A 72,089-nucleotide genomic window follows, 5' to 3' on the forward strand; every position below is an offset into this window, starting at 1 on the left:
GGATCTACTTCTGCCTTTCCCAGTTGCCTCCCCCTGCCAGAGCCTTTTCCCACTACCGGAGCTTTTCTCTGCTGCAAGGAATGGGAGGCAGTGGGACACTATACTACTAAAAACAGAAGTGTAGATGGATAAGGCACAGTTTGGGCATGCAGAGAGCCATGTAGACTACATACCGTAAGGTTTTGGCATATCTTTACTCACCCAAGTCATGCCTCACCATCTACACTGCTATTTATTCCCACCCTAGTTAGGCATACAGTGTATGTGCTTGACATAGTGCCTTAAGTGTAGCCATAGCCATTGTTGAGTGCGGTACACTGCCACTTCTGTATATCAGGTTTATTTATCTTTGGTTGCATATCTCCTTCCCCCACACTACGCCCCCACCACTTGCACACTGTACTCTAGACAGGAAGATCCTTATGCATCCTAAGAATGATTAGTCAGACAGGCAATGAAGTTGAAGGTACACTCCAAGTTATAAGTTGTCTCGTATGTATTAATTAATACTAATGTATAATACAATTATTATTACTAAATAATTATTATATTATTGTGGTAGCACCTAGGACCTTAGCACCCCATTGTACAAATATATAAGAAAAAGATGATCCATATCACCAAGAGCTTACATTTTAAGTAGATATAGTTACTGTGCCTTTATTTCGATCTGTTATAATAAGTATACCCTTCTGTCACTCAGCACACAATTTTTAAGGATACTGAGTCTTAGAATGAAAGTAAACACTATCCTTTGTTTCATTTGTGCCCATCAATACTCAGTTCACTTGGGGTTTATATACTGATAGTACATATATACTGATAGTACATGATTTGAAAACTATCCCTGAACTTACACACAGGTCACACATTATAGAAAATATCTGCATTATAGAAAATGAGTAAATAAGTGTTGTGAGAAGATCTGTTAACAATCAAAAGAATTAGGTATTAAAAATTCAAATCAAATAAATCAAGTGAATGGGTAATGTATATGGTAATGCAAATAATTTAATTTGAACATGTTTTTACTAACCATTTTAAATAGATTCATAGATTCATAGATACTAAGGTCAGAAGGGACCATTCTGATCATCTAGTCTGACCTCCTGCTCAGCGCAGGCACAGAATCTCACCCACCCTCTCCTGCGAAAAACCTCACCAATTTCTGAGCTATTGAAGTCCTCAAATCATGGTTTAAAGACTTCAAGGAGCAGAGAAGCCTCCCTCAAGTCACCCATGCTACAGAGGAAGGCGAAAAACCTCCAGGTTTTGTTTTATAAAGTTTTATAAACCCTCAATATTTATACCATATAGTTTCATGGGTTATTTCTGTATCAGAGGTGGTCAGTCATTGACATAACTGGTCTACTATTATAACCTGCTTTACCAGCAATACAGTTGGCATAACTTAGTAGATATGGTTGGGAAAAAAGAAGGGCAGTAAAGAAATATTTTCAAAAATGTTTCTGTTTTTTCAAAAATTGAACTTTTGTCAAATATCAAAAATATAAAAATTCTGACCAGCTTTAGAAGCTGATCCAAAAATGGGGGGGAAATCCTGAAAATATTATAAAAAACTGTTTCCCCCTGAAATGTCCAAATTCAACATTTCATCATTATGGTCAGCTCTATGACTAAATTTGGCCTCTTTTAATAGTATATTTCTAAGATGTAGTATTTCTTGAAGTTATGTCAAGAATGTTGTTGGTCAACAATATAGACTCATAGACTTTAAGGTCAGAAGGGACCATCACGATTATCTAATCTGACCTCCTGCACATTGATGTCATATGTGATGTCATTCCTCGGAGTATCACTTTATTTTGGGTGGGAGAAGGTAGTACTGCTAATAAAGCTGAAACTCCAAGAGAATAGATGCTACCAGTGTTTCAGATAGTCCAGATATCCTCTCACTTCTCTAAACGACTAAACCAGTATGTCCATCTTTCTTTTATGTTGTTTTTAAGTTCTGACAAAGATTAATAAATTCCATTGTTGCATCCATGTTGGTCTCAGAATATTAGAGAGAAAAGGTGAGTGAGGTAATATCTTTTATTGGACCAACTTCTGCTGGTGAGAGAAACAAGCTTTTGAGCTTATACCGAGTTCAGAAGAAAAAGAACTCTATGTAAGCTCGAAAGCTTGTCTCTTTCCGCATCAGAAGCTGGTCCAATAAAAGATATTACCTCACCCACCTTATCTCTCCAAAGATTAATAAGGACTAGATCATATTTTCATAAAAAGCAGTACTTAGTTCCCCTTTAGCAATCCTATTATTTGGCAGAGATTGTAATCTGTTTTTATAGATCCATTATAGCATTTATTTTAAAATGTCTCATTTATCTAATAAAGCAATTTTTCCTTTCAGTGAAATCTATCTTATTTTTACCTTTTTTTATTAATCAGATATGTTTTATGTGTAATACGGAAAACAGACTGTTACCAAAAACAAGAACAAAAGGCAAATCATTGCAAGATCTGAACTGCCAGAATTAGGCCATCACATTACAAACTGGTAATTCTCTTTGACAGCCTCAGCTGTACCAATCATGACATTCGGCAAATTAGCCAGGCCAAGAGCAAATAAAAAGAAGAAACAGGTGTGAAAGCAACTTCCTGCCTCCCGGGATAAATACATTGTACACTGAAGGGCAATGCACCTGCACTATTGTTTCTAATCAGGGCAGCGGGGAGGGGAGGAAAGCTTTTAAGTGCAAATACACTTGAGATTCGACAAAGACAAGAGACTTCTCTATAATTTGAGTGTAAATGGGCATTTTCTTTTCTGGGAGCTTATAATATGTTAACTCTTTGAGTTGAGATTTAAAACTCAATTTGAATGTTCAACAAGCACTTGCTCTTAAATAGAAGATGCAGCGTGGCTAAACAAAAAGCTATTTGCTGCCCTTGCCACAAAAAATCTGAGTGTGGATAAGCAATTTTATGCCTACTATGGCTCTGATCCTGCAAAGAAAACTGGATGGCTGGAGCCCCTTTGGCTGCAACTTTAACCATGGCTGTCTTTGTTGGATCACAAAGTGGAGACTGTCTATATTCCCTGGTTTCACAGTAGCAGCCATGTATTCGCAAAAAGAAAAGGAGTACTTGTGGCACCTTAGAGACTAACAAATTTATTTGAGCATAAGCTTTCATGAGCTACAGCTCACTTCACCGGATGCATGCAGTGGAAAATACAATGGGGAGATTATATACAAAGAGAACATGAAACAATGGGTGTTACCAAACACACTGTAATGAGAGTGATCAGGTAAAGTGAGCTATTACCAGCAGGAGAGCGGGGGGGGGGGACCTTTTGTAATGATAATCAAGGTGGGCCATTTCCAGCAGTTGACAAGAACTTCTGAGGAACAGTGGGTGGGGGTGGGGGTGGGGAAATAAACATGGGGAAATAGTTTTACTTTGTGTAATGACTCATCCACTCCCAGTCTTTATTCAAGCCTAAATTAATTGTATCCAGTTTGCAAATTAATTCCAATTCAGCAGTCCAGGGGATACCATCATAGGGCCTAATCACAACAGCCACACTATCAGAGGCTTGTTCACCTGCACATCTACCAATGTGATATATGCCATCATGTGCCAGCAATGCCCCTCTGCTATGTACATTGGCCAAACTGGACAGTCTCTATGTAAAAGAATAAATGGACACAAATCAGACGTCAAGAATTATAACATTCAAAAACCAGTCGGAGAACACTTCAATCACTTTGGTCACTCGATTACAGACATAAGAGTGGCAATTCTTCAACAAAAAAACTTCAAAAACAGACTCCAATGAGAGACTGCTGAATTTGAATTAATTTGCAAACTGGATACAATTAATTTAGGCTTGAATAAAGATTGGGAGTCACTACAAAAAGTTCCCCCACCCCCGCTCTCCTGCTGATAATAGCTCACCTTACCAGATCACTCTCATTACAGTGTGTTTGGTAATGCCCATTTTTTCATGTTCTCTGTGTATATAATCTCTCCACTGTATTTTCCACTGCATGCATCCGATGAAGTGAGCTGTAGCTCACGAAAGCTTATGCTGAAATAAATTTGTTAGTTTCTAAGGTGCCACAAGTACTCCTTTTCTATATTTCCTGACTCTCTTATACATAAGGGATCCAAGAAAATGAGGGAAATCGTTCTCTGGATTTATTTTCTCCTTCTTGTATGTTGATGAGTCCAGGAAAAAAATTGCCACGTTTATTTGTGAGATGTGAAATAACTATTTTGTATGTAGCATATGGCCAGCTTAAATGTGCTTCTATGTTGAAAATACATTCTTTTTTTAAATAATCAAGACTTTTTGGAATGATGGGCTGAAGTTACCATGATTTCCATCCATCTATTTCTACCATATATGGTATTGCATTTCCCTGCTCTTATGCATGTAGTGAGACAAATTATTTTGCAATGAATAGTAAAGGAGAGAATGAGCCTGTCAGGGGGCGACGGGGGCTGTGTTCTGAGGGGGCTGCCCCTGTTGGCCCAGTATGGGGTTGGTACACTCCGTTGCACAGTTGTTGGACTCCTTTTGGGATCAGGTAATTGCAGTGAGATCAGCTCGGGACCCCAGCGGGGCCAACCAAAGAATCAGTCTGCAGCCCCTAGGCAGGGCACAGCAAACAAACAGTCTATGGCCTCTGAGTCTCCTGGCTGCGGCAAATAATTGCAATTGGGGATTCTGACCCTTTGGGCAGGGAAAAACAAGCAGTCTGTCTGCAGCCCCCGGGTGGGGCAAAGCTAACAAACAGTGACCACACCTAGTGGCAAATGGGGGTGGGGATGAGTAAGATGATGACAGACATATTTAGGATGCTTTAAGGATGCCACCAACACCAACCACCCTACTACACCACTTTCCAGCCCAGGCCCTATGAAGCCTGGAAATTCCCTATTAAGGGTTTAAGCATTGGCTTCTACTATTTCCTGGGTCACTTCCTATTGCAAGGTGCATTTCTGACATCTCCCTGGCTGGCAGCAACTCTGCATCCCAGTCAGTCTCCATGGTCAGCTGGTCAGCTGCACTATAGTCCTGGTGCACGGTTCCCACCGCCTTGAGCATCGCAGCCTTTTGCATCATGGACCATGTCATTGTTTCGTGCCTACCATACTCTTAGGTGCTTGAAACAGCTATTAGATAATATTCTGGCTGGTAATTTTGTTCCTGTGAATTGGATGGAGGTAGCACTGCTCAGCTAGGTCTCATTGGCCCTGAGATTAGTAGCATTAATGCAGTTCTTCTTTAGCTCCCTTGGGAGGGAGCAGTGCTTTGGGCTGCAGAAGGTCCTAAGTCCACTCCCCACTGCTGTCTTGTGGTTCTAAGTAGTCATGGAGAGCTACTGGGAAAGATGGGCTACCATAAGGGTTTGAGCATTGGCCTGCTAAACCCAGGGTTGTGAGTTCAATCTTTGAGGGAGTCATTTGGGATCTGGGGCAAAAATTGGGGATTAGTCCTGCTGTGAGCAGGGGGTTGGACTAGATGACTTCCTGAGGTCCCTTCCAACCCGGATATTCTATGAACATCTACCTAATGCTGTATAAGATATTTTTTTCCCTGTGAGCTGCCACAGTTTAAAAGTAAAATGGAATATTGTGGCCGGTACTCACGATTTCTCCCCATTACTACTTCAGTCATTGGCTGCATTGGAGAACCTTTCACCAGCTGAGCTGGCTGTCAGTGGAATTAGAGGCAGTAGCCAACTGTTATTATTTTGTTGAGAGTTATGAAAGAAGGAACCCCCTTGACCCTCCAGATGGTCTAGGTAGGAGTACTTACTGTCTGATCTCCCAGCAGGAAGAGGTGCATGGGAAAGAAGAGAGGGAGACGGAGACAAGGAAGAAGCAGCAGGACACAGTCTAAATGATTTGCTGCTGGGACATTCTTGTTGTCCCACCCCCAGATTCTCTTCCTGTATGCTTTGCAGCATTTGTTTCCTGGTTATTGCTTGAGGTTGGTAGGTGTATAGAAAAGCGGATTATTTTTTCTTTGTCCTCTTGCACCTTCGGGTGAATAGGTTGTCCAACAGCTTCTGTCATTTATTTCGCTCTTGTGCTAATCGGTTCAAGCTTCTCAGTGTCTTGTTGATGAATTTGGCTTCTTTCCCTATTGTTCTACATAATGTTTCTCTAGGTCAACCTCTTTTTTTTCTTCCCAGGTGGTGGCCATATTATCCTTTGATGTGGACGTTGTGTTCAGGCTTCTCATTCAAGTCCATCATGAATTACGTCTAGTGTTTCCCAGAATATCTGACAAGCATCCTTTGGAGGATGCAGTGTACACTGCCCTTTGACTGACTATGACCCTGCCTCCTTCTTGTCCCTCTTGGATAGTCTAGCATCCACAAGACTGCTATTTCTGAGCAGCCCCTGTGCTGGTGTGAGAGAAAGGGCTGAAATTGTAATCATCCCTGACTCCCTGAGATGAGTAGGAGATGCTCTGACACTCCAAAGATTTTCCTAAGTAGGTAGGCATGTAGATAGATGGATAGGAAGGCTCCTGTGACAGCCATAATCTGGCCCCATTTGTGTGTGAGTAACATCGTCTATTGTTTATATGCTGCTGATATTGTTGATTATTTTGAATCCCTGGATTTTTAGTGATTTTTTTCAGAGAGGTGTCACACTCTGATTTTATTCCAGGCCCAATGTGCATCCTGAATGAGGATGAATCCTCTCAGAAAACCAAGCTTTTTTTATTGTTGTTCTCCCCCCCCCCCCCCCTTGAAACCCAAGGCTTTTAGGTGACTGCTTCCAGATGGGACCTTGAGCCACTTTATATAAGTCTGGAAGGAAGACAATGGAGCACTGTTATGTATCCTGAACTTGGCTTTTACCACTGTCTGAAACACCTTACAGAAAGATTGCATGTGCAGGAGAGAAAGAGAGCTGTTGTCATGACAGAATAAAAATGTAGCCTTCGAACACCGATTCTGGAGGTGATGGACCTGCTATAGTGACTGCTTATGATAAATGCTGTCGTTCTTATTTATGTTACGCAGAACAATAGAGAGAAACTGAATACACATCTATAGGACAGTACCATTACTTATGTAAATTTCTATAATCAGATAATTGAATTGCAAATAAAGTGACCGGTTATCCTTTCTTCCTAAGTACTGGTCAGTCTGAGGCATATACATGCATGGAGGATTAGTGTTTGATTGCATACGACCTTTTTCTTTACTTATGCCTTTACATCATATGGTAAAGGACTATATGATTTATTGAAGTTTTATGAGTAAGCACCAACACTAATAATTTTAACATCTGTCACTGAGCAGAATTGATAACAGCGACTGCTATTATGGTATTTTTCTCTACTTAGCATAAGGCCATCTGGGATTTGTGTTATCTGAGGGGGAATGAGCAGCTTTTTTATTGCTTCACTCCTTTATTTAAAGTATTGGTCAGAACTTATTTTTGAATAATAATAATAATAATTAACAATTGTTTTGTTATGTAAGGCCATCTAAAAGAATACATCTAGAATACCAAAGCTACTGCTCTGAAGTTGAACACCTGGTCTTGTCATTTGGATCTGAATTGGATTCACTTGACATGGTATTTTTGTCAAGCTGTGGTGGGTGAAGCAAATGGAAGGTTGACATCCATGTATGCAATCATGGATTTAGTGCAAATTATCATCAAAGTTATTTAATCATTTAATTTCAGTAAAGAAATAATCCTGTTTTTCCTTCGTCTCCTCTCAGCTTTCACTATTTATTACATTGCTGTTTGCCAGGTATACCGTAACTTGAAGACCCGGTTTTATATCATTATAGGCAGAGCTGGCAGTGCTGCCTGTTATGAAGGTTGCCTACCATACCCCATTATAAGGCTCTTTGCCTAACTTTTTATAAACTTTAACCATTTGGCTTGAAAATTTTTATGCTGGGTGTCTGCCTCTGGCTGTTGTTCCCTTCCCCCCCCCCCCAATTTACACAAAATGCTTCAGATTCTTATTTCCAAGAACAGGTTTAGGGGAAAATATATTATTTTGCCATGATTAAATTTTTTAACTGTTTTATTGAGATGTTCTAGTGCCCTTATATTTTGGGCAGGGGCTTGAAATGTGGCTGGGGATTACCTTTGTGCCAGGGTGTGCTTTTTTCTGTATATTTGAAAAACTGCCCAAATTTGGCCAAATTATAAGTCTCTGAAAAAATCTGAGTTTGTAGAGACTTGTTAGACCTTTGCAGGTAAAACCTCTGCAATTTCCATCTTTACTTAGCATGTTCCAATCTCTCATAGCCCCTGTGCGCTGACCAGACTGAGCATGTTCCAGCCCAAAACTATGGAGACTCATCAGGATTTTTCCTGCAATTGCTGTTCCATTGCTGGTGTCCAGACAGCGTGGCTAAGGATGGTACCTGACTCAAATTCAGAGGGGAGAAGAGCTGTGGCAGGTGGAGGAGAAGATAAACTATGGCACCGGGAAACAGGTGGGGGACAGATTGGGATTGGCTGAGCAAAGACATTGGGACTGAGAATGAAGGTGAGACTGGGACTGGGAGGTGGGAAGACTTGGACTCAGATTTGGAGTCTAGAGGGGAGAACTAGGACTGCCTGTAAAAAGACACTGGGACTGGAATGAGAAGCCTGAAGAATGGAGATCAGGTCAGTGACCAAGCCTGAAATGTATGGATCCCAAGATTCTTGAGACTCACCTCATACTTCCTTTGTTCTTAGCAAGTATCTATGAAACGCTCTGGGGCAAAGTATGTCTTATCTCCCTCTAGTGTTGATCTACAAAAAGTATGAAAACCTGCTAATGCTATCAGCTATTATGTTAGTTCAAGTGGTAAAGGTCTGTTAGGTGGATCTAAAGCAGAGGTGGGCAAACTATGGCCCGTGGGCCATATCCAGCCGTGGGACCATCCTGCCTGGTCCTTGAGCTCCTGGCCCAGCAGGCTAGCCCCCGGCACCTCCCCCACTGTTTCCCCTCCCCCGCAGCCTCAGCTTACTGCGCTGCCGGCACAATGCTCTGGGCGGCGGGACTGTGAGCTCCTGGGGCAGCGCAGCTGCAGAGCCGCAGCCTGAGCCGGTGCTCTGTGCTGCACGGCTGCCTGTCCTGGTGCTCCAGGCAGTGCGGTAAGGGAGCGGGGGGGGGGGGGTTTGAAAGAGGGCAGGGGAGTTCGGGGTGGTGGTCAGGGGGCGGGGGTGTGGACAGGGATCAGGGCGGTCAGAGGGGTTGAATGGGGATGGGGGTCCTGGGGGGCAGTCAGAATGGAGGGGGGGGTTGGATGGGACAGCGGGGGGCAGTTGGGGTGGGGGTCCTGGGAGGGTCAGAGGGCAAGGAACAAAGGGGTTGAATGGGGGCAGGGGTCGTGGAGGGGGGCAGTCAGGAAGGAAAGGGGGGGTTGGATGGGGCGGCGGGGGCAGTTACGGGTGGGGGGTCCAGGGGCGGTCAGGGGTCAGAGAGCAGGGGGGGTGAATGGGGCAGGAGTCCCAGGCGGCTGTCAGGGGTCGAGAAGCAGGGCGGAGTCAGATGGGGATGGGGGCTGGGTCATGTCTGGCTGTTTGGGGAGGCACAGCCTCCCCTAACCGGCCCTCCACACAATTTCAGAAACCCGATGCGGCCCTCAGGACAAAGAGTTTGCCCACCCCTGATAGTGGGTGTCAATATGGTGCTACCTAATAGAATTTTGTTTTTATCCATTTGCTTTTTTATAACCTTGGGAAATTACACACACAAAATTATATTAAAGAACATTATTAAGGTTGCAAAGTCAAGCACTGAAAGCTAGGAAATGCCAGAATGAAGATCGCTTGTGCAACCTTAATTTGTTTTCTTGTGCATAGTATTATCACACATTCTTTAATTACATGATCACATACTATTTTTTACACTGGACCTCTTGCTCATTCAGTGCACAGGGTGGACCTGCGTTGTGGATAAATAAAGGTTGTGTAGTAAATGGAGCTGTTTTCAATAGGACTGTGCATCATTCGTTGCAGAAGTTGGAAGGTTTGTAGTGAATGAGACAGGGGACTGCAGGAAGAGAAAGGATGATTTCATTTTTAAGGCAGCTGAAAGTTGTCCTGAAGAGCTGGATTCTATCTTTGCCTCTGCCAGAGAATTTCTATGTGATACTAGACAAGTCTCTTAAACCAAACCTCTCCCAGGTGGTCACTAATTGTGTGAGGCCCCAAGGACTGATTTGCGACAGTGCTGAGCTGCAGCTGAAGTCAATGGGAGTTGCACTTTGAATATATAAAATGTTACATCATGCTAAATACTGTAAAAAAATAAAAATAAAAATCAGGCATCTCAAGTTGTGCACCCAAATTTAATGGACTTTTTAACCTTAATCTCTGTGCTTCAGTTTCCCAACTGTAAAATAGGGATAATACCATCCCTTCATTCCACAGAGGTGTTGTGTAAATCAATGAATTAATAAAAAAGAAAAGGAGTACTTGTGGCACCTTAGAGACTAACAAATTTATTTGAGCATAAGCTTTCGTGAGCTACAGCTAATGTTTGTAAAGCATGCAGATACTAGTATGATGAATGCAATAGAAAAGTCAAAGAAGGACTCTTAAAAGAAGCTAAATGGCTGTCTCATTTGCAGCTTTGGTGACAATGTTTCATTTTCCCCTCCCCTCCCCCCCTTTTACTTGAAAGGAGTGCAGAGTTTTAATTGTGCCTCAGAATTCAGCACTGGTATATTGCTGCAGACTGTAGCCCCAGTTTGCTGCAGAATATGTTGAGTTTTGTGTATAATCTTTGCCATATAGACCTTGCAAATTCAGTCCCCCGTCTGGAAAAATTGTTTTGGACTGTGTTCTTGCTTGTTCTGCATCAGAACTACTTCATCCTCAACCCCTAAGGAACAGAACTGGTAATGGTTGGTGGGGTTTGTGAGAATAAGCTCACTCTTTTCTTTGTGTTCCTGCTTTCTCATTTGAAGCTAGTGAGTTTTGTTAAGATTCTTGGCATTACTTCTGGCCTTTTCTTTCAGTGGAAATCCATGTGCCAGATGTAGTATGATAGTGTTTTTTCCAGCTGTGCAGTTTGTCCAAATTATATCACAGTGCAAGAGCAATGTATGATTATAATGTCTGGTCACTGTAATTCCCAGAGCCCACTGTCGCATTTTTCAATAGGCCTGTGAAATAAGGCTTTTTTGTCTTCCCCCAAAGGTAACTAACCTCTTCCCTCATAATCACATTACAGGGAACAGGCTCAGCAAGAGGATATGAGAGATTTTTCGGGAATATATTCCAGACTCTAAATGGCCTCAGTGTGTGGATCTTTAGATCTTTTCCAGTGTGCCTGCTGCAGAAGTGGAGCCCAACTGCTGGTGCTGGGGTCTGCACATAGTTTCCAATATTGTTTTTTAAAGTTTGGCAAGAGACAAATAAGCCCCAGGAGAAATGTGTGTACATTCTGGTGAATTGTACCATATAATCAGCATGTATCATGTATTCAGCATACTAATGTTGTCTGTTAACGTACACACACTTATTTCTAAAAATGTAAAGGAGAAGCTAGGCTTTTATTTATAAAAAGTTTCCTGCTCTTTTTCTCAGAAAGATAATCTTGAAAACATAACCCAATGTACTACTTCTTTTAGTAGTGTGTTCTCTGGGCGTAGACTGTCTGTCTGGTTCCCGTCCCTGGAAGTCCAGCTGCCCAGGCCCCAAGGCCAGTGCTGAACCTCTGCCCCCTCCAAGGCTCTGCAGTAGATTAGGCACAGGCTTTCCCAGAGCTCCTCCCTAGTGGGTACATTTTAACCCTTCAGGGACAGCTGACAGTTGAAGCAAATGGATTTCTAAACCAATCACTTCACTTTTAAACAGCATGTGAGTGTGTGAGCTCCTGCCCCATGGTTAGAATCTGTGGCGATAAAGTGGTAGGGGCAGGGGAACCTGGGCAACCCTGCCCGTGTCCGCAAACGCTGCCCCAGTAGCTCATATTGGCCAGTTCCTGGCCATGGGAGCTGCAGGGATGCTGTTGGGGCAGGAGCAGCTCATGGAGCTACCTTCCCCCACCCCCGGGGCTGCAGAGACTGCTAGCAGCTAGCTGCTTCTGGGAGCTGCATTCGGCCACGGTATGCAGGCAGCCTTCCTAAGCGCCCCTTTTAGTGGCCCAGAGATCACTGCCTGTGATTTATTTGCGCGGGGCCCCCCTTGAGCCAGGGCCATGGGCTGCAGCCCCTAAAGCCCGTGCCTTAATCCAGCCATGCTTGGAACCAGGTCTGTGGGCCTTTGCAGGGTAGGAAGTCCTGGCTTCATGCAGCAGTCTTACTACTGGGCAGATTTATCTCTCTCCACCTACCATCCTGCTGTGCCAAACAGACTCTCTTTTAAGCCCCTCTTCCAACTGGAGCATGCCCAGCAAGCCTGCTGGGGCGGGGGCTCCCTGGGCCCAGAATTGTTCCTGTACCTCTATCTCTCCAGTGTGGGGATTTTTTATTCACCCCATCACACAGCACAAGAGATATACAATTCCATACAAAATAAGAAACCATTAGAAATAAGTACACCATTTCCTGCCTCAGTTTCCTCACCACTTTTGAGCATTCTTCAGGATTTGGTCAGTGTCTGTAGTATTTTATGATGAGTAGACTGGTATCAAGATAACTCTTTATTATGAAGAGAACTATGTGCACAAATGAGGTAACAAATTTCCTACAACTCTGTGTAGCTGCAGCTTGTATCTGCTGTGTCCTGGACTTCTTTGTTTCTGTCCCAACAGGAAGTGTGTCATAGAAATCCAAAGGCTGTATATAGAGTACCTAGGAAGTATGGCATATCTATACTTCCTGGAAGATTAACTCTATAGCACATCTTCCCCTTTTTAGATCCCATTCTAAATTTCTTTACTGAACTAAAACACTATTAAATGAAATCAACAAGCTATTACAAATACAGAAACTGATTTAACAACTCTTCAGGTTGCTCTAACAGAATGTGAATGTGTCTCAATAACTCTTCAGGGTATTTCAACAACTTGTGATCTGCTGTACTGCAAACCTCCTTTAGACAGGTCCTTGTAATAAACTGTTCAGTCTCATGGTCAATAAGAGTCAGTTTGTGAATTGTTTTCAACCTGTACGTCTGAACATAGGAACATAAGAATGGCCATACTGGGTCAGGCCAAAGGTCCATCCAGCCGAGTATCCTGTCTGCCGACAGTGGCCATGCCAGGTGCCCCAGAGGAAGTGAACCTAACAGGTAATAGAATGCATCCAATGAAGGGAGCTGTAGCTCACGAAAGCTTATGCGCAAATAAATTTGTTAGTCTCTAAGGTGCCACAAGTATTCCTTTTCTTTTTGCTAACAGGTAAAGATCAAGTGATCTCTCTTCTGCCATCCATCTCCACCCTCTGACAATCAGAGGCTAGGCACACCATTCCTTACCCATCCTGGTTAATAGCCATTAACGGACTCACCCTCCATGAATTTATCTAGTTCTCTTTTAAACCCTGATATAGTCCTAGCCTTCACTCTGCACTTTTTTTCACTTTTCTCAGCAAGTTGTTTGGAGTCGTGAGCAGATTCGTATGATTCCTTCTTAAGATTTTGCCTCGACTGTGATTACTGAGTATGAGCGACGTGACTCCTTTTGATTAATGTAGGTTTGACTTGCCAGTGTTCATCTTGCGAAGGATATCTGGGACTACATATCTCATGATGAAAGCTGTATATTTTAGCAAAATCCAGAGATTTTCTATTTTTGAACTATGGTCCATTGTCAGTTATTACTGTTCTTGGAACCATTATGTGCAAATACAGATATCATGCCTGACAACTGTTGCTTCTGTGCTGTGTTCAAGGCAAATTGGTAAAGTAGTCATTTATAACCAGGTCGTCATGTTTTCCCAAGAGGAATGTGTCAGTCCTATGGAACTGCAAGTTGTTTGTGCAGTATCATTGGTCCTTTCAGCTGGGAATAGCTGTACTGACACATTTCTCACATGTTCATCATTTTGTCAATGTCACTATTCATCTGTGGCCAGAATACAACTTCTCTAATTCTCATTTTTTATTTGATTGTTCCCAGATGCCTTCAAGTGTTCATTCCAATATTTTCTTTCTCACCACTGTGCAAACCACAATCTGTGTCCCCTTCAAAGCACTCCTGAGATCTCTGAAAGCTCATATTTATAGTGAGAATGTGCAGGTGGGAAGTGTTGAAGTTTTCCTCCTTTACTTATTACTAGTATCACTGCTGGCAGCGTTTCATCTTTAGCTATTTCTGTCTCCAGTTCACCCCATAGGCCTGGAGATACAGCATGTGATGGTTTTATCATGTTCACATGTATGTTTATTGCTTGTTTCAGATCATCTGGCTCTGTGTTGTCAGATGGAGCATATGCTTTTGAGAATGTTTCTGCCATTACTAAATGGCATCCAGGTTGGAACTCCAGAGTCAGATCATACGTCTGTGTTTTCCGAAGTAATTGCTATATCCTTGGTGGTGTTTCTCCACGTCCCTTTTGTGTATTTCAATAAGTGGTTTATGTTCAGCTTCTACTTTGAAGGTATGATTATAGAGAAAGTTGTGACATCTTGTACATCCATATGGCAGACCTAGAGTCTCTTTTTCAGTTTGTGTGTACATCTTCCCTGCAGCTGGCATAGCCACAGATGCATATGAAACTGGCAACCAATCAGTTTCCATGACATTGTAATAGTACTGCTCCCAGTCCTACTTGTGAGGCATCTGCGGATAGTTTCAAAAAATTGCAGCCCTGAAGCTGATGTCAGAATGTGCTTTAAATCAGTGAACTCTACTGTGCTTTGGCAACTGTGCCCATTCTCTGACCTGGTGGACAAGATGTTTTAGGTGAATTGTGCGAGCTGTATAGTTAATTATGAATTTGCTGACATAATTCAACATATCTAGAAGCCTTTGAATTCCCTTTTAGTTCTCGGCATGTTCATTATTGCCTGAATCTTTGATTCACTGGGCAAGAAACTCTTTGAGGTAGCCTGTCTCTCAAATATGTTATTTCTGTTGTTTGAAAATGATGTTTGGCCTTACTCAGTTTAAGGTCAGTTTCCAGTACTTTCCTCAGTTGTTCCTGCTGTTCAATGGCAGTGCTGCCCCCAAATTATTATGTTATCAGTGTACACTTACACTCCTGTAAGACCCTCTAGAACCTGCCTCATTGTAGGAGGAAATATTTCTGGATCTGAACATATTCCAAAATGCAGTCTGAGGAATCAGTATTTGCTAAATGGTGTATTGAAAGTGGAGCTCTTGGTGTCCAAGGGAATCTGCCAAAATCCTGCTGCTGCATCTAATTTGCTGAAGAATTTGACTTCTGCCATCTCAGACAATAGTTCACTTCTTGTGGGCAAGTGGAAATGTTCTCCTTATGGTTTTGTTAGCTCCTTACGGTCCATACGCAGCTGTAGTCCTTTTTCCCTCATTATTAAGGAGTGAACCCAATCTGTTGGTTCTTCTATTCTCCAAATTATACCATTTTTTGTCATGTTTTGCAACCCATCTTCTAGCTTCTTCCTTAAGGTTTGTTGCCCTTTTCAGGTAGCTTGTACCACAGGTTTCTGCATCTTCTTTTATCTGTATCTTCTGTATTATTGGGAAGCACCCATTTTCCTGTGAATACATCCTTCCTATGATGCTATCGCTATTTTCAGATCTGGTTCCAGGTTGTTTTTTCTGTCTCTCTAAACACCTCACATGGTATAGGCCAAAGACTAGTTGCTTGCCTTGTTACCATCACAAAATCTTGTTTTATTGTTTCCCCTGAGTATTGTCAGTGTATACTCTCCCAACACTGGAATTATTCCTCTAGCATAGTTTTTCACAGGCACTTTTGACTCTTCTGTTTGTGTGTGCTCCTTACATCCAGTAGTGGATTAGCCACTGGTCCGACAGACTCGTGCCAACTTGTGCGGAGAGGGGAGCTGAAAAAAATCCACTGCCACCACCAGAAGCCCAGAGTCTTGGTCGCTGGGCAGACGGGAGAAATGCCCATGCCCCAACCCTGCTCCATGGCAGCAGCTGTGGAACGGGGGGAAGCTCCCCTCCCGCATGGCCCCGACCCTGGCAGAAACTGCAGGATGGGGGAAGCATCCCCCTCCAGCGGCCCCCGACTGCATCTCCAGCAGCAGACACGTGACAGGGATCTCGCACCCCCCAGCGGCCCCGACCCTGTTTCCAGCAGCAGCCATTGCGGGCCTGGGACTGGAGTAGCTCTCGCTCCCCGCTGTGGCCATGGGGCCGTGGTGCCAGGACAGAACAACAAGGACAAGTGCAGAGTCCTGCATTTAGGACGGAAGAATCCCATGCACTGCTACAGATTAGGGACCAAGTGGCTAGGCAGTAGTTCTGCAGAAAAGGACCTGGGGTTACAGTGGACGAGAAGCTGGATATGAGTCAACAGTGTGCCCTTGTTGCCAAGAAGGCTAACAGCATTTTGGGCTGTATAAGCAGGAGCATTGCCAGCAGATTGAGGGACGTGATCATTCCCCTCTATTCGACATTGGTGGGGCCTCATCTGGAGTACTGTGTCCAGTTTTGGGCCCCACACTACAAGAAGGATTTGGAAAAATTGGAAAGAGTCCATCAAAGGGCAACAAAATGATCAGGGGGCTGGAGCACATGACTTATGAGGAGAGGCTGAGGGAACTGGGATTATTTAGTCTGCAGAAGAGAAGAATGAGGCGGGGATTTGATAGCTGCTTTCAATGACTTGAAAGGGGGTTCCAAAGAGAATGGATCTAGACTGTTCTCATTGGTACCAGATGACAGAACGAGGAGAAATAGTCTCAAATTGCAGTGGTGGAGGTTTAGTTTGGATATTAGGAAAACCTTTTTCACTAGGAGGGTGGTGAAGCACTGGAATGGGTTACCTAGGGAGGTGGTGGAATCTTCTTCCTTAGAAGTTTTTAAGGTCAGGCTTGACAAAGCCTGGGATGATTTAGTTGGGGATTGGTCCTGTTTTGAGCAGGAGGTTGGACTAGATGACCTTCTGAGGTCCTTTCCAACCCTGATAGTCTATGATTCTGTGATTCTTCAGTCTTGGAGCTGCAGTGCGGGGCGGTACAGAAAGGAGCAAAAGTGGGTCAGTGGAAGGGCAGAATGGGGGACCCTGGGTGGGACAGGGATGGCCCTGGGGAAGGGGCCAGAAAAGGGTGGGGCTGTGGGTGGGGCCACAGGTAGAAGGGGAGGAGCCAGTGTAGAGCCGCAGGCAGAAACAGTGGGGAGGGGCCCCTTGCTCTTGCTCTGGCCTAGGGCCCCAGGAAACCTTAATTGGCCTCTGCTTACGTCTCTCTATTTCCTTTACTGTTGTTACATTTACTGGTGCCCCCATGTCTGTCTCGTATGTCAAATGTGCCATTGGTGAACACTTTAATTGACTAGTCTTTTTTGAGGTTTCCATTATTGTGCTTAAACACCAGCTCCTCCTCTTCACTTGGGGAATCCCATCTGTATAAATACATGCAGTTTCTGCTTTCTCTGCATATTTTAAATAAGATTGGTTAATTGTCATTTCTACCTATTTCCCCAGATACTTATGCTGATTCCCTTATTGCTGGCATTGTTTCCTGCTTTCCATGTTTCTGTCCTTAACCAAGTTAGTTTCTTTGAACTTTTCCCTTGCTGGTTTAGTTATAGTATTCGAAGTTATGAGTTTGTTCTGCTGCTTGGCATATACACATTGCCCTTTCGAAACTCCGATCCAGCTCCCTTCTTAACCGTTCATGGACTTTTATTGCTACATCCCAGGACAATCTGGTCTTTAATAAGAGACGTCTTTTCTAATATTCTATATTCATGGGACTAACATTTTAGTTTTAAGTGTGACAAATCCCCTACTGTTCCCTTTCATTCTATGTTCCCCATCCTGAAATATAGCTCTCATAAGTAACATTTTTTCTAGGAAAAAGAAAAGGAGTACTTGTGGCACCTTAGAGACTAACAAAGTTATTTGAGCATAAGCTTTTATGAGCTACACTTCACTTCATCGGATGCATGCAATGGAAAATACAGTGGGGAGATTTTATATACACAGAGAACATGAAACAATGGGTGTTACCATACACACTGTAACAATACTGATCAGATAAGATGAGCTATTGCCAGCAGAAGAGAAAAAAACCTTTTGCAGTGATAATCAAGGTGGGCCATTTCCAGCAGTTGACAAGAATGCGTGAGGAACAGTGTGTGTCTGTGTGTGGTGGTGGTGGGGTAGGGGAGGAAATAAACATGGGGAAATAGTTTTACTTTGTGTAATGACATATCCACTCCCAGTCTTTATTCAAGTCTAATGTAATGGTGTCCAGTTTGCAAATTAATTCCAATTCGGCAGTCTCTCGTTGGAGTCTGTTTTTGAAGTTTTTTTGTTGAAGAATTGCCACTTTTAGGTCTCTAATCGAGTGACCAGAGAGATTGAAGTGTTCTCCGACTGGTTTTTTTTTAATGTTATAATTCTTGACGTCCTGAAGGTCGAAATAACAGACTGGACTTCTATGTAGAGTGCTTCCACCGACGTCCACAGGCTGAAATTGTGCAAAAGCAGCATCACTTGCCCCATAACCTCAGCCGTGCAGAACACAATGCCATCCACAGCCTCAGAAACAACTCTGACATCATAATCAAAAAGGCTGACAAAGGAGGTGCTGTTGTCATCATGAATAGGTCGGAGTATGAACAAGAGGCTACTAGGCAGCTCTCCAACACCACTTTCTACAAGTCATTACCCTCTGATCCCACTGAGGGTTACCAAAAGAAACTACACCATCTGCTCAAGAAACTCAAAAAAAGCACAAGAACAAATCCGCACAGGCACACTCCTGGAACCCCGACCTGAGGTATCCTATCTGCTACCCAAGATCCATAAACCTGGGAATCCTGGATGCCCCATCATCTCAAGCATTGGCACCCTGACAGCAGGATTGTCTGGCTATGTAGACTCCCTCCTCAGGCCCTACGCTACCAGCACTTCCAGCTATCTTTGAGACACCACTGACTTCCTGAGGAAACTACAATCCATCGGTGATCTTCCTGAAAACACCATCCTGGCCACTATGGATGTAGAAGCCCTCTACACCAACATTCCACACAAAGATGGACTCCAAGCCATCAGGAACAGTATCCCCGATACTGTCACGGCTAACCTGGTGGCTGAACTTTATGACTTTGTCCTCATCCATAAATATTTCACATTTGGGGACAATGTATACCTTCAAATCAGCGGCACTGCTATGGGTACCCGCATGGCCCCACAGTATGCCAACATTTTTATGGCTGACTTAGAACAACGCTTCCTCAGCTCTCATCCCCTAATGCCCCTACTCTACTTGTGCTACATTGATATCTTCATGATCTGGACCCATGGAAAAGAAGCCCTTGAGGAATTCCACCATGATGTCAACAATTTCCATCCCACCATCAACCTCAGCCTGGATCAGTCCACACAAGAGATCCACTTCCTGGACACTACAGTGCTAATAAGTGATAGTCACATAAACACCACCCTATACCGGAAACCTATTGATTTACCTATATACTTACCTACATGCCTCCAGCTTTCATCCAGACCACACCACATGATCCATTGTCTACAGCCAAGCTCTATGATACAACCGCATTTGCTCCAACCCCTCAGACAGAGACAAACACCTACAAGATCTCTATCAAGCATTCTTACAACTACAATACCCACCTGCTAAAGTGAAGAAACAGATTGATAGAGCCAGAAGAGTACCCAGAAGACAACTACTAAAGGACACGCCCAACAAAGAAAATAACAGAATGCCACTAGCCATCACCTTCAGCCCCCCAACTAAAACCTCTCCAGTGTATCATCAAGGATCTACAACCTATCCTGAAGGACGACCCATCACTCTCACAGATCTTGGGAGACAGGCCAGTCCTTGCTTACAGACAGCCCCCAACCTGAAGCAAATACTCACCAGCAACCACACACCACACAACAGAACCACTAACCCAGGAACCTATCCTTGCAACAAAGCCCATTACCAACTGTGTCCACATGTCTATTCAGGGGACACCATCACAGGGCCTAATCACATCAGCCACACTATCAGAGGCTCATTCACCTGCCCATCTACCAATGTGATATATGCCATCATGTGCCAGCAATGCCCCCCTGCCTTATACATTGACCAAACTGGACAGTCTCTACGTAAAAGAATAAATGGACACAAATCAGACATCAAGAATTATAACATTCAAAAACCAGTTGGAGAACACTTCAAACTCTCTGGTCACTCGATTAGAGACCTAAAAGTGGCAATTCTTCAACAAAAAAACTTCAAAAACAGATTCCAATGAGAGACTGCTGAATTGGAATTAATTTGCAAACTGGAGACCATTACATTAGGCTTGAATAAAGACTGGGAGTGGATGTGTCATTACACAAAGTAAAACTATTTCCCCACGTTCCCCCCCCCCCCAACTGTTCCTCAGACGTTCTTGTCAACTGCTGGAAATGGCCCACCTTGATTATCACTACAAAAGGTTTTTTTCTCTCCTGCTGGTAATAGCTCACATTACCTGATCACCCTCATTACAGTGTGTATGGTAACACCCATTGTTTCATGTTCTCTGTGTATGTAAAATCTCCTCACTGTATTTTCCACTGCATGCATCCGATGAAGTGAGCTGTAGCTCATGAAAGTTTATGCGCAAATAAATTTGTTAGTCTCTAAGGTTCCACAAGTACTCCTTTTCTTTTTGCGGATACAGACTAACATGGCTGCTACTCTGAAACCTACCACTTTTTCTAGGGATACAATTGTCCTCACACATTTTCGTTATTTCTGCATAGCATTTCTCTCTCTCACCATCGTCTGTATGGAATTCACTGTATATCTCTAGGGCTTCTGTGCCTGCCACTGTTAAGAGCAGAGCAATCTTTTGCTCTTCCTCCTGTTTATTTGCCCATGTGACTTTCATGTACTGCTCAAATTGCTGTTTGAACCTTTTCCAGGCATATCCAGCATTTCCACTGATTCTCAAGACAGGTGTGGGGGACGTTACTTAAAGTTGCATAGGCTTTGTAGCAGCCATTACAACATTACCTTTCACTGTGTCTTCCAAAATGCTGTGACTTCCACTCCTGGTACTATGAAATATCTGGCAGGTGAGCAGACCAGTGTCAAGATAAACCCTTTATTATGAACAGGACTTATGTACAGAAATGGGTAACAAACTTTCTACTGCTCTGTGGAGCTGCAGCCTGCGACTGTCCTGTCCTAGGCTTCTTCATTTCTGCTCCTGCAGGAAGTGTGTCATAGGAAACCAAAAACTGCATCTAGGGTGTACAGGAAGTTTGATACCCCTCCACTTCCTGGAGGAGTTACTCTTATAGTAGTGTCCTTTCAGGGTTCCAGTCAGCTCCTGGATTTCACTCCTCCAGCTCAGGCTTCAATTCCAGATCAGTCAGTCTGCTCTCTGACTCATACAGCCAGCTCCTTTCAGCTTCAGCTGCTCCAGCAGTCAAAAGGTTCCTTGTCCCTCAGAAATCATGCGCCTTTGTATGTTTTCCATACCTTCTAGCCTGTGATTTTCAAAGCTAGCACTAACACCTTGTTTCTTTGTTCCTCCTCCTGTTTCTTTTCCCATTTTCCACTCTTCTGCAGACAAGCTGCAAAGAACTGGTTTTATCCTGACTGCAGCCACTCCATTGTTCTGCTATTGCAAGGTCTATTGAGCTGTTGATCATACTTAATGACCATCGTATTCAGAGGCAGACACCGAGGCGCCAGTTCCCCTCTCTGTAACCCAAGCAGTCTGATGCAAGAATACAGCAAAAGACAGCCGTAATGCATAAACAGAGACAATTCAACAGAATTGGTAAGTTGTATGTAGACAGGTCCCCCAAATCATCACACCATTCTATAGAATTCTATAGTATCAATGTTATACTTTGTTCCATTTCAAAGGATTGTTCAAAAAACCAAAGAAATTTGCCTTTTACTTATTAAATTGGATAGGGCTATTCCAAAAGAGGAGTGGGAAGAAGGTTATGGGTTTGATTTCAGAGCATGAAATGTCTGGTTTCTTGTCCTTACACGACTCAGGCTACCTCCTACAGAGTGACTGTCTGGTCCCACAGTCCAATTAAATATTTACTGAATGTCTACAGATGCTGCTTCTTCAGACATAACCATTGTGTTGAGGAACCTCAAAGATGCACCACACTAATAATCAGAACACCAAAAGTTCTGGACTAGTTATGATGGTAGCATAGGGCCTCTGGGTTGCTTTCTTTCAAAACATCCCTATGAAGCTCATTAATGCTGTGGTATCCCATGAAGGTATGAGGAAAAGTGTACTCCTCTAGGGTCAGAGCTGGATGGATGGCTAGTTAACCCCATGTGCTGCACCTGAGAAAAGACCAGCAACTTAATTGGCTGATCCTCATAAAAGGAGGACAGGAAATAGGAGAGAGAGGTAGGTTGCAATATCTGCCATTGGCTGGAGCAACTGCTGGGAGGAGCAACTCCAAGAAACAGAGGGACAGAAGGGGAAATGGGTAAAGTCCTGTTATCACAAAGGGCTTTGAAGCAAGAAACAGGAACTTTTGGGTTGATGAACAGGAACTTTTGTGGTAAGGGACAGATTTGGGGGAAAGGGACTCAACCAGTACAAACTTTATGGGGAAAGGCTGTGAATCTTTCATTCTGTTTTTGTTAAGAAGGCTTGAAATAAAAACCACAGCAATTAACTTCACACTACCCTGTCTGGATTCTGTGAGAAGGCCCCAGGCAGCATTTCCCCAAGGAGTAAGCTGGCTCTGCAGGCACCACTCTGGGTCCAGCCAAAAGAGGGCACTATAAGGTAAGTCCAATCCTTCGCATACCTGCATAACAAGTATTCCAGATACTATCCAGCAATGGGTAGACTAAAAAAAGGAAATGGCAGCTGGTGGCCAGCCTCAAGTTGCATCCATTTGAGAATAGTGATTTGCTGAAGGCAAATTGTGCATTTCTTAAAATTCTTCTACCAGCTGAAGAGTGGGTTGAGCTGATTTCCCTGCTTCCTATGGTATTCACATGAGTCTCTGCTCACTTGTAAATCTTTCCTGCCAGAGGTGACTTTTCTCTGTGGGGCACTATCAATACACCTGGCGTATTCTTCAGGTACAAAATATAAGCTTTTCCAGCAAATGGACTTGTCAGAGATTTGTTTGAAAAGTATCCTTGAGCTTCTTGCACTCTTGGTGGTGGTGTTTTTTGGTCTACTGGTATCATGAGTACTATATATTAGGGCTGTCAAGCGATAAAAAAAATTAATCACGATTAATCGCGTGGTTAATCACACTGTTAAACAATGATAGAATACCATTTATTAAATATTTTTGGATGTTTTCTACATTTTCAAATATATTGATTTCAATTACAACACAGAATACAAAGTGTATGGTGCTCACTTTATATTTATTTTTGATTACAAGTATTTGCACTGTAAAAAAACAAAAGAAATAGTATTTTTCAATTCACCTAATACAAGTACTGAAGTGCAATCTCTTTATCATGAAAGTTGAACTTACAAATGTAGAATTATGTACAAAAAATCCTGCATTCAAAAATAAAGCATTGTAAAATTTTAGAGCCTGCAAGTCCACTTAGTCCTACTTCTTGTTCAGCCAGTCACTCAGACAAAGAAGTTTGTTTACATTTGCAGGAGATAATGCTGCCCACTTGTTTACGTTACCTGAAAGTGAGAACAGGCATTCTCATGGCACTGTTATAGCTGTCGTCCCAAGATATTTACGTGCCAAATGTGCTAAAGATTCATATGTCTCTTCATGCTTCAACTACCATTCCAGGGGACATGCGTCCATGCTGATGACAGGTTCTGCTTGATAACAATCCAGAGCAGTGCGGACCGACGCATGTTAATTTTCATTATCTGAGTCAGATGCCACCAACAGAAGGTTGATTTTCTTTTTTGGTGGTTCAGGTTCTGCATTGGAGTATTGCTCTTTTAAGACTTCTGAAAGCATGCTCCACACTCTCAGATTTTGGAAGGCACTTCAGATTCTTAAACCTTGGATCGAATGCTGTAGCTATCTTTAGAAATCTCACATTGGTACTTTTTAGTGTTTTGTGACATCTGCAGTGAAAGTGTTCTTAAAATGAACAACATGTGCAGGGTCATCATCCGAGACTGCTATAATATGAAATATGTGGCAGAATGTGGGTAAAACAGAGCAAGGAGGACATACAATTCTCCCCCAAGGAGTTCAGTCACAAATTTAATTAAGGCATTAATTTTTTAATGTGCATCTTCAATATAGAAGCATGTCCTCTGGAATGATGGCCGAAGCATGAAGGGGTATATGAATGTTTTGCATATTTGGCACGTAAATACCTTGCAATGCCAGCTACAAAAGTGCCATGCAAATGCCTGTTCTCACCTTCTGATGACATTGTAAATAAGAAGAGGGCAGCATTATCTCCTGTATATGTAAACAAGCTTGTTTGTCTTAGCAACTGGCTGAACAAGAATTAGGACTGAGTGGACTTTTAGGCTCTGAAGTTTTACACTGTTTTGTTTTTGAGTGCACTCATGTAACAAAAAAAATGTACATTTGTAAGTTGCACTTTCATGACAAATAGATTGCACTACAGTACTTACTTGTATGAGGTGAATTGAAAAATACTATTTCTTTGTTTATCATTTTTACAGTACAAATATTTGTAATAAAATAATGTACACTTTGATTTCAATTACAACACAAAATACAATATATATGAAAATGTAGAAAAAAAGTCAAAAATATTTAATAAATTTCAATTGGTATTCTATTGTTTAACAGTTTGATTAAAACTGTGATTAATCACGATTAATTTTTTTAATCACAATGAATTGTTTTTAGTTAATTGCATGAGTTAACTGCAATTAATCAACAGCCCTACTATATATATATAAATACTAACTAATTGGATGGATTCCTGGCATGCAAAGGGCAGCAATGGACCTGGAATTATAGCTCTGGCATTCGTTAGTAATATACAGAGTCGGGGGCTTTATAAGCACTCCAGAAGCCTGTGAAACTGTTTGTTTGCTGTTAGTGGTAGGCACAGTTACTGCATGATTGGGACAGACAACTAAGGCCCATTATTATTAGTAGTAGTAGTACAATGTTAGTGCCTATGAGCCCAGTCCTGGACCAGAACCCCACTGTTCTAGGCATTGTACAAATGCAGAAGAACCAAAAGAAAGTCCCTGCCCCCAGATAATTCACAATCTAAGTATAAGAGAAGACTCAACAGATGGATACAGAGGGAGCCCAAGGAGACAATACTGGTCTGCATGATGGGCAGCCTAGCCATAGGTCAGCAGCCTAGCCATTGTCATGTGTTTTTTGTAGACATCATGGTAAAAGAGACTTTTAAGGAGGGATCTGAAGTAAGACAATGTGATAGCTGGATAATCTGTCCAACATGGTTGAAAAATTTGGGCCAGTATATCTGACTACATGACTCCTTCATGAAACACTTTTGAGTCAGTCATTGACCAAATGTGGAGGATTAGGAAAAAGCAGGGAGGTTAAATCCATTCTTCACAACTTTCCTCCAGGTTGGTGGGTAGCATCATCTTTGCCGAACCACTTAACACAATAGCTGACAAAGTGTGTATGTGGTGGGGGGGAATTAAATCCTCCTCCTCCCGTGTGATTAGCATTTTCAAGTGGAGCTGAGTTAGTTGAAGCAGATGGTTTACCTTTTCTGGTAGTGCTTCTAGTTGGACAAATGAGACTTATATCATTTCTACATCTTACTCTCTCTTGCGGTGCTTACGAAGTCATTCCAAATTTTATGCACTGTGTTTTGACTTATTTAATGCAGACGTACTTTTCCAGCAGTAAACATGATTACCCAAATACTTTAACTAGAGAGCTTCTGCTTTTCTCTCTGGTATAATTAGTCACACTGCACTCACATTGTATTTAGGGGGAAAAAACACACATGGCACATCTTGCAAATGTGCCTATATTCCCATACAGCTGCCTTCTTCATTTTATTCTTTTCAACTGCTTATAGTACAAAATTGCTGCAGCTGGGCAGCAAAATGAGCAAAGTTGCTAAGGCACCTCACTTTCCTTTCCTTTCCTTTGCAAAATACACCCATTCAGGTATTGAGGGACAGCCCCTGATTAGCAATAGCTTAACATGGGGCTAAGTTTTCTTGGATTCGAGCATTGAATTACTTGGCAGGATATCTATTAGGTTTGAATTTCAAAGCCAAAAGAGTGATCTGAGATCGCATACTGGCAGTTCTGCAGTGGTAATTTCCATGTTAAAAGAATACTTATCACCAGCACCACAGCGAAAGAGGCAGCTTTACCCAGAAAGGGCCTCTTCTGAAATTAATTTGGTGTTTGGTTTATTAAGGAGCAGTTTCCAAATGCTTTTTTTCCCCTGTAAAGAGGACTCTCTTCTAATTTTCCTCTGATTTTTTTTTTAATGTCCAAAGACAAACAGTTAAATGTTCACAAAATTCTACTGAGAGGTATTTCATTATGCAGCACCACCACACCTTCTGTCCCTGCCCATTAAAAAAGAGTAGGCAGAAATGATCTAGGTCAAGGAGTTTGTCTTGATCTGTTTGGATTCACTGAATTCAGTGGAGGTGTTGCCTGTGAGAGGATTGCAGAATTGGACTCTTTGGTCTCAAGGCATGGCTCATATTCTGGTGTAATTTAGGGGTATGAAAAAAGGATGCATACTTTTAAAAGTTACCATTTTCACAAAGTAGGCATTTACAAATGAAAAGAAAAAATTACATTGAAAGATCAGCCTGAATAATATTGCCTTGTGGATAGACCACTGCACCAACAGTCAGAATCCCTGGGTTCTTATTCCTGCCTCCTGCTGTGTTACTTCAGACAAGTCACTTCCCCTCTCGCCCTTCATGTGTCTTGTCTGTTTAGAGTGTAATCTCTTCAGGGCAAGGACTATCTCTAGCACAGTGCAATCCCAGTCTCAGGGCCCTGCTATAATATAAACAAAAGCTTTTATAAATCAGGCTCAGTGTTGACATGAAAAAACAAAGGTCATGTTCTGCTTCTTTTCATAGTTGCAAATCTAGGATCAAATCACTCCCTGCTCTGGACAAAGGGGCATGAAACCTTCATGAAGTTCCTTTCATGGAGCGTCTCACAGATTGTGTTCCTTTCTCCCTTCTCGATGGAACAATATCAGCAGCCTCTCACAGAATGGCGGCATCATAATGTCACAGTTAAATGAAAACCTTATGAGAAACATGGAAGCTACTCCAGAATTTGATTCCAAAATCATTTCACTTCTGCTGACAACACCCTGGACTTCCAATGATCACACAGACTCTACAAATGTTAATAAATTAGGCCTCCTAGTAACAGATAAGCCACATTGGGAGACCCAGAAAATGGAGTATCTTCTCCCCTAAGGTAATGATGAGGGAGGTGATTCTGTGCAACAGTAACAGGATAGAAGAGAGAGCAACAATGGGAATAGGGTTAGGGAATGAGGAGGGTGAGGAATAAGAAATGAGATCTGAATGTAGGCAATAGTAGAATTCAGGACATTGAAGGTGTGAACTGGTTTGGTTTCCAGCTATGAGTTTGTCAGTTCTTAGCTAACGCCTATGGCCTTGGCACTTGGTTTACCAGAGTCACTTGTAACGTCTATATTCCATGCTACAAAATGAAATATGTTTGTTTTATAATTATAGAAATGCCTGCTCTGAACTTGTGAACTCAGATGGGAAGAGTGTCTCCCCACTCCCATCCCGGAGGATAATCAAAAATTAAGTGTGCCATGGTAGGACAAGAGCTTTGTTCATTGCCCCATCCACCCATGGAGAAGTATGTGCAGAAGTCCTCGTCCCATCGGTTTCAATGCTGAAAGAAGAAAATAAAAATAGCTAACATGAAGACTTTTCATCTCTATGCTCTTTAGACTCTCACAAGGGCTGGAGATAAGCAACAAAAAGCCAAGATCCCCAGGGTCGACCTGGGATAAGCCCTAAAAAAACATTCAATACTGACAGATTATTACCTCTGTCACCTTTTGAATCACAGACTGCAATTCATTTGTGCATATATGCTTGCTTGCTTTAACTTGTAAATAACTCTTAGTATTTTTTTCTAGTTAATAAATCTTTAGTTTATTACAGGATTGATTACAAACGTTGTCATTGGTGTGAGATCTAAGATACAAAGTGATCTGGGGTAAGTGACTGGTCTCTTGGAGCCAGGAGCAACCTGAAAAACCACAAACAATTTGTGATTTTTTTTAATATAAGTGACCATTTGTCACTAAGTCCAGCTTGCCTGGGTGGCAAGATAGACTGAAGAGCCCAAGGGGACTGTCTGGGACTCCATGGTAAGAAAGTTAGAATGATCTAGGAGTTCACATTTGTTACTGGATTGGTGAAACATTGTTGTAAAACACACCACCAATTTGGGGTGTCTGCTCTGCTTTTGACAGTCTGCCCTGAAGTTGACACTCTTGCACTTGAGCTATTCTAGGCAGCATAAGCATAAGCAAAGGCCAGGATAAAATATTTAAACATGGGGCGGCAGGCAAGGAAAAGCCAATGGGAGAGATAAGCAAGCCCCATGGACCTCGAGGAGGATCCCTGTGCCACTTGAATTTGGAGAAGATGTTTGCAAGTTTGTCAACCATTCTCGTAATTTAAACCAATTAATTATTTTACAAAGATGACATCTTTTTTAAACATAAAGATATTTGGTACCTAAAGAGAATCCTGTGGCACATAGTGTAAATGAAATTAATACTAATTTTAAAATTAAAATTATTTAGAAGAGCACCCAGAAGGTAGGCTGGAACACGTGGGTAACAATGTGTCTTGTTTTGTTTTTTCATTTTTTCCCTACAGTCTCTCTGTATTTATGTTTCTTCTGCTCCATTTTCTCCCTCTTTTTTATTTAGATTCTTTCCCCTAATCTGTTCTCTTTTCACAGTTTCCCTAAACAGAACACAAACCTAGCAAACATTAAGTTTGAACTTTCAATCCTACCACGGTAGAGTGATTTCAAAATGAGGCTGTCTGTCGCTGCATGTAACAAGTTGAATAATTTCATTATTTTCAGGCTTTGCCCGTGCAGCAGAATAATTCACACTACTTAGGGGAAATTACACTTGCTAATTAACCACAAGGAGAAGAATTGCTTTATCAGCCATTGTAAGTCATTTTTCTCCTCCATTTTTTAAAAATACATTTACTTTTGTATCAAGATGTTTCCATGAATCATCCTGTTGAGAAAATTATCCCTTGGGATGGTCTCAGCCATAAGCACTTTTATGTTTCATAGAGTTTAATGCTAGAAGGGACTATTAGTTCATGTAATCTGACCTCATGTAGCCCATTACATTTCACTCCGATACTCCTGTAGGCTATAGGCTTTAGTTAGACTAAAGCCATTCAGTCATCAGGAGACTAAACTGTGTGCTACAGGCACAGAAAAGGAGAGATGATGGTGCCACTAATGCCTGAGACCCCTACAATTAATTAGGGGAGATATGCCCAGATAATCCCATCAGATGAACCACACCCTATGCTGCAGAGGAAGGTAAAAAGCCTTCAAGGTCCCTGCCAATCTGAACTGGAGGAAAATTCCTCACCCACCTCAATTAGTCGATCAGTACAATTCTGAGCATGTGAGCAAGACACACCAGCCAGGCATCTAGAAAGAAGATTCTCTATACCTCCTCAGATCAATGGTCCACCCTATCAGCATCTCCAGCTCTGGCCAATCTCTGATACTTCAGAGGAAGGTGGAAAAAATAAAAAAAAAATACATCTTGCTAATTGTGCAGCAAGGAAAAACATTCCTTCCTGACCCCTGCAGGCAACTGGCTGAAGCCCCGAAGCATGAGATTTGATTATAATCATTGTCTTAATGCAGAGCTGCAAGTGTTGTGAGCAACTCGGACATTCCTGTTGTGAGCAATGCAGGCAATTCGGGCATTCCTGTTCGCTCCAGGGCCCATGAAGTAAGGGGATGAACCTGGGAATTCATAGATTCACAAATTCCAAGGCCAGAAGGGACCAACATGACCACCCCCCCTACACACACACACACACACACACACTGGCAGTAGAATTTCTCCCAAAAACTTTATTAAAGCGTATCTTTTAGAAAAGTATCTAATTTCATTTTAAAGATTCCAAGATGGTAAGTCCACCACTCCCCTGGGAAATGGTTCTGTTGTTTAATTATCTTCTAGCAAGGATATTGCTTCTTGAATTTGTCTGACTTCAACTTTCAGCCATTCAATCTTGGTATGGCTCTGTCAGCAAGAGTGAAAAGTCCCAACTATCAGATATCTTTTCCATGTGTAAGTACTAGACATAGTGATCAAGTAACCTTGCAACCTTCTCTTTGATATGCTGAATAAGTTGAGCTCCTCATATTATAAGGCTTCAGAGGAGTAGCCATGTTAGTCTGTATCAGCAAAAACAACAAGGAGTCCTTGTGGCACCTTAGAGATTAACAAATTTATTTGGGCATAAGCTTTTGTGGGCTCTTACCCACGTCATCAGATGCATGGAATGAAAAATACAGTAGGCCGGTATAAATGTACAGCACATGAAAAGATGGGAGTTGCCTTGCCAAGTGAGGGGGGGGGGGTCAGTGCTAACGAGGCCAATTCAATCAGGGTGAATGTGGCCCATTCCCAACAGTTGACAAGAAGGTCTCCAAGGTGCCATAAGGACCCTTCTGTTCCACACCACTGCACTGAGAGTTCATGTTTAGGTGATGATCTACGATGACCCCTAAACCCTTCTCTGAATCACTGCTTTCCAGGACAGTCTCCCATCTTATTGGTATAACCTGTGTTCTTAGTTCGCAGATGTATTACCTTCTATTTGACTATATTAAAATATATTTTCTTGGATTATGATCGTTTAATCAGACAATTCAGAACATGTTAACAGAAACATGTCCTCCTCATTGTTTACTATCCCACCAACCTTTGTCATCTGCAAACTTTACCAGCAAAGGTTTTATATCCTTATTTAGATAATTGATTAAAAATATTGAATAACATTGGCCTAAGAACAGATCCCTAGGAGACCTTGCTAGAAAAAGCTCTGCTTACTGATAGCTCCCCATTAACACCAATATTTTGAGATGTCACCAATATTTTGAGACCTGAGCCTGTTTTTAACCCATCTAATGTTTGCGTTATTCATTCCATATTATTGTAAGTTTTTTAATCACAATGTGATGTGATATTTAGTCAAATGTCTTGGAGAAATCCAAGTATATCATATCAACACACTTGTCTTTATCAACCAGACCTGTAATAGTATCAAAAAAAGACAGCTAGTTTGCCTGAAGCCTACCTGCCTGTGCAGGTCAGTAATGGGATATAAAGAGCCTATAGGCAGCAACTGAGATCAGAGCCCAAACATGCTAGGTGCTGTACAGATGTACAAACTCTTCCCCAAAGAGCTTACATTCTAGATAGACAAAACAGACAAAGAGCGGGAGAAAGAATATGTTGTTATCCACATTCTACAGATGAGGAACTGAGGCAAAGAGAGGGTACAGTTCTTGCCCAAGGTTACACAGGATGTCTGTGGCACAGCTAGGAATTGAACCCAGATCTCCCGAGTCCTACTCCAGTACACAAAGTACAAAACTATCCCTTCCTCTCTGCTTCTGCATTCTAAGGCCTTGCAGAATTGCTGGTTCACTTGTGTTAAAAGGAACCTTGTAAATCCCTAAAGAGCCCTTCTTCCAATTCACTTGTAACTTGAGTATAATAGGTATGAGATTTGTAGAAAATGTTCTGGCAAGATGCTGTGTTGATTGAAGCCTTTTTGGTACTCCATAGGAGGGGAAAAGTTAACCAAGACAACAAATTCCATGTTGCTTGGGAATCAGCAGAGAGAGAGAAAGAGCCCAGAGCTTGCTTGCTCTTTCCCCACTAATGTAACAGCTCTGTGGACTGGGAAGTGTTGCTTCCTGGAGCACACTGGAAAGAAATGATCAAGTTCTAAACGTGAAGCAGAGAAAAGAAAGTGAGTTCACCGTCATTAATGGCAAGCAAGCTGAGTGGAGAATCACAAAGTGGTTAGAGCAGAGCACTGGTTCTCTGATAATAGGGAGAAGCAAACAGGGCTTTTGAGAAAAGGTGATTAAATCACAGGAAAAGAAATTAAGGGAATGTTTATTGTTTGAGAACTTGAAACACTTCTCCTGGAGAGGACTTGGTGAGGGGAGGAAAAGAGCTGCAGCCATATCATACATGAACCAGGATCAGCAATAATATCTACCTACCAGGATATAATCCATTACCATTACATGGATGAATTCTGATGCTCGTCTTTACCTGGCCAGGCACCTGCAACACCAATGGCCAATGATAGGACACTAGCTGGGGAGGGTTCTGAGTTACTACAGAGAATTCTTTCCAAGGTGTCTGGCTGGTGGGTCTTGCTCAGGGTCTAACTGATGTGCTCAGGGTCTAACTGATAGCCATATTTGGGATCAGGAAGGAATTTCCCCCCAAATCAGATTGGCAGAGACCCTGGGACTTTTTTGCCTTCCTCTGCAGCATGGGTCACGGGTCACTTGCAGGTTTAAACTGGTGTAAATGATGGATTCTCTGTAACTTGAAGTCATTAAACCATGATTTGAGGACTTCAGTAACTCAGCCAGAGGTTAGGGATCTATTTCAGAAGTGAGTGGGTAAAGTTCTGTGGTCTGCAATGTCCAGGATGTCAGACTAGATGATCATGATGATCCTTTCTGACTTTAAAATCTATGAGTTTATGTATCCTTGTAACAGACTTTGAGCAAGAATCAGAGAGGGCTTTGTTAAACAGTTCCAATTTTCTCAACAACAACAAAATATATTGCTAGAAAGTAATTATAATGTTAACAGTAGAGATGATAGGACAAGGTAGAACAGACCCCTCTATTTAGTTTGCCTAACACTTTCCTTTAGGAAGGATTATTCTAACCTTGGTCTTTGAGAAACTCTAACACATCCTTTCAGAGTGGTAGCCATGTTAGCCTGTATCAGCGCATCCATTGTTTGCAGTGAGCCTTTGGAATTTGGCATGGGGAATCCCCTCAGGCTTTAGAAGTGTCTCCTCTTTGTCCTGTGAAATTCCATTCAGATTTATTTGAGTTGTAAAGTGTTAAAAAATTGCCATATTGTTTTCTCACCTTGTGGTCCTCTGGAAAATTTTGGCAGCGTGTCAAAATCACTAAACATTCCAAAGATGCTGTCCTACTCTGCCTCGAAAGCAACAGCAGCTGCCACTGTCACTGTGCAGAGGGTGATGAGGAGAGAGAGCCAGGCTTCCCTACTCCTCGCACCTGAACCCACCTGGCATATGGTTCCAGCATCCCTTCCCATCCTTGTGGCACTGCACAGGCAGGAGCTCCACCAAATTGGTGTGTATGTGTGCGTGTGTGTGTGTGCGGGGGGAATGCAGGAGAAAGTCAAGCTGAATGCCACCTGTAAATCCTTCTGGGCCCAGCACATGGTCCATGTCACCACTCTAGGGGGCACTGTTCCCTCTAAGCTGTGCACGTGTGCACACACACACAGATCCTAAACCCCGCATGCACAACAATTTGCACAGAAGCACAACAATTTGCACAGAAGACATTTTTTGTGCACACGGCCTGTCAAAAATTAGAGGGAACATTGCTGGGGGGACCACATGGGGCAAGGGCCCTCATCTCCCATTGTGCAGGGGAGGGAAGGATGGTCAGGTTCATCACTACTTGGCACATGGTGTATGGGAACATGGATTAATTATTATGTTAACAATACAGATTATAGGAGAAGCTAGGACTGAAGACTCAGGGTTCAGTTGTAAAAAATAGAATTGCTTTCCACCTTTGCCCTTGAAAGCTCCCAAGGAAACTGTATACAAAAACTCGTAAAAGTTTATTTAGATTGAAAAGAGAGACAAGGTGGGTGACATCATGTGTTTTATCTCTGGACTATCTCTGTTGGTGAGAAAGACAAGCTTTCCAGCCACACAGAGCTCTTCCTCAGGTCTGGGAAAGGTACTCAGTGTCACAGCTAACTGCAGGTGGAACAGATTGTTTAGCATAAATAGTGAGCACATAGTCTAAGGGCCCATTCAAGGTAGAGTGGCCCGTTAACACCTCTGCGGTCATAGGACAAAAATAGGGGATTAGTGGGTTTCAGATTGTTGCAATAAGCCATAAATTCAGTGTCTGTTCAGTCCATGATTTTTGGTGTCTAGCAGAGTTATGAATTTAAGCTCCCAGGCTCATCTTTTGAAAGTGTTGTACAGGTTTTCTTTGAGGATGAGGACTGATAAGTCACATATAGAATGATCTCTTTGTGAAAAGTGTTCACCCACAGGTGATGTGGTGTTTTTGTCTTTTATCATTTTCCTGTATGAGTTCATTCAAGAGCATAATGATTGTGTGGTTTCACCCACGTGGTTGTTATTGGGGTATTTAGTGCAGTGGATGTGGTACACCAAATGTTGTGACAGGCATGTGCAAGACTTATGGATCTTGAAAGATGTGTTGTGGGGAATATTGATCACAGTAGCAGTGGAGATATAGGTTTTGCATCTGTTGTTCTGGCAGAGTCTAGATTTGCTTTGAGTTGGTGTGTCCTAGTCTGTGGGGAGCTTGCTTCTGATGGTAAGCTTGGAGAGGTTGTGGGGTTGTTTGAAGGCCAGAAGTGGGGGTTCAGGAAAGATTTCTTTCAGGATGGTGTTCCCACTAAGTATGGGTTTGCAGTTGTTTGATGACTAAGACCCCACTTAACTTGCGATATTGTGGATTCTGCAATATTAGGCTTCCACTGGAATTTTGACAACTGGAGCCCTGCCGTGTGCAGGGCTGACAGTGGGAGTCCTGGCTGCCCCAGGGCTGAGCGCAGGAGCCCCCACACTCAGCCCCGGCTACTGACAGTGGGAAAAATGTGGAAAAGTAATAATGGATCTTATTTCTGCAAATAACAAGGTCCATTATTACTTTTCTGCAATTTCCCATGGCTTGTCTGTAACTCAGCTGCAATTTTTGGACAATCATCCCGTGGTGCAAGTAGGGCCTTATTGATGATACCCCATATGGGTTCCAGTGTGGGTTGGTGTATGACTGCAGAGGTGTTAACGGCCCACTCTACCTTAAATGGACCCTAAAATAATGTGCTAACTACTTATGCTAAACAATCTGTTCCACCTTGCATTTAGCTGTGAGGCTCAACTACCTTTCCCAGACCTGAAGAGCGCTGTGTGGCTCAAAAGCTTGTCTCTCTCACCAACAGAAGTTGGTCCAACAAAAGATATTATGTCATTCAAGTTGTCTCTCTAATCTCCTGGGACCGACATGATTGCCACTACATTTTAGGTTGAAAAGTCCAGCACTGAAAAGTTTGTAAATAACCAGTTACCTGTGCACCCTTAATTAGACTTCATTGTGTGTATACCATCTTTAATTTCATAATCTCATACTATTTTTTCAACAAAAAGAAAAGGAGTACTTGTGGCACCTTAGAGACTAACAAATTTATTTGAGCATAAGCTTTTGTGAGCTACAGCTCACCACCAAATGCATCCAATGAAGTGAGCTGTAGTTCACAAAAAGTTATGCTCAAATAAATTTTAGTCTCTAAGGTGCCACAAGTACTCCTTTTCTTTTTGCGAATACAGACTAACACGGCTGCTACTCTGAAACCTATTTTTTCAACAGGTCCCTTGCCTTATTCAATGTACAGGACGCATGCACAAAAGGACAGAATAGAGGTTGCACAGACAATCATAGGTTTGGTATTTCCTAACTTTCAGGTGCTTGATTTTGCAATCTAAGTAAGTTCTTTGAGCATCATTTTTAGTGTGTGATTTAAATATAAGGGGAGTCATAAGGACAGCTTCTTGTGGTCTCTATGCAATCCAACATGTCCTTCCCCAATAAACTGTGGGTTGATCTCCTGGTTTTCTCTAATGTATTCTTGCAATAGACAGGTAAGGTGAAAGGCCAAAGACATTGCAAACCCGTATATTACAACTGTAATTCCAAAGCCCTGTTTAGGAATCTTATCCATAGTGCACAAGTGAGAGGGGAAATTATCCGCAAACCAAAATTCTTGGACCAATTCTCAAATGCGACTGCTGCTTTTTTTTATGGCATAGTCCACTTGCCAGTTGACCTGTGAAGTGACTCTGCAATGAAAACCCTGGGCTTTAGCCATTCCACTTTGGAGGAAGATTGTATGTTGTCATGGCAGCAGTTAGAATGAGAAGGGGTTAAGTAGCAAAGGTGTTAAAAGGCAGTCAAAATAACAACTTGAAGACAACTAGGATTTGTTTTAACTACAGTTGGATAGGTAAAGTTAAGCCCTTATACTGACACCTGGGAACCCTGGTTCAGAAAAGAATTTAGGTCAAATGTGTCAGTACAGGATCAGTGGTAATAGGATTTGAACCAAGGATCATTCATATAGAGTGTAACATGATCTCAATAATCTGATCTACTGAAGATCCTCTTGTTTTAGTATACTTCTCAATTCTCTACCACTTTGGTATTACTGACACCATAAGATGCTAACTGTGACTCTGCGGTTCCTTGAGTAATAGATCTCAGTCTTACATAAACAGATTCCTTGGACAGCAAGTGAGCATCCCTGGGCCTGGTAAACACCAGTTCACAGGTTCATATAAGTTTCTGTTTGACCTCCGTGGGAGGATCATGTTGAAAGAGAGTGTTCCTGCTCGCTCTTGTGAAAAGGAAACAGTCAAATCATTAAAAAGAAAAGGAGTACTTGTGGCACCTTAGACTAGTCAAATCATTGTTGGCAAAACCCCAGAGGGAGAAGAACTATTCACAGTTTCCATTGTAAATGGTACTCTGTTCTTTTTTTACATAAACTTAACATATGAATGGGGTTGAGGCTGTTTACTAGAGCTATGAGAGCCTCTTTGGTGAGCCATTGCTTTTCTACTCTTTCTATGGTTTCCAAAGCTTCTAAGTCTGAGGCAGAAGTCTAAAGTCAAAATACTGTATTTGTGTAACTCAGCATTTAATAGCCAAAGAGTCACTTAATCATAAAGTGGAGTCACAGAAACCCACAAAAGCTTTGAAGAGATTAGAACTGCAAAAATGCGTGCAACGTGTATTCTTAAAAAGTAATAGTTAACATATTCATCCAAATGACTAAATAAAGGCTACATGCCTGAGCAGTATTATTATGGGGTCAATGCGTGATCTGGCATTTAAAGTCCATCACCACCGGTTTCACGAAATCTGGTCCTACAGATGACACTGCTGCCCACACATGTCTAAGTATATATGTGTCTCTGTCTGTCTTTTTTGCTCGAACTTGCTGTTTTATCCCAGGGCAACTGCCTCATCTTCGTCAAGATGACAAGAAGAAATTCGAGCAGTACAGAGCCACAAACCGCTCGAGAAATGCAAGCTGGGCATTGTTGCAACGGGGAAATAGAAGGCATAACACAGAAGTCATGACTGTGCAACTCTTGCTCAGGTTGGTGATCAGTTACTCATGAGAATAGCCCATTAACTTATAAGGAACTATTCATGTGAGTAAAATTTTCAGAGCACCTGGAAAGATGAGGCTGCTAGTGAGGAATGGAAGAGGGGGAAGCTTATGGTCCTCCTAGGCACTTACTATATTGAATAATCAGCATTTTTATTTGCAGCATGGTTTAGCTTTGTCAATTTGAGCTAAAATGTCATCATGTTGCAGTGAACATGCTAGCTTGATACTGTGACATAAATATCACAAATACTGCCTAACCTTAGTGCAGACCCCACCAGTATGATATTTAAGTCAAAATGTCATGTTATGCCAATTTATTGTTTCATCAAAGTGGCATTTCTGTTGTGCCAGGAATAGTTTATACACGCATGCACGCACGCATGCACACATGCATGCACAAAGTTAATTAAAAGAAAATCATCTCATTATGATGAAACATGATGTAGATTGGAGACTAAACACCATCATGCCATGATGTTCTATTGGAACATGATATTTTGTTGGCCTCAATATCATTTCATGGAACAACCATGGACCTGATGACTTCTTGAGGTCCCTTTCAGCCCTACATTTCCATGATTCTATGACACTGACATTAAAAATATAGTATTTATGTCGGCGAACCAATGGAAGGCAGTGGTCACCATTGCAAAATCAACATTTGCCAGCAAACACAACAGTTACCTTCTGCTCAAAGTATATAGCAAAAGGCTTTGGTGCCTCCTACATTACTGTGCAGTAGCTGCTGAGAGTTTAACAACAAGCACTGTAAAAACCGTTACAATAATATAAGTGACATGAGGAGACAACAGAGATATAATCTACCCTAGATGCAGAGATCAAACAATGTGATTTTCAGAAAGGAATCAATCCCATTACAAATATGTTGTTGATTTACAAGGGACAAATTGAAGTTTTTTAAGTAACAATTAAAATTAACTTCCTTAGGTATTTTAGGGTACTTTTCACAATACCATCAGAGAGCTGACAGCAACATGGTCAACAATCAGTTGAATGTGGATTAAACTTACTTTAATTTAAACACAGTCTATTTTTGCACACTGTATTCATGCTTACTTTGTCTTCTGGAAATGTAATAACATTCTTAACTCTTTATTAAGAAGCATGGTCTCAGCCTCGGGTAGATTTCTGCTTTTCTGTTTTGGAGCATATAAATCCAGTCACTCATGAACAGTCCTGAGTCAAAAGATATGAACAATATTACTGGCATGTACTGAGTGATATAGCTATTTTTCATAATTATACACTGTGCCTATTATCACAGAGTCCCACAAGGGAATGAATTACAGTACTTTCAGTAAATATGCATGGTAGATTTTTCCTAATCTTCTAACTCAAACTTTCATCCATAAATCTAAAAAAGAAATGATTTTTTTATTACTAATGGGTTTTCCATAGCCAGTGAAATAAGTGGCTTAATGAATATAAAATGGGTAGACTGAAATTCATTTATCTGGATTTAGTAATTTAAATGCCAGAAAGATCAAGGAATTCATATTGGTCACTTAAAAGCTAATGAGATATCCAGGGTTTAATAAAAATCAACAGTTATTAGCTAATCAGTTCAGGTTGGTGACTATTGGTCTGCTATTGCAGGACAAGAATAATTAAATGGCAGTTAAGGTATGGGAAGAATGGTTAGAGACTGATACCTCTATAGAAATGGCAGACATTTAATAGGCATTTTATATGTTACTATAGCAACACACTTAAATAACTCACATAGCTGCACTATTGCAAAACAAGGGGCACAGGGCTCTTAATAAGGTACAATCTCCTTTAAGCAGATCTATAAGCATTGTAGATGAACAGAACTCTAAACATTCCTCCATGAATATTCATGAAGTAAGTTGTTTTTTGTTGCCTGCCTAGTCAGCAGTCACAAAACACATGGTGTGTGTTGGCAGCATCTTGCCTAGGTAGAGGGCTATGGACTGAGGCAATGGCAGGAACCAGGACCTGTGAGGCTGACTGACATTTCCATCTGTAGCTAAGGCTGGTAATTAACAGGAAGGAGTGTGCCTGCAGCATTGCACCATCTGCTAGGGAAACGGCTCAATAAGAAAGGAGCTGGATATCATCTCAGTGGTGGCTCGATCTGGTTCTGACATGAGGCTGGGCATCTGTTAGCTGAGGAGATAGGCTATTAGGAAATTCGACTGGGAATGAACAACATGGAAAGAGCACTCTGACCTAGCCCATAAAAGCATCTCTTCAGAAATGGTGTCTTTTTATCTTACTTACAAAAGTCTTCTGAAAATGGTTTGCTGAGGGACCATTATGGATCTGTTTGAAGTAACACAATGGTTTCAAAAATGCTCTTTTATTCCAACATGAAATTCTTGAAATCAGGATACAGCTGTAATCTTTTGACAATAGAGCTAATTTCAGAGTGAGGATATGAGGTTAAATTCCTTCTTCTGTTTTTTTTTGGGGGGGGGAGGAGGAAACAACATTAACATTTAACTGTTGTACACTTCAGCTAAGAACACAGTCATCTACAATGCACTGATCAAAACATAAAATGTAGGCACATACAGTGCATGTCAGATTTAAAAATCCATGGGTATGTTTTTCCATAATATTGCTAGTTTACAGAAAACCCTTTTTGGTGAGATGAACTTAACTCATTGAGGGTTTTGAGAGCAAGATTTTCAGGGGAAAAGGTTGTACTTCTGGTTTCAAAATAGTTTAGCATTTGGAATAAAGACAATGCACATGCTTAGTTGTATAATTAAAAACATTCAACATGTAAATATATTATTAATAGTTATTCAAAAAGAATAAAATGTAGCACTCTGAGTTTGACATATGACAGCCCTGCGGCCTGTACTGAAGTATGAAGTAGACAAAGGCAGTGTGAGACACCCCATACGCTCCTGCCATATCTTTGGGATAGATGCAGTCAGTCTTCAAGTCTTTTTCATCCTTTGCCCATAAGACTTCCAGCAAGGGTGAAAAGCGTGGCAGTGGTTTGTGGTGGTATTATGATTATTTATATTACAGTAGTGCTGGGAGGTCAAAATCAGAGCCCCACTGGGCTAGGTGCAGCACATACACATAATAAGTGACAGTCCCAGCCCAAAGAGTTGACCTTTTAAACAGATGACAAAGAGAAGGGAAAAGGAAGTATTATTACAAAACTGAGCTGAGGCCACCAATTGATTTTAAACCAGCAACTTTCTGAATAGCATGAGACAGCAACAACTTTCTGTCACTACCCAGACGGGATGGTTGGGCATTTAGAACGAAGAAATGAAAATCCATATCCCATTAGCAAAATTGGAAACCATCCACTCCCTTGTATTTTAAATAACTTTTACAAAGAGGTAAAATTGTTTTTCCCCAGCTTAACTATTTTTTATTTATAATTTTTATTTCTCTCTGTTTTTAAATAATTTTGTACCGCTAAATATATAATGAAATGATCATTGGACAATCAAAAGCGAGGTGGGAGAGCCAAAATTAACTAGACTGGACTTTTGCTCTTCTCACAGAATTGTCACATAATTTGGAATAACTGGCTGGAGGAGGACTAGGACTTCAGAATTTCTATATTCCAATTTTTAAGTCAGGTGCACAGGCAAGGTTCCTCCCTTCAGAATAATATATCATTACTGTGCCCTGAATCCAGTGCTATAATTTCTCAGTGTTTATAAGCAGTACAAGTAAGATTGAGACTTTCTGCCTTGCCCTGAATAGTCAAGTTCCTTCCTTAGTTCTCCCTTGTTCTAGAGGGTGGGAAATAATCTGCTACTGGCTCATAGTAGCAAGCAATTACTTGCCCCAGACTAAACTGACCAGTGGATTGGAGATCAAGCCAAGGCTCCATCCCAATTGCTGTAGCTTTCAGCCCATTACCTACTCACAGAGGAAGTAGTGGCCCCACAGAACCTGCTCTCTTCTTTGCACATAGATAGACCAATGAAGTGCTGCAACCACACAGTGTCTGACTAAGCAATTATCTGTGACAGACTACATGGGGTGAAAGCAGATCTATAAGCATTTACTGTGTTTACTGTGTACAAGCATTTACTGTTTACAAGCATTTACTGTGACCTGAGGGAGGTCACAGTAAACTTGGGCAGGCCACAGAGCTTTTTGCAGCTATTTTTGTAAGTGCCTCCCCATGGGGAGCTGAACACAGTTAAATAGCTTATGGGTTATTCTTCTTCTGAGGACCTTTGTACTCATGGAAGCAAAGGCAAACTCTCCTTGTGGTAAAAACTGGCCCTAGGCAACCACAGAAGCAATTTTTGCAAACTTCTGGCTAATCAAGCAAATATACTATTGACTGAGGACTGACAACTGGGGGGCCTAGCTACAGCTGGTGAAATGGGCAAACCTTTTTAGTTTCTCAAATATCTATTTTCCTGCCAGCAGGTTCCTCACCATTCAATCAAGGGCAATATGTCCTCAATCAACAATTTTCATTTTTTTGTGCAACACTGTCCTTTAAAGCTTTCTGCAGCTGCTTGGCAACTGAACTGCTGCCAATAGCCTCAGAGAGCCCTACCCCCTACTGAACATATCAGTAGACTCCCTGAGCTCATTCACTCATGAAAACGTGACGTGATCAGAGGTGTTCAGATAGGGCTATCAGAGGAAAGGTCTGAAAGATTCATTTGTGTGGGTGAGTGAGGCTTTTTTGAAAGTGAGGAAGGAGAGGAGACAGCTAAGATATAAGACTCATGACCATTGAATGGAGAAGTTTTTGTGTGTTGACATTGTCACAAGTTTAGATGTTTAGGTAAGGTTGCCCAAGAAGGCTTTGGGGAAATGGAATTTCTGATGAACCCTAAATAATGTGTAATTTAAATACAAAACAATGCAATCTCTCTTTGCATAGCATTTTCCTAGAGACTGTAGGAAAAGAAGGGAGCAAGAGCATGATCCAAATCCTATTGAAAACTTTCAGTGGGCTTTATATCTATCCCCAAATGAGTACCCCATAGTGAAAGTGGTTTTAAATAAATAGCTGGGATTGTTTTGTTTGCCAAGCTAAAAGGGAGTGAATTTGGTTCCAGGTGATCTTAGCGATCAACTAACTAAGAGTTAACTTAAGGTGTCATAGCTAAGATCTGCTGCTACTCAGCCCGTGGCCAGTCCCCAGTAGATCTATTTCAGCATCCAGTCCCCAGCTGCAAATATTCACTTGGAAACTAAAGATACCATCTGCACTTCACTGAGCCAAACTAGGGACTCCTGATTCGTAGACTTGGTGCACTGAGCAGATGTGCTAGAAGGAGAGCCACCATTACTATTATTCATTGTTCGGATTGCAGATACACCCACAGTATCCTAGAAGACAACAGTGGCTGCAATGAGGAGCTTACACTGTGGGGCAAGAGGAGTATGTATCTTCCTGTCCTCACCTACAGTGGACATGTACACAGGGCTCGACCTGTGTGTTCAATTAAATGTAAAAGTTAATGGTTCCAGATTCTCTGCCTTAAAGGGTTCAGCTAACAGACACCAATAACAGACCATCTGTGCTTCCATGTTTTAAATCCATTACAGACAATAATGAGTTTATCACAAAGAAAGGAGAGGGGAAAACCCTCAGTTAGGACGCACCTGAAACAAAAGTTAGGATCACAGCAAATGGACTTAGAATTGTGTCTAGTGGGTTAAAATGGCACAAACAATTGCGATGGACAAACTTTAAAGGTCTACACCTGAATGTCTGGCTCCTTCTTGGGATAAACAAAACATTTTGAACCGTCTTTTAAAAAAAACCGCCAACACAATTTGGGACAAATTGATCTGACTGGCAATCTCTGCTTGAGACGGGTATGGGACTGGAGTGTCAGTGATGTTGCAACTCCAAGGTACGCTGGCAGAACTATGTGGGAAAAGCTTGCATAGCACTTTCCCCCACTATATCTGGGTCTAGCTAGTGCCATTAGCCACTCATTTTCACGAGCACTAAAGTCACCCATAACATTGTGAATAAAAAAACCCAAAACAATGTAATAGCTCCAAATATCAGAAATTTATATCTGACCAGCAAGAGGAAAAAGATAATATATGCAAAACTTTAAAATGCTTAAACTCCACACTTTGGGTCCACTCCATTCAGAGCAGAGAATTCACATGAATAGCAGCATTTCACTATTCAGAGAAGTACCATGTAATATATATGTACAGAGCCTCAAATGCTATAGAGGCTAAAAAAGGGAAAAATAAAAGCTGAAGGTTTGCTCTGTAGTGGAGGTGCAATGCTGAAAGCTCACAGCATTTGGAACATGTTGAAGTCAGTGTGCGTCTCAATAGTCTTTATAATGAAGAAGAGATTTTTTTTCTTTCTTTTGCTTGCTTCAGTTATAGTACTAATTATTTAGTGGTCTTTCAAGCCTTTTGTAATCTCTACTCGAGAAAGCACTGAAAGATATTAATTCTTAGCCATGTGTCTCATAAATGAAGGCCATTCTGCTATATTTAATGACAAGGCTGAGGCAGCAAGATGTCATTTGCTTTTTTCTCGGTTTTTAAATTGCTTTCTAAATGAACTACAGCTGTGAGGGCCAGGTGCTGTGATCCCTTTAGAAAGATCAGGAAATGATGAAATCCAAAATTTCGAAGTGTGATGGATGTCAGCTCCCGATTTGGTGTGTGTGTGAGGTCACCCTCATGCACCTGGTGCTATCTCCACAGCAAAATCACTTTACTGTGGAAAAAAAATAGTTGCACATGTCGAGTGTAAATGTAACAATATGAGGGTTTATAATTCTCCCTTTGTTTTCTCCTCATCTAGATGGAAATGATAAATATACAGTGTGTGTGTGCTTCTTGGTATAGGTGCTGCAGAGTATTAAAAGCAAGTTCTTGGTTAAAATATCAAAGTTGGCTGAGCAGCAAATTGAGCAGCCACCATACAGGAAATTCAACATTAGAAAAATAAGAGCTCATTGACTAACTTTACTTAATTAGAAATTGTAGCTGCAAGGGCAAGAACTCTATTAACCAAAATTTATTATACAAAACATAGAGAGAAAGGTGACTGAGCTGTACTACAGCAAGCAGTACCTTTGCCGCCATTATTTCAGGCTATTTATCTGACCCTATGGTAACTGGATGATATTTAGTAGACCTTTTAAAACTACATTACTGAATTATTATTACCCTCACAAAATGTATGGCCGAATCCCAGAAATCAGCACAGCCTGAGTAAATGGGATGTATTCTCTGAGAAATTCACACAAAAGGCACAGGGGCTGATTGCCGGAATCCTCAGCTCTAACATTCAGTAGCTGACATGCAGTCAGGTTGCAGCTGCTACTGCAGAAGATGAGGGGAACTGCAGAAATAGCTAACAACTCATCCCAATTTAAACTCTCCTTTGTGTATCCACATTATGTGTTGGCGCAATAGCCATCCTGACACTAACCCCAACATAGTGACATACTCTGATGGGCCACCAGGGAACTCCATTCCATGACATAAAAGGGGTGTGAAGACCACCTGCATAGATTTTCCATTCTGTAACCCCTATCCTGAAAAGCAGGGGTATAGAACAGCTACCACATGAGGAAAGATTAATAATACTGGGACTTTTCAGCTTGGAAAAGAGACAACTAATGGAAGTTGTGATTGAGATCTATAAAATCCTGACTTGTGTGGAGAAAGTAAGGAAGGAAGTGTTATTTACTCCTCATAATACAAGAATGAAGGGTCACCAAATGAAATTAATAGGCAGCAGATTTAAAACAAAACAAAAGGAAGCATTTTTTCACACAGTCAACCTGTGGAACTCTTTGCCAGAGGTTGTTGTGAAGGACAATATTGTAACAGGGTTTTAAAAAGAACTAGATAAGTTCATTGAGGATAGGTTCATCAATGGCTATTAGCCAGGATGGGCAGGGATGGTGTCCCTAGCCTCTGTTTGCCGGAAGCTGGGAATGGGCAACGGGATGGATCACTTGATGATTGTCTGTTTTGTTCATTCCCTCTGAAGTGCTTGGCATTGGCCACTGTCGGAAGACAGAATACTGGGCTAGATGGACCATTGGTCTGACTCATTATGGCCAGAAATGTAGCCACTCTGAATTTGATCTCTATCCAGAGTTGATGTTTTGTTTACACAACCAGATATGACAGTGTGTGTTGTGTAGGGAGATCATTAGGATTGTTAGTACCAGTGCACCTGACTTGCAAAAGCTGTACCTAAACTTTTCCAAAATTAGGGGTATTTGAACCTTGTGGTCTTGTTCAGGGTTAGACACTCAGAAAATGTGGTGTTTAGATTCAGTCCAGATAGGCAGGCAAAATTTATATGCTACAAGGAGCTCAGCTCCAACATATGAAGTTTCTGAAAACTGGGAATGGAAATCTCATGAGAACAGGATTTCTCATCTCCACTTACAGTCACAGCAGAATATACTGTACCAGAAGAACAGCCTGTTGCAGATATTTTGGCATGGATTCTGGGCAGAAATAGGAAGTAAAAATAATATTTAAAAAAAGTGAACATTAAAACCCCCTAAAGAGGATTTGGCTTGAACTTACTTCTAGAACTAGGCAATAGTTTGGGTAAGTCTCTTTTGATCTTGTTCACTTAGCCATTTAACTGCTGTAAATGTGGTCCCTACCCATGAATGAAGCACCAACAGGAGGCTCTTGAACTACTGTGCTGGCCAACAGCTGCCCCTAGGAAGAAAGGGACAATTAATTGTAGGTGTAAATGCTAACATTTAGACATATAAGAACCCCATAGACTTTAAGGACAGAAGGGACCATTGTGATTATCTAGCCTAACCTTCTGCACATTGCAGGCCACAGAACCTCACCCATCCATTCATGCAATAGGCCCATAACCTCTGGCTGAGTTACTGAAGTCCTCAAATCTAGATTTAAAGACTTCAAGGTACAGACACTCCACCATTTATTCAAGTTCAAACCAGCAAGTTACCTGTGCTACATGCTGTAAAGGAAGGCAACACACCCTCCCTCTACCCCCACCCCGGATCTCTGCCAAACTGACCTGGGGAGAAATTCTATCCTGACCTCAAATATGGCAACCAGTTAGACCCTGAGCATGTGGGCAAGACCCACCAGGCAGACACCTGGGAAAGAATTCTCTGGAGGAACTCGGAGCCCTCCCTCTTTGGTGTCACATTTCCAGGAGTTCAAGATTTAACTTTATATATAAATCTCCAATTGGTTAACTCAGAGACTGCCTGATTGAGACTGCCAGTTGAGACCCCCCCCCCAGTCTTAAAGCATCCTGGTTCGACTGGGTGTGTGTGTGAAGTTTTCATTGAAGGGTCCTTTCTCAACTTTATACTTATTCTGCCATTGTTCTACCAGAACCCATGTGCATTAATCTGCAGGTCTTGCTGCAAAGGCTATTTTTTCCAAAGCTTTTTTCTGTGAATTTGAGATTAATTTGTTTTGTTGAATAGCAGAAGAATCCCAGAGTTGGTGGAGTTGAGAAGATTTCTGTTCCATTCCACTGTAGTTCTTATACAAAATCCATCACTGTTTCTCTTCTGTGGGGTTTTTTTTGTTTTGTTTTTATTTCTATTTTAGTCAAAATTTGTATCTTTATTAAATAATCCTTCTGCAGGCTCTCAGACCTGTAGAGAGGTGTTCTTTTAAACAAAATCAATAAATACTTGATTTAGATACAGCAGTGCCATTATCTAGCCTCAGAATCCTTTACAGCAATACACGCTAATGAGGATCACTTAATGTCCCTGTCCTCCAAATTGTGGCCAGTAGCTATCTCTGAGGTGAAACATGGCAACCACATGACAACAGTTGCAATTTTCACAGCACTGTCTATTGAAAGTCACTGAGGACTTCAAGTAGGCAAAATGTGAGCCAAAGAGTAATATTTCCAGGATAGAGAGGAAATTGAATCCGCTCTTGTCTGATAGCACCTTCAATGACACAGAGCACCTCATTACCTGGTGGGACATTGGTTCAATTCTGACTCATAGGCAGGAGTTCTATTTGCTGAATCACTGTTCCCAGCACAATGACAGGAAGGTCTCCCATCAAAGTACTGGCCAGACCTATCAGACTAGGCATTGCAAAACGTCTCTTTTACATAATCTAGGATAAATACAGGGCATTCCCAATTACCTCCCCATCCTATGATTACCTCCCCATCCCTAGGCCATTTAGATACCAGAGGTTCTGGTCCTCTAACTTAGGTCCAAACACTCACTAAATGATGCAATAGAATGATTCCATTAACATGTTTATAATACAGGCAAAACCAAACCATCTAACACCACATTTGGGGCACATCCATGTTTTAACTTGGCCCGAATACAGTCATGATTATTACAGAGCTGACAGGACCTAGATTTGTTATCCCTTGCGTTCCAACCTTCCCAAAATCTCCATGAGAAAAGCCCATACACAGTACAGAAATGGGCGCTGAACTAACACCCTGGATCTAAACACTCCTGAATTGTAGGGCTGTTCAAAATCCAAACCATAATTTCCAAATGCCACTTTTAGAAATGAAGTGGCCCCTTGTTTGTACCTAGGGCTAAATCGAAACCCTAGCTCTGAACTTCAGGTGTTTGAAATCCAAATCAAAAGTTTGTATCTTGAGCCTACTTCAGATTTTCAATGGGCTCCACTCACAGTTGTGGGAAATACCTAATGAGCAAGTAACATTTTATTAAACCTGCAGATACCATGTATGATGATAAACGTATGGAAAAACTAGCCTTCAGTCTGATTGGAGGAAAATGCAGTTGTAAACCCCTGGGATGTAACTGATTGTTCCAACACAGCTGCACCAAAGCTGCTTCATCCCTCCTCATGTTGCTGCTCTTTAATGGCATTTTTGTAGTTTAAATGACACGTGATTTATAATGGTAGTAATTCCTTACAAATTACCTGTTTTTAATAGTTCCAGGTATTTATTGTGTGTCATGTTTTTCTAATATTAAATTCAGGCATAGTTCAGCATAACTAAGTTGAGGTGGGCAGAGGGTGCAATCTCTTGTAGACAGGTTTGAATCTATGGTACCATTTGTTAATTTTATGCAGGCTGTCTAGTTTCTGCATCTCACAGTTTGGGCACAACAGGAGGTGGCACTGTTAACTGTTACTCTTTTCACTTACTTTTTTCCCCCAGCTGAATGTAAACATATCATTTACACAACACTATATTTAGAGTTCATTTTTAACTATCTATTACCTAGAAGACTAGAGCTTTGCTGAAATACCTGAAACAAACCTGGAAGACCAGTACTGCCCACTAAATTTCAGATGGGAGTAGGTTGTTTCAATCCTATAAAGTTTCTGTCCATGGAATTTTATTTCCTAATCTTATGCTCTCATTTGATAAAACTAAAGCTGAACTAAAGGAAAATCCTTCATGTGTCATTTCCATGTTGACAATATTTGGAAAATTTTTCCACAGTAGTTGACTGTAAGTTATGCAGTAAGTGGGAACCCATTAGAGTCTGAAGTTCACTACCAGAAACATCAAGGAGCAGTATCAGAAAAAATAATCTAGCTGTATAACACTTCATTATACCCTTCTGTAGTTTATGTAGTTCTGAAACTTTTCTGTGTGTACTGCATTTTTACACATATAACTGTCTCTACGAATAGACAGCAGTCTTTTGTTCTTAGAATTGCTGCAGTATGTTCAAAGGAGATCAATACAATTGTGTTGTCACCTGGGGACTTTATGTTCTTAATCACAGTCCAATTGGTGGAATTATGATCATGCATTGAAATAGATCTCCATATAGCTAAAAGAGCCATATTACAGCAATCACCTTTAAGAAGTCAGCATCTACTAACAGTTACCGCATATCTGAGAATATCACAAATTTCCCCTGTCCTTTGAATAAGAGGTACTATTGTGTCTGCAATAACTGTATGATAGTAGTTGGCAAATGTTGACTATTCAGTGGCTTCTGCTGTATTGCACTTTTCGGTTTATTATCAAGGAAATTTACATTTACAAAGTATATTATATATTATTGTTGATTCCTTCTTAAGGTGCAAAGATATTTTACATAACACTTGACTCTAGTCAGCAAGTATATTAGTATAGGCACTAAATGAATCGCTCATGTAATTCCATTGAACCAAAAGAAATTATACTCTGGATGAATTAACTCTATATCTCTGAGATGCTTCTGTACAAGTATCAGAATTGAATTAGGTGAGAGGCAAACACCTGAGTATTTATGTCTTTCATTTGTTTAGGTGTATACATTTTGAATCTTCTGCTTATGAAAGACAGAGGCTAATGGTACTGGTAAGAACCAAGTTGGGTTTTATGAGGAAGCTTCTGTACTAGTTTCTTCATACACCTCTGTTCTGCCAATATACGACATTTCTGACCTCTCATGTCCTCACAAAGGATGTCCAGTTGTCTAGTCTTGACTCCACTCAAGGAAGTGCTATATACACAACACTCAAGGAAGTGCTATATACACACCAGTCAGTACATTATTTATCATTGGTATTACTTATATGCCTTACTATCACAGTATCAGAGTGCCTCACCAGCTTTAATGTAGGGAATTGTTATTATCCTCATTTTACAGATAGGAAACTGAGGCCAAGAGGCCCACATTTTTAAAGGTATTTATACATTGCTCCACGCAGCCTTGCAAGGCTTATGGTCCAGATTTTCAAAAGTATGTATGTGCTTACAGATGCAGATAGGTGCTTAGGTGCTTTTGAAAAGCCTACAAGGTGCTTATCTGCTATTGAAATACCTGAGTGTGAGGTGCCTATGTGCTTTTGAAAACCCTGCTAGACACCTATCTGCATCTTTAGGTGCCTAAAAATCTTTGAAAATCTGGCCATAATGGCTAAGATGGCTAAGTCTCATTTTCCCAGCAGACAAGCTCCCAAGCAGCTAAGTCATTTTTGAAAATGGAACTCAGGCTCCTAAATCATTTAGGTGACTGAAAATTATGCCCATACTGATCTGCCCAAGGTCTCACAGGAAGCCTGTGGCACAGCAAGGAATTGCCTCCCAAATTTCAGGCGGGCAGCCTAATGTCTGGCCAACTTTCTTCTTATTACCTGCAGCCGAGCTTGAATCAGGTGCTAGTGGAAATCCACCGAGAAAGCTTGTTGGCATGAATTTCCAGTCAGATTTTGTACAGTTAGGGAGTTAGAATAGCTATCTTAATTTATCGGTGCAGAACCAAACCACAGAACCATGGGTCTCTACCTCTTTGCTCAAAATCCTTCTACTTCCACGCTCAGTTGATGTCTGTCAGACTTTCTACAGTCCCACTGCGAAAGCTGTCTCCATAGCTTGTTGTTTCCCCACGAGAGATGGATATCCTTTCCCTTTTGAATGTACACTGCTACATCAGTGCTCCATGTGGATTACTGTAGTTTACATGAGCTGCATATTTCAGCTGTCATGCTAAACTTTTGAAAGTGCATTATAATAAACTACTCAGTCAGAGCCATGCACTTTAAAAGTGTGCCGGGGAGCATTCACACTTCAGGTGGATTAGAATATCAGAGCTAGGGCACTTCTTTTAAGATCGGCCAATGTGAGGAAAGAATGGGGCTGGGGACAGTTCATTGGAGAGTAGGTATATCATAGATGCAAATATCAGGCCTGAAGCACACTGTGGTGTAGTAGGGGATGGCAGGCTGGGAAGAATGGAATGGGTCTGGGTCTCTTCATCATGGAGCAGAGGAAACTAAAGCTAGAAGGGTAGGTCCTGGGTGTTGTATGAGGTCCTGGCCATACACAAGAAGCATCTGCAGTAGAGTGTCTCTGATTATATATGATAATGGACGTAGTATTATATGAGTATATGTTCTCAGTCTCTGAGTAAGGGTAAGAAGCTGCAGAGATGTAGGGGCATATGAATTAAGGTCTGAGTTCTAGTTTGGATTTTATAAGTTTGGATTTCTTTAAGTGTCTCATTTCTATGGAACCAGACTCAAAACCTGGCTTTCTTTAGATTCACCAGCTCTGGTTCTGACTGTCCTGAAGGCAGCGTGGGCTTTTGATTCCTGCAGAGCTTTAGCTTCTATAGGGACTCCTCTGTTTTTCATTGACAGAAACCTTCAAGAGTCTCCCATCAGCTGAAGCAGTTGTAAAGGCAATCAGAGTTACATGCCCACCAGAAAGTAGCAACACCAACCAACATGCAGAATTCAGTATTAAATGAGTTGTGAAAGATCCCTGCTGTAGACAACATATTGCAGGAGATGTGGCAACAGTACGACGATACATTATTCATCATTCAGCAGTGTAGCCATGTTGCTTTCCGAGAATAGTGCTAGTTAGTAAAAAGACAAAAAACAAAACAAAAAGCTAGATTAAAAGCATAAAAGATTATAGATATACATAGTCTTGTCATGCGGAGTAAACTGTTGAAACTTGCACATTGGCGATTGCCTGTCTGATAATGGAATTCAGAAATAATATTAGGGGTGTATGCAAATTCTACGGCCAATTTAGTCACTCAAGCAAGGCTAGAAATCTCCTGGTTAAGGCTGCAATGGGAGATAACTTGCCACAAGATGAGCTGATTGGAACTCTGCTAAGTATATGCTTCAGTGAGTTCTGGAGCAGACAAAAAGCTGTGCATGCATTCATAGGGAATACAAGCTGGGCAAGGCACTTGCCGAACATTGGAGATTTTTGGAATTTAAGAGCGGATTGCTCTCTTCTCCCACTTTTTCAAAGGCAGCTCCAGCAATCTGTGTTAAATGCCTAAAAGCCATGCACTGTGTTGTAGCACAGAGATGAGCAGAACACCACTGCTGCAAGACTGGCAGATGGCATCGTCCTCTGGCTGACTGCAGAGTTCAAAAAGAGTGAAATCTTTACCAATGAAAAAATAAAACCAGTTTGTGCTAGAAGTCTTGAAAAATTGGGGGGGGGGGGGGAAGAGGAGAATATTTCCACAGGGTTTAATTAAAGGAAAGAGTTCCCACTAGCAGTGTGATATTTAATAAGCACTCAGGAGCAGACTGGCTCAGCCCGCATTTTAACTGAATAAGCAGGCAGCTCAATCTGAGTCTGCTCAGGCTTCTGTACAGCCTCCTCTGTTAACCATCCGAAGAGACCACAAAGAACCCATCTCAGGAGCTCAAGCCTGTGCTGTACTCGGATAGCACCTTGGAGCAGATGTTATTCAGGGGTGGGCCTGAGCTTTAAAGTTCCAACCTGGATCTGATCAGCCACGCTGTTTAAGAGGTGTGTAGATCTGGGGTTTAATTATATGCCATCTCTGCACCCCAGCTGAAAAGGGCTCACAGAGGTATGAGACCTTCATCTCTGAAATGGCATAACTCTGCCATAACTATCTCACGATCGAGTCCTCTGTTCTTCTTTGATATAACTTGTGCACCAGGGAAGGGCCAAACCTAAATTGTGCAAACAAAGCCCCAGAGATAGTTAAAGTGCAGAGAGATGGCTGGGACAAGCTGGAGAAATAGCTCACAAAAGCATTCACAGATGGTTCTTCCAATTTTAAAAAGAATTTGCTTCAAGTATGTTCAGGTTCATTTTCTGTGAATACACTAGAAAACAAGTTTATTGTCCCTGTTCTGGTTGGGTGAGTTTCACCCCAGTGCAGAGGACAACATGCAGTCTATGCAACACTTAAGTCCCACTAAAGCCTTATTAGTGGGACCCTGGCATTCTGCATACCTTGTATATACAGTACATAATGAACACAGTAATACAATATATAATGACTTGAAATGTTTGTTCATATATACCCAATAGAAACAATCTTTTAATAATTTCTGGTCGTCCCCTCCCCCCTCCTGCCCTTCTCCTCTGTATCTTTTTGTGAAGTGCTTAGTATTTGTTCATTTTTGAATGACTTTTTGTTCAGGAAATTAAGGGAAAATTCAGATAAATACATATTTAAAATTCAGAAGACCAACTTCACTTTTCATTAAGTAGCAAGCGGCTCATCTGCCCCAAAATAACTCAACTAGTTAGGTTGCATACTTGGTCGATACATTCAGTTTACTACCTTATATCTATCTGCCAAACCTACCTGGGTTTCAGATGGCTCATTTGCTCTCTCATTTAAAGATGAACTTTGATCTAAGCCCCACGCCATCCCCTTAACATTTTTGAAAAAAAGAAGTCTTACAATGTATGTTAAATCATGCTATATTAGTCTGAATTAGACATGAAGTGAAATGCCATCTCAAGAAATGTGCCAGAGAGTGTTTCCTTCATGTAACGACCGCCGCAATGGGTTGGAATAGAGCATTTCATCCACAGTCACAAACTCCCCACAGTGGAATCCTAGGAGAACAGAATGATGCTTTTCACATTCAAGTTATTGCTAGGTGCCTTGCAGACTTATGGAAGTAAGAGTAGCACCATACTTTAGTAACTGTTGTAGAGCTGTACAAGGCCTGCTGGATGGGGACCATGTGGCTGACATGAACTAAGTTCAGCAGGTTGCATTTACAAGGGCAAGAGAGGTGGATGAAACTTCCCATGAGGGAGGCTAGCTCCTTGTCCTGCCTCTTCCACCCACAGCCCTGCCCACACTCCACCCGTGTTCCACCGCAGGCCCCGGCCCACCCGCCGCTGACTCACCGCTCACCTCTTCACCCCCCCTCACATGAGGTTCTCCCCTCAACTCACCTCCTCCCTGGCCCGCCTGCCACTTGACTACCTGTTGCTCGCCTCCTCACTGCCCCTGCCAGACCCCCTCTCTGTCTGCCACGAGACATCGCACCCACATCTGCCCTGTAGTTGGCTCACAGCTCACTTCTTCACCCTGCTGCTGCCCAACCCCCATGAGAGCTTCTCCCCTTTTCTCCTTAAAGCACTAATAACATTCCCCAAGGGAACTGAAGAGGCAACAGCTATAGATCAATTGCCAGATGGATTCTCCTCTGTGTGGCAGGGAGTTCGATGTACACTGAATAGAGAGAGACGAAAAGCCAGGCAACCTGCGCCAAACTGAAGCCTCATCTCTCCTTTTGAAAAAGTGTTTGTCATTGACAGCCTGCATTAAGGCAGTAGTTTAATAACCTTCTTACACAGAATTCCCTGCCAGACTCATTTACTTAAACTGGGTTTGAATAAAATGACTAGATCAAGAAATAAACTCACGGGCTATGTCAGCCCCTCCTTGAGTGTGGTTAGTCAAAAATACTTCAGAGAATAACTGACCGGTTGTTTGGAAACTGGTTTTGACTCCAATAACACATTTTTCTAATATATTAAACCCAGCTGATTGTGGCCAAAGGCTTCCTGGGCATTGGCAAATGCCTGTTAAATGGCTTCATTACCACTGTAATGGCCCTTTAACAGTTTCAGTGATCTCTGCTACCAGGTCTCTGGAAGGCTTTTTCACTTCTGTAAAGTTGAGATTCCCCTCACCTCGCCTCACCTCCTCATTCCCCTGCCTGCCACTGGCATCCTCTCTCATACACACACAGCCCACACCCTGCGGGGATGGGAGGGAGTGAGGAGGAGGGATGTGGCCGGCTGCTGCGGGAATCTCCAAAGTGGGGAAGGTGGTGAGGTAGGGGAGAGGAGGAAGACTCACCAGGCAGCAGCAGCTGGCTGTGGGAGCCTCCAGAAAAGGTCAGAGGTGGGACAAGTCACACGGCCCAGGTGGCAAACGACAAGGACAGCTGTGTTAGGTCAGGCACAGCCTCCCCTTGCCTATTATACCCGCTGCCCATGCACAAGGATCACAGAGAGATCCAAGTGAGTGTAGAACCAAAATCTCCAGGAAGTCCCTTGTTACAGCACCTCCAAACCCTAAGGGTGGGATGGTCTCCTGCCTCCTTTTCTGAGGCCCAGATACAGGAAAGAATTCCTATTCAGGTAGAGCACTTAAGCATGTATTTAAGTCTAATTGAAATCAATAGGACCTTTGCAAATGATGAAAGTTAAGTATTTTCCTGAATTGAAGCCTGAATGTTCAAGGGGGTGCAAAGTGTCTTCTCCTCCCATAGCTGATCTTTGGAATGCCACTCCTTGTTTACCCAGTTCTTCTATGGGAGGGGAGGATTCTCTCCCTTCCCCTCCACCCAAAACCATACATAAAGGGCAACAGCAGGTGGGAGGCAGTCTCATTTTACTACTAGTGGTGTTTGTACTCAGCAGCAAGCGGTAGTACCCCATAACTCTAGGATTTCAGGAGCTCACATGCCCCTTATGGACCTGTAGCAGCCACCAGAGAGGGATTTCGGAGTGCCTCTCCTACCGCATGTTTGCAGTAATACTTGCTAATGAATCTCTGGGGTTTCTCTGGCTAAGCAGCTCTATGGATGATGATTATCATCATTATTTATTATTTGTATTCTGGTAGCATCTAGAAGTCTCAACTGAGGTCGAGCTCCCATTGTTCAAAAACAGACCGAGAGCCAATCCCTGTCCTGAAATAATTAGTATCTGGTTGGAACGGGAAACAGAGGCCCAAAGACATGAAGTGATTTGCTCAAACTCAAATACCAGGTCAATCTCCTGAGCCCAGTCCTGTGACCTCTCCCGTGGACTACACTTGTCTCAGTTATATGGTGTAACTTGTGCCTACTCAGTCTGAGAGCTGCTGACAGCAGGACTAGGTTGATCCTTCTGCTGCATGTGGTGCACAGGGCCTCCAGCCTCCATTAGAAATTGGATTTATTGAGAAGAGCATAGGCATAGAAGTGAAAGACCCTACCTGACACCTCTTTGAAGATATCCAGGGGATGAAGCAGTTACCTGGCAACACCCTGAAGACTGAGGCTAAAGGGCAGGAGACTTGTTTTATTATTGCCTGAAAATCTGCCAGGAACAAATAGAAAGAAGCATGGTTTATTGTCTCTCCTGAAGGAGGTGCTCCTCTGACAGCGCACCATCTTCACAATATTGCATCCTACTGTTCATATGTAGTGAGAGCCCAGTCCTGCTCAGAGATCAGTAAGTGAAACCCACAGATCCAGACATAGAGTTCCTACCATCAGCATGATCTTAGCATAGAAAACAAGAAGGGCCTGATCTCACAACAGTAGCGCTTATATAGACTTTACACAGGTGTAAAGGACTGAACAAGATGCAACACAGAGGAGAATCAGGTCTGTTACCATTTCCAAGGGGAAATGTTATCATCATTAAAACCTCCACATTCTCCAATGGGGACAAAGCAGTTACCACAGTTTAACTGTGGCAACCTCTTTGTGTGTGTGTATGTATCTGGGGAGCTGATAATTCCTCCATAGCTTAATTGCATCAGGCTTTTTTGTCTGTTAATACAGAGGCAACATAAACACATTCATTGTGGAGATTTCCACTAGGCAGAAGACACGCAAAGGTTAGTGCTGCACCACACCCTGACTAAAGCAAGGACAGATTGCCACTTGCTTTGTAATAATTTGATATGGAAAAACAATGATATACCCAGGGTGAGATCCAGACTAATGAGTAGTTGTGTCCCCCTGCCCTCTAACCTGGTGTGCCTTTTTCACTGCTTCGCTGCTGTAACCACCAGTCTTGGTCTGCTCACAAACAGCCTCCAGTATGTGAGTTACTCCCAGCTGTGTCTGTGTGAGTTGCAGCCAACCAGACTCAGATTGGCTTTTTATTTATAACACACTCTCAGACCTAGCTTTCCCCCCCAAAAATGTATATTTTGTACTGCCTAGTCCTTTCCTGGACAATGCAAGCTTATATAAATTTTTTCATTTACTTATAAAAATGATAGGAATACTGTTGCTGTCCCAAATAGAGTTTCCTAAACATTTAAATTCAAACATACTGGTTTAGATAAAAAATTATTATTAATAATAAATATTAATTTATTAACTACAAAGAGATAGATTTTAAGTGAACACAAGTAATGAGGCATAAAAGTCAGAATTGGTTACCAGAAAAATAAAGGTAAAACACAAGTAATGTCTAACTTAACAAATTAGGGCAAATTCATAGCAAAGTCTCTCTGACCATGTTTCAGTAGTTTTACTGGCTGAATTTCTTTCAGTCAGGATCCCTCCCCCAGTCCAAAGAAAAGGAGTACTTGTGGCACCTTAGAGACTAACAAATTTATTTGAGCATAAGCTTTATCCACCGAATTTTTCCACCGAATGCATCCAATGAAGTGAGCTGTAGCTCACGAAAGCTTATGCTCAAATAAATTTGTTAGTCTCTAAGGTGCCATAAGTACTCCTTTTCTTTTTGCGAATACAGACTAACACGGCTGCTACTCTGAAATCCCCAGTCCAGTGCTGCTTCCTTTGTTCTTCAGCTATTGTGAATGCCGTGGCCAGAGTAAAAGGAAGGAATCCTTTGGGTGTGTCTGGCCGTCCATTTTATAGTCTTCTCCCTCTTTTGAGAAGCATCTCCTACTGGGAACATGGTGACAATCAGAATGTGTGGATGGGAACTTAATGCTGTTTCTTTTCTAAGATGTAGATTTTTCACCCATGTTCCCTTTGCTGCCAATGAATAGCCCCTTAGCAGGTGATGGCCCATTTGACCTTGACCTTCTTCAGTGAGGAACTGGTGAGGAACAATCTCCCCAAGCTTAAAATATATCTTAGAAACACCGCACAATGGAATCTTATAACTTTACACACAATGTCGCCACACATATATTATCAGGACCTGCGAATTATGCATTTTCAAATGGTACTTCACAAGGCATACTTTGTACAAAGTTTATTATAACAGTGCACACGGGGTGAATATGGGTGTACAGCCCATCACAATGCGGCCAGGTGGTGAACCACGAAGTGCAGGCCATGCAAATGAATCTCAGCAATGTGCTCTCATCTTCAATGAGATGTTTGTTTTGTAGCCAGATGTCCCATTGGCAGCACAGAGGAGGAGCTGGCTCAGCTGCAGGTGGGTAAGGTGGAGACTTGTGACAGAAGCCGGAGCAGCTCCCGCACAGTCTTAAATCAGTCAGTGATCCTCCCAAAACTCAAGAGACTCCACAGCCCTGGGCTGTAGGGGGACCACGAACAAGCCATGACTTTTACACGCTATCCCAGGAACCAACGTTCAGCCCTAATGCTCTTTTTGCGTTTTGATGGCTAACTCTGCAATTAATAATGCCAGGAACGTGAATGAAAAGTGGGAAAAGCACTGACATTGGGCTTCTTAGAGTCCAAAGACTGGTTCTGTCAATGGATCCATGAGCAGTGCCAACAGCGAACAGCATTTGACTTCTGTGACATTGCTACTTTTCCAACTGTCCTGGGACTTATCAGTTGTACACACATCCCTCTCTGTGCACCTGCACAGGATATGGGCACAAATCAAGGACAGGAATTCTTTCGGTTCCCTAAATATGCAGGTGTGCGCAATGACAAATGTCAGCTCTAAATTTACAGAAGTATTCATGATGCACACACACTCAGACAATCTGCCCTCTGCCAGCTGTCTGAAACAGTTTCTTTGCTGACAGAGGTATGGTAAGTACATTTTGTGGGCAGATCTGATGGAGAATTACTCTATAACCCTCTCAAAAATGTATAAAATATTTGTTCTGTTGTATCCTACAAAATATAGGCATGAACCGGCTTTAATTGGGTGGGGGGAGGGAATCTATTGAACCTAAATATGACTGAGGGAAAAGAGACAGTTATTTCACTTATGCAGACATCAGATGGACAATGAAAAGAAAAGCAATGATTATTGGCTTAGACTTGTGCAGGCAAGTTCTCATCAGTATTTACAGCACAGAGTAAACATGAACTTTTCTTATCATCAAAGTAAAGTGAGCAACATGGAGAGACTACATCAGGTTTAAAAATAAACAGAATCCCATAAAATACCCAAAATATAAGCCAACAAAGGAGAGCCATGACGAATTAGCAATTATCAGACACAATCAAACAGAAACAAGGACACTCCCATATTATTCTCACCTGATTCCATGCGATTGCTTCTAAATGTACTTTTAGAGTTTGGGGTTTTGTTATGGCTCTAATCCCACAAAACAGAAACATCATCCTCCGTGATCTCTGACTAAGCACACACCAAAGCACATGTGAGAACTTTGAACTAAAGTTGTAAAAATAGATTTATTATATATTATAAATCAATATGTAGTTAGATATAATTTTGAACACTAGCTGAACATTTGTTTGTCATTGCATTTATATTTTTGTTAATATATGTGTCAAGATGTAAGTATAGGAATGGGAGTGGCCTCTTTATAAATAGGGTGGGGAACTTGATGGACTATGCTTTAGAAGTGGGCTGTGAGCAGAACGTGTTGTATTGGAGGGATCTGTCTGTGTGCAGCTCCAGAGCAGCCTAAGTGAAGCTCCCTAAAATGATCATGACACTAGCAATATTAAAGCGATCTTTCAGGACGACAAAGCATCATCATTGAGGATCTAAACACAACAAAATGGTGATGTGCTGCCGATGTTTTAACACAAGGGTTTCCCCACAAACCATTTTTCATTCAGGTGGTGATAATTGCCCATGTGCCAGGGATGGGTTGCTCTCAGAGTGGGGAGGGAAGATTTTTGGAATTTATGCCTTTATTTTCAATTTATTTTGGAATTTATGCCTTTATTATGACAAAAACACTTTATTAGAACCATAGACAAGCTAAGAGGCAAGACAGCTTGGCAGAATTTACTTTCTAAGTCCACATTTCAGGAAAAGATTTTACTTTGATCCTGAGAAATATCCAGTGATATTTATGTTTAGCCCAGTGTTTGACTGTATGATTTGAATTGGAGGATGAGGGTGAAGACCCTGGATACCGCAAAATGAAGATGTGACTGCAGCACAAGTAGGCTAGCTTTAATCTAGCTGGCCTGGGTAATAATGATAGTGATGACATAACAGCATTGGCTTTGGCACGAGCCAGGTGCCCCAGTACAAGCCCAGTAGGGATTATGTGTAAATACTCGGGTTGCTGGCCTGCATTGGGGTTCCTGCCACTGTGTCTTCACTGCTATTGTTGTCTGTAGTAGCTAGATCAAAGCTAGCATTGATATGCCTACCCAAGCTGTGATCACACCTTCATTTGTGATGTAGACGTACCCCAAGTCAGATCCTCCTCCAGAAATAGTTTTGAAAATAGTTACGTTGGTGCATACTGGTTCATTCTAAAGTCAAGAAAAAGTTGTTCAGAACCATTTGGAGCTCTAGAGTGGTAACTCATCTCTAGAAACATTTATTTAGATGCATCTATACGGGGTGATTGCTATCTGAGGTAGGAAATCGTCCCCATTTTGCTTTCCTTTTGGCAGAGGTATTATAACAAGCGCTCCCAGCAGCCCCTGAAAGCTCTCCAGCATTTCATTCCAGGCAAAGTAATATGTTCTGCAGCATTCCATCCCATTTATAGCTTTCTACAGACATATAGGCATCATGCTGTAGCTCAAATTATGTAGCTGAAAAAGATAATTGGTAAATCAAATAGCAGTGTAAATCACTCCAGCTCTATCCTGATCTCTCATTCCAGCAGGTATGTTATCTTGAAATATTGTATTCTTCTTTTTACTACTTAGATTCATATAACCCAGCACCAACCTCGCTACATCACTGCCTTCTCCTCAGCTCAGGAATTGCCTCCCTGCCTGTAACTTTAATTCCCCTGTGTATTATTCTCCCCGCTACATGACTGAAAATTTGCCTTCTTTTGATTCCTTTTCCAATGTGGTCCTCTGAGTGGTTTTCTCCCCTATGAGTTAGAATCATAGAATCATAGAATATCAGGGTTGGAAGGGACCCCAGAAGGTCATCTAGTCCAACCCCCTGCTCAAAGCAGGACCAAGTCCCAGTTAAATCATCCTAGCCAGGGCTTTGTCAAGCCTGACCTTAAAAACCTCTAAGGAAGGAGATTCTACCACCTCCCTAGGTAACGCATTCCAGTGTTTCACCACCCTCTTAGTGAAAAAGTTTTTCCTAATATCCAATCTAAACCTCCCCCATTGCAACTTGAGACCATTACTCCTCGTTCTGTCATCTGCTACCATTGAGAACAGTCTAGAGCCATCCTCTTTGAAACCCCCTTTCAGGTAGTTGAAAGCAGCTATCAAATCCCCCCTCATTCTTCTCTTCTGCAGACTAAACAATCCCAGCTCCCTCAGCCTCTCCTCATAAGTCATGTGCTCTAGACCCCTAATCATTTTTGTTGCCCTTCGCTGTACTCTTTCCAATTTATCTACATCCTTCTTGTAGTGTGGGGCCCAAAACTGGACACAGTACTCCAGATGAGGCCTCACCAGTGTCGAATAGAGGGGAACGATCACGTCCCTCGATCTGCTCGCTATGCCCCTACTTATACATCCCAAAATGCCATTGGCCTTCTTGGCAACAAGGGCACACTGCTGACTCATATCCAGCTTCTCGTCCACTGTCACCCCTAGGTCCTTTTCCGCAGAACTGCTGCCGAGCCATTCGGTCCCTAGTCTGTAGCGGTGCATTGGATTCTTCCATCCTAAGTGCAGGACCCTGCACTTATCCTTATTGAACCTCATTAGATTTCTTTTGGCCCAATCTTCCAATTTGTCTAGGTCCTTCTGTATCCTATCCCTCCCCTCCAGCGTATCTACCACTCCTCCCAGTTTAGTATCATCCGCAAATTTGCTGAGAGTGCAATCCACACCATCCTCCAGATCATTTATGAAGATATTGAACAAAACGGGCCCCAGGACCGACCCCTGGGGCACTCCACTTGACACCGGCTGCCAACTAGACATGGAGCCATTGATCACTACCCGTTGAGCCCGACAATCTAGCCAGCTTTCTACCCACCTTATAGTGCATTCATCCAGCCCATACTTCCTTAACTTGCTGACAAGAATGCTGTGGGAGACCGTGTCAAAAGCTTTGCTAAAGTCAAGAAACAATACATCCACTGCTTTCCCTTCATCCACAGAACCAGTAATCTCATCATAAAAGGCGATTAGATTAGTCAGGCATGACCTTCCCTTGGTGAATCCATGCTGACTGTTCCTGATCACTTTCCTCTCCTCTAAGTGCTTCAGGATTGATTCTTTGAGGACCTGCTCCATGATTTTTCCAGGGACTGAGGTGAGGCTGACCGGCCTGTAGTTCCCAGGATCCTCCTTCTTCCCTTTTTTAAAGATGGGCACTACATTAGCCTTTTTCCAGTCATCCGGGACTACCCCCGTTCGCCACGAGTTTTCAAAGATAATGGCCAAGGGCTCTGCAATCACAGCCGCCAATTCCCTCAGCACTCTCGGATGCAATTCGTCCGGCCCCATGGACTTGTGCACGTCCAGCTTTTCTAAATAGTCCCTAACCACCTCTATCTCTACAGAGGGCTGGCCATCTCTTCCCCATTTTGTGATGCCCAGCACAGCAGTCTGGGAGCTGACCTTGTTAGTGAAAACAGAGGCAAAAAAAGCATTGAGTACATTAGCTTTTTCCACATCCTCTGTCACTAGCTTGCCTCCCTCATTCAGTAAGGGGCCCACACTTTCCTTGGCTTTCTTCTTGTTGCCAACATACCTGAAGAAACCCTTCTTGTTACTCTTGACATCTCTTGCTAGCTGCAGCTCCAGGTGCGATTTGGCCCTCCTGATATCTTTCCTACATGCCCGAGCAATATTTTTATACTCTTCCCTGGTCATATGTCCAACCTTCCACTTCTTGTAAGCTTCTTTTTTATGTTTAAGATCCGCTAGGATTTCACCATTAAGCCAAGCTGGTCGCCTGCCATATTTACTATTCTTTCGACTCATCGGGATGGTTTGTCCCTGTAACCTCAACAGGGATTCCTTGAAATACAGCCAGCTCTCCTGGACTCCCTTCCCTTTCATGTTAGTCCCCCAGGGGATCCTGGCCATCTGTTCCCTGAGGGAGTCAAAGTCTGCTTTCCTGAAGTCCAGGGTCCGTATCCTGCTGCTTACCTTTCTTCCCTGCGTCAGGATCCTGAACTCAACCAACTCATGGTCACTGCCTCCCAGATTCCCATCCACTTTTGCTTCCCCCACTAATTCTACCCGGTTTGTGAGCAGCAGGTCAAGAAAAGCGCTCCCCCTAGTTGGCTCCCCTAGCACTTGCACCAGGAAATTGTCCCCTACGCTTTCCAAAAACTTCCTGGATTGTCTATGCACCGCTGTATTGCTCTCCCAGCAGCGTGTTCTCTTTTAAGTTCTCTTTTAAGGGGCCATGCTCACCTCAGACTTTTGGAGATCATTACATGCAGAGCTGTTAGCCCCTCAGCGTATGGAATTCCTTTTCAGGATCTCATGAGAGGATACATTCTGGACTGAATGGATCTCTGGCTGTGAATGATCAAAGCTGTTAGTTGCTATTTATTTCTTCACCCCTTCATTTGGCTCCTGGGAGGATGTTTCAGCAGATTTTCTAGAGACAGAAAAAAACAATATCCTATTAAACTAATGACCCTCGGTTGTATTGTCTACAAATGAATGCAGGCACAGACAATTGCCCAGTTTTCTACTATGGTTCTGTGCCCAACAATCTTCTATGTGTTTCCTAATACAAAATATGTGTGCTTAACATAATGAAGGATTGTGGTTACCTCCTTTACTGATAATTATTGTGCTCAAGCTATGACACTCCACTAACTGCTTTCTGATTATTAAGGGTATAATCAAAGTCCTTGTCCTGATTTTCTGGTATAGGACTTTGGTTGCCCTCCATCTATTCTTCTCATTCCATATTTCTCAGGAATTTCCTGTGAAGGACATTAAATCTTTTTTGTTTGTTTGTTTGTTTTACAAAACCAAAATTTGGACCCAATTTTGACCTGACAACATATCATTAGTAAATAAAGTTTTCTATACAGAATCTACCTCTTCCATTAGGCAAAACATTATTGCAGTTCTGGTCAGATCTTGCTTGATCTGCATGTGCTATGCTCATCATATTAGCCACATGAAATCATTGTATATTTGGTACTGTATGATTATTAATCATCCTGATCCCCAAACTAAGGCTTATTAGGCTGTACTTGCAGGAGTTTCAGGAGGAATAGTTCCTGAAGGGATGTCTTAACTGTTCACGGAGATCTGGCATACTTCTTTGAACATCCTTTTATTTTTCTTTATGTCTTTGTAGTCCTGCATTTATCATTATTTAATTTTTACATCCAGAGGCCTCAGTTATGTATTTTCTGTATTGCCTCAGACAGACTGGGTTGGTCTCCAAATGACAAATATGCATTTTTCTTTTTGTAAAAGTAGGTACGAGTAGTTTTTTAGCCCTCAGAGTTTGGCTTCAGTCCTATGACAGCCATTTCTCCATGGCTATATGGACAGATGCCCCCTCTTTTAACATCAGTGTTGGCCATCTGCTAAGGGGTAGCAAATGTCTGGGCCCTTCCAGTTTACCTTCTCATTGGAGGAGAAGTCAGTGGTGCAAAATCTGGGGATAGTATAATTACACACGTACACCAGCCCTGAAATTAGATGATCGAACAACATGCAGACAATCCTTTCTTCCAAGAATCTCAGCCCAGTTTCAATGCCTGGTTCCCAGGGAGAAACTCTTGTCTCAAGAATGCACTCTAATCAGAGACCAAGTAAGAGAACAAACCCTCCTGCTGTTCTCACAGCACCATCTCTCCTGAAAGTTGCCTCTGCACAAGACTTTGCCTAATCCAAAACTAACAACACCAAGACATCTCTTTCCAAGAGTCAAAACATGCTGGCATGCTAAGAAAAATAATTTGGAAGATTATGTGTTACAGCACCACCTGGTGGTGCCTATTATAGTTTTGAAATTATATTATTTAGTATATTTCAGCATTGCCTCTAACTGCAAACAATTAGATCCTCCATCTTTTGTCTTTTGTGTAGCAATTATAATCACTCAGTGAATACGCCAAATAAAAACTTGTATGTTTTCAAGCTCCACATTTACTGTTCTTTTGGCTTTTCAATAGCTGATTGTCTTGGTACACAGAATTCACCTACAGTTCATAATGCACCAAGATTCATACAATATTTAAATATGTTACCTGAAGAATGTGGCCTCAGTTCTCCAATCCAATGGAGCAGTACTCAGTGGAAGTCTAGGGAAGTGAGAGCTAGGTGAAGAAGAGGCAAAGGTGACTTTAAAATAATCAGATGTTCTCATTGACTCTCTTGTAAATTTCCATCCAAGATGTGGCACAAAAAACAATCCAGATGGTTCTGGTGGGCAACTTTCTCATGACCTTGGTCAGGCAGCAAAAATCTATGTTCATGCTTCTAGATTCATACATTTCAAGACTAGAAGGGATGATTGTGACCATCTAGTCTGACCTCCTCTATAACATAGGTAACAGAACTTCCCCAAAATAATTTCTAGAGCACATCTTTTAGGAAAACATCCAATCTCGATTTAAAAATTGTCAGCGATGGAGAATCCACCATGACATGTAGTGATTTGTTCCAATGGTTAGTTACGCTCAGTATCAAAAATATATGTCTCATTTCCAGTCTGAATTTGTCTAACTTCCATTTCCAGCTGGTGGAATGTGTCATGCCTTTCCCTGCTGGATTGAAGAGCCTATCATTAAATATTTCTTCCCCATGGAGATAGTTATAGACTATAATCAAGTCATCCCTTAATTTTGTCTTTGTTAAACTAAATAAACGGAGCTCTTTTTCTCTATGAGTATAAGGTGTATTTTCTAACTCTTTAATCATTCTCATGATTCTTCTCTTAACCCTCTCCAATTTATGAACATCCTTTGTGAATTGAGGACACCAAAACTGGACATGGTATTCCAGCAACAGTTACACCAGTGCCAAATACAGAGGTAAAATAAACTTTCTAATTCTACTCAATATTCCCATTGATGCCTCCCAGCATTGCATTAATTCTTTTGGTCACAGCATCATGTTGGGGGCTTATTATCCATGATTATCCACCATGACTCCCAAATCTTTTTCAGAGGCACGCCTTCCCAGGATAGAGTCCTGCATTTTGTAAGTACTACATTCTTTGCCTCTAGGTGTATACATTTACATTTATTCATATTAAAATGTATATTGTTTGCTTTAGCCCAGTTTACCAAGAAATCCAGATTACTCTGAATCAGTGACCTGTCCTCTTCTTTATTTACCCTCCCTCAATTTTTGCATCATCTGCAAATTTTACTGATGATTTTATGTTTTCGTCCAGATCATTGATAAAAAAGTTAAAAAGAATAGTGCCAAGAACCTGTCTCTGTAGGCCCTCATTGGCAACATAACCTCTTGATGACAATTCCCCATTTATAGTTACATTTTGAGACCTATAAATTAGCCAATATTTAATGTGTGCCATGCTAATTTTATACTGCATGGGTTTTTTTAATCAAAATGTCATGTGGTACTAAATCAAATGCATTACAGAAGTCTGCATATATTATGAGCGGCAGCGAACCAGCTGAGCAGCGGGGACAGCAGAGCAGCTCACAGCAGGAGTTTGCCTGGGACTGGTAAGTATCCGAGTGTGTGTGTTTGTTTGCTGAGGAAGTATCCGAGCGTGTGTTTGCTGGGAGGGCAGGGAGAGAGCCTGAGTGAGTGTCTGATTGGCTGCTAGCCTGCAGGGGGCGGGCATTAGGGTGTCTGTGTGTTTGCGTCAGGGAAGCCTGGCTGTTTGAAAATAGCCAGAGCCTCGCGAACCAGCTGAGCAGCGGGGACAGCAGAGCAGCTCACAGCAGGAGTTTGCCTGGGAGTTCGCCTGGAGTGAGCCCAGTGAGGCTTACATCTTGCCAACGTCTCTGAGGAAGCTCATAGTAGGTAGGTGATATGGAAGGGGGGGGTTCAGCTGTTGTGACCTGCACTGGATGTGCCATGTTTGTCTTTCTTCCACAGGACAGAAGCGACTTTGTCTGTACAAAGTGCAAGCTGGTCTCCATATTGGAAGAGAAGATTGAAGGTCTGGAGCAACAGGTAACGACCCTGCGTTGTATACGAGAGACTGAGGATTTTCTGGACCAAACTCAGGATAGCCTTCTAGGGGCACAAAGCTCTAAAGATATAGAGCAGGTTGCACAGAGGAGCCAAGAGGCCAGTGAAGAAGCTTGGCAACATGTGACCTCCAGAAGAGGTAAGCGGAATGTCCGGGTTCCAGTAACACAGACACAGGTAACTAACCGCTTTCATGTTCTCTCCACAGGTACCATTGCGGAGAGTGGACCAGATGATAGGTCTGGGGGGAGAAAGCAGAAGGAGACTCCGCTGGTTGGGAGGCATGAGATGCGATGTCCTGAGGTTGGGGGTTCCATGACCACCACTCCCAAGAGGAGAAGGCGGGTGGTGGTGGTCGGGGACTCTCTCCTCCGGGGGACTGAGTCATCTATCTGCCGCCCTGACCGGGAAAACCGAGAAGTCTGCTGCTTGCCAGGGGCTAAGATTCGTGATGTGACGGAGAGACTGCCGAGACTCATCAAGCCCTCGGATCGCTACCCCTTCCTGCTTCTCCACGTGGGCACCAATGATACTGCCAAGAATGACCTTGAGCGGATCACTGCGGACTACGTGGCTCTGGGAAGAAGGATAAAGGAGTTGGAGGCGCAAGTGGTGTTCTCGTCCATCCTCCCCGTGGAAGGAAAAGGCCTGGGTAGGGACCGTCGAATCGTGGAGGTCAACGAATGGCTACGCAGGTGGTGTCGGAGAGAAGGCTTTGGATTCTTTGACCATGGGATGGTGTTCCATGAAGGAGGAGTGCTGGGCAGAGACGGGCTCCATCTTACGAAGAGAGGGAAGAACATCTTTGCCAGCAGGCTGGCTAACCTAGTGAGGAGGGCTTTAAACTAGGTTCACCGGGGGAAGGAGACCAAAGCCCTGAGGTAAGTGGGAAAGCGGGATACCGGGAGGAAGCACAGGCAGGAATGTCTGTGAGGGGAGGGCTCCTGCCTCATACTGGGAATGAGGGGCGATCAACAGGTTATCTCAAGTGCTTATATACAAATGCACAAAGCCTTGGAAACAAGCAGGGAGAACTGGAGGTCCTGGTGATGTCAAGGAATTATGACGTAATTGGAATAACAGAGACTTGGTGGGATAACTCACATGACTGGAGTACAGTCATGGATGGTTATAAACTGTTCAGGAAGGACAGGCAGGGCAGAAAAGGTGGGGGAGTAGCACTGTATGTAAGGGAGCAGTATGACTGCTCAGAGCTCCGGTACGAAACTGTGGAAAAACCTGAGTGTCTCTGGATTAAGTTTAGAAGTGTGTGCAACAAGAGTGATGTCATGGTGGGAGTCTGCTATAGACCACCGGACCAGGGGGATGAGGTGGATGAGGCTTTCTTCCGGCAACTCACGGAAGCTACTAGATCGCATGCCCTGATTCTCATGGGTGACTTTAATTTTCCTGATATCTGCTGGGAGAGCAATACAGCGGTGCATAGACAATCCAGGAAGTTTTTGGAAAGCGTAGGGGACAATTTCCTGGTGCAAGTGCTAGGGGAGCCAACTAGGGGGAGCGCTTTTCTTGACCTGCTGCTCACAAACCGGGTAGAATTAGTGGGGGAAGCAAAAGTGGATGGGAATCTGGGAGGCAGTGACCATGAGTTGGTTGAGTTCAGGATCCTGATGCAGGGAAGAAAGGTAAGCAGCAGGATACGGACCCTGGACTTCAGGAAAGCAGACTTTGACTCCCTCAGGGAACAGATGGCCAGGATCCCCTGGGGGACTAACATGAAAGGGAAGGGAGTCCAGGAGAGCTGGCTGTATTTCAAGGAATCCCTGTTGAGGTTACAGGGACAAACCATCCCGATGAGTCGAAAGAATAGTAAATATGGCAGGCGACCAGCTTGGCTTAATGGTGAAATCCTAGCGGATCTCAAACATAAAAAAGAAGCTTACAAGAAGTGGAAGGTTGGAGACATGACCAGGGAAGAGTATAAAAATATTGCTCGGGCATGTAGGAAAGATATCAGGAGGGCCAAATCGCACCTGGAGCTGCAGCTAGCAAGAGATGTCAAGAGTAACAAGAAGGGTTTCTTCAGGTATGTTGGCAACAAGAAGAAAGCCAAGGAAAGTGTGGGCCCCTTACTGAATGAGGGAGGCAAGCTAGTGACAGAGGATGTGGAAAAAGCTAATGTACTCAATGCTTTTTTTGCCTCTGTTTTCACTAACAAGGTCAGCTCCCAGACTGCTGTGCTGGGCATCACAAAATGGGGAAGAGATGGCCAGCCCTCTGTAGAGATAGAGGTGGTTAGGGACTATTTAGAAAAGCTGGACGTGCACAAGTCCATGGGGCCGGACGAATTGCATCCGAGAGTGCTGAGGGAATTGGCGGCTGTGATTGCAGAGCCCTTGGCCATTATCTTTGAAAACTCGTGGCGAACGGGGGAAGTCCCGGATGACTGGAAAAAGGCTAATGTAGTGCCCATCTTTAAAAAAGGGAAGAAGGAGGATCCTGGGAACTACAGGCCGGTCAGCCTCACCTCAGTCCCTGGAAAAATCATGGAGCAGGTCCTCAAAGAATCAATCCTGAAGCACTTAGAGGAGAGGAAAGTGATCAGGAACAGTCAGCATGGATTCACCAAGGGAAGGTCATGCCTGACTAATCTAATCGCCTTTTATGATGAGATTACTGGTTCTGTGGATGAAGGGAAAGCAGTGGATGTATTGTTTCTTGACTTTAGCAAAGCTTTTGACACGGTCTCCCACAGCATTCTTGTCAGCAAGTTAAGGAAGTATGGGCTGGATGAATGCACTATAAGGTGGGTAGAAAGCTGGCTAGATTGTCGGGCTCAACGGGTAGTGATCAATGGCTCCATGTCTAGTTGGCAGCCGGTGTCAAGTGGAGTGCCCCAGGGGTCGGTCCTGGGGCCCGTTTTGTTCAATATCTTCATAAATGATCTGGAGGATGGTGTGGATTGCACTCTCAGCAAATTTGCGGATGATACTAAACTGGGAGGAGTGGTAGATACGCTGGAGGGGAGGGATAGGATACAGAAGGACCTAGACAAATTGGAAGATTGGGCCAAAAGAAATCTAATGAGGTTCAATAAGGATAAGTGCAGGGTCCTGCACTTAGGATGGAAGAATCCAATGCACCGCTACAGACTAGGGACCGAATGGCTCGGCAGCAGTTCTGCGGAAAAGGACCTAGGGGTGACAGTGGACGAGAAGCTGGATATGAGTCAGCAGTGTGCCCTTGTTGCCAAGAAGGCCAATGGCATTTTGGGATGTATAAGTAGGGGCATAGCGAGCAGATCGAGGGACGTGATCGTTCCCCTCTATTCGACACTGGTGAGGCCTCATCTGGAGTACTGTGTCCAGTTTTGGGCCCCACACTACAAGAAGGATGTAGATAAATTGGAAAGAGTACAGCGAAGGGCAACAAAAATGATTAGGGGTCTAGAGCACATGACTTATGAGGAGAGGCTGAGGGAGCTGGGATTGTTTAGTCTGCAGAAGAGAAGAATGAGGGGGGATTTGATAGCTGCTTTCAACTACCTGAAAGGGGGTTTCAAAGAGGATGGCTCTAGACTGTTCTCAATGGTAGCAGATGACAGAACGAGGAGTAATGGTCTCAAGTTGCAATGGGGGAGGTTTAGATTGGATATTAGGAAAAACTTTTTCACTAAGAGGGTGGTGAAACACTGGAATGCGTTACCTAGGGAGGTGGTAGAATCTCCTTCCTTAGAGGTTTTTAAGGTAAGGCTTGACAAAGCCCTGGCTAGGATGATTTAACTGGGACTTGGTCCTGCTTTGAGCAGGGGGTTGGACTAGATGACCTTCTGGGGTCCCTTCCAACCCTGATATTCTATGATTCTATGATTCTATGATTCTATGTCAATACAATTACCTTTATCAACCAGACTTGTACTCTCATCAAACAAGATATCTAGTTAATTTGATAGAATCTATTTTCCTAAACCCATATTGATTTGCATTAATTACATTATCCTCCTTTAATTCTTTATTAATTAAGACCTGTATTAGTCACTCCATTATCTTGCCCGGAATCAATGTCAGGCTGACAGGCCTATAATTACCTAGATGTGACAGGTGTCACAGACAGGAGGTATCCTGTTGGAGGCATCATGGTCCTGCCTCACCCCATCCCAGAAAAGAGCAATAGAGAGGTTCTCCAAGCTGCCTAGAACAACTGTGTGGAACACAGCCAACGAAAGGGACGGCAGGGAGCAGCCAATTGTAGCCAAGTAGGCTCATATAAAAGGAGCTGCAAGGCCAGAGTGAGTTCAGTCTGCTTGCAGGGACCGGGGAAGCAAGAGGTGTTCCTATCTGGCTGCAGGAATAGAAAGGCTAGACAGTATCTGCTAGCAAGGCTGGCTGCAGAAGCTGCAAGGGACTTATCAGGTAGTTGCTGGTAATGACTCAGCAGGGAGTTGTGCTCAATGAGTCCAAGACGGGTGGGTCAGCAGGAAGGCTGGGGTCACTGGGGACTCAAATAGAGGCAAGTAGTTCCCAGGGAAGAAGCCCTCAGGGCATTGCTCATTCCAGAGAAGGAGCCTTGTAATTTGGCCAGACCAAGAAAAGGTACCATGCTAGGCCCTGTTGGACTGTTGAAAGGCTGAGCCCAGATAGGGCTGCAGGACATTTTAGATTGTTTGATTGGCACATGTACAGAGTGTGACTTGGCCAGAGGGCTGAGTCACTGGAGACCAGCAGCAGTTGGCATGGGGCACCATGAGCAAAGGAAAATGAGAAAAACTGCAGGCACACACACACTTGACCAGCGGACGCTCATGAGAGGTGAGTGCACCC

The 72,089-nt window shown here is 42.5% G+C and overlaps 1 long non-coding RNA gene across 2 annotated transcripts; it reads left to right on the top strand.

Moving 5' to 3' along the window:
• Positions 1-22,432: 22,432 nt before the first annotated feature.
• Positions 22,433-42,904, top strand: LOC122459228. 2 transcript variants are annotated; one of them, XR_006279766.1, is made up of 5 exons: positions 22,433-22,574; positions 22,662-22,804; positions 29,073-29,164; positions 37,335-37,482; positions 42,804-42,904. It is a non-coding gene; the product is annotated as an uncharacterized LOC122459228 (long non-coding RNA). The 2 variants fall into 2 exon arrangements; XR_006279765.1 differs by having other exon boundaries at positions 22,433-22,571.
• Positions 42,905-72,089: the final 29,185 nt, after the last annotated feature.

The sequence above is a fragment of the Dermochelys coriacea genome, chromosome 3, assembly GCF_009764565.3.
Source record: "Dermochelys coriacea isolate rDerCor1 chromosome 3, rDerCor1.pri.v4, whole genome shotgun sequence".
Classification (NCBI taxonomy): domain Eukaryota; kingdom Metazoa; phylum Chordata; order Testudines; family Dermochelyidae; genus Dermochelys; species Dermochelys coriacea.